General features: G+C 44.1%; 3 protein-coding genes across 4 annotated transcripts; all 3 read right to left on the bottom strand.

Annotated features, from left to right (window-relative positions):
• Positions 1–34,934: 34,934 nt before the first annotated feature.
• On the bottom strand, positions 34,935–46,778 carry znfx1 (zinc finger, NFX1-type containing 1). Its single transcript, XM_077013845.1, has 16 exons — positions 46,588–46,778; positions 45,147–45,250; positions 44,074–44,130; positions 42,639–43,948; positions 42,137–42,423; positions 41,761–42,002; positions 41,329–41,451; positions 40,880–41,028; positions 40,494–40,637; positions 40,169–40,280; positions 39,409–39,650; positions 39,086–39,225; positions 38,559–38,859; positions 38,095–38,205; positions 37,895–37,990; positions 34,935–37,758 (listed from the first exon to the last, which is right to left on the bottom strand). The coding sequence occupies exons 3-16, from the start codon at positions 44,102–44,104 to the stop codon at positions 35,311–35,313; spliced, it is 5,736 nt and encodes a 1,911-aa protein (XP_076869960.1). The 5' UTR covers positions 44,105–44,130; positions 45,147–45,250; positions 46,588–46,778; the 3' UTR covers positions 34,935–35,310.
• Positions 46,779–46,904: 126 nt separating this feature from the next.
• Positions 46,905–55,048, bottom strand: ddx27 (DEAD (Asp-Glu-Ala-Asp) box polypeptide 27). Of its 2 annotated transcripts, none has more exons than XM_077013847.1 (21): positions 54,305–55,048; positions 54,061–54,210; positions 53,886–53,945; positions 53,610–53,799; positions 53,213–53,262; positions 52,573–52,656; positions 52,292–52,397; positions 51,557–51,730; positions 51,281–51,431; positions 51,054–51,153; positions 50,308–50,449; positions 50,054–50,207; positions 49,800–49,881; positions 49,419–49,596; positions 49,108–49,214; positions 48,918–49,014; positions 48,737–48,828; positions 48,054–48,174; positions 47,790–47,886; positions 47,638–47,709; positions 46,905–47,310 (listed from the first exon to the last, which is right to left on the bottom strand). In XM_077013847.1, exons 1-21 carry the CDS (start codon positions 54,389–54,391, stop codon positions 47,295–47,297), a joined length of 2,310 nt encoding a protein of 769 aa, XP_076869962.1. In that variant the 5' UTR covers positions 54,392–55,048; the 3' UTR covers positions 46,905–47,294. The 2 variants fall into 2 exon arrangements, with proteins under 2 accessions (XP_076869962.1, XP_076869963.1); XM_077013848.1 differs by having other exon boundaries at positions 54,061–54,207.
• A 941-nt stretch (positions 55,049–55,989) lies between these two features.
• snrpb (small nuclear ribonucleoprotein polypeptides B and B1) lies at positions 55,990–58,758 on the bottom strand. Its single transcript, XM_077013853.1, has 7 exons — positions 58,567–58,758; positions 57,263–57,414; positions 57,060–57,171; positions 56,828–56,980; positions 56,567–56,699; positions 56,278–56,403; positions 55,990–56,193 (listed from the first exon to the last, which is right to left on the bottom strand). Exons 1-7 carry the CDS (start codon positions 58,567–58,569, stop codon positions 56,153–56,155), a joined length of 720 nt encoding a protein of 239 aa, XP_076869968.1. The 5' UTR covers positions 58,570–58,758; the 3' UTR covers positions 55,990–56,152.
• Positions 58,759–71,700: the final 12,942 nt, after the last annotated feature.

Here is a 71,700-nt window from a genome sequence, read left to right as displayed (position 1 = left end):
CAGTGGATGATCACAGAGGACAAATACAGTGGATGATCACAGAGGACAAATACAGTGGATGATCACAGAAGACAACTACAGTGGATGATCACAGAAGACAACTACAGTGGATGATCACAGAAGACAACTACAGTGGATGATCACAGAGGACAAATACAGTGGATGATCACAGAAGACAACTACAGTAGATGATCACAGAAACTTTTACTTGGAGAAGAAATCCTCTTTTACATCATGTAGCTGAGTCAAGCACATTCTCATGTTAGCATAACACAGAAAGACCAACTGAGATCTTCTTAGATATCACCTAAGAAGTCCTGCCCAGTTCTGAAAGAAGATACATTAGACAACTGAAACCAAAATGTACTTATACCAGAAAGACTGGAAGACTGAAAGACACTGGAAGACATTGAACAAGTTCTGCATCTTGTATGAACACACCACATTTTGTCCATTATTTGTAGAAAAGTATTTCCTAAATTTGAGATACTCTATCCAGCCATGTACAGGATTCTATTCCTACACAAACATATCTAATTGAATTCACAATTAATGGACAATTTACTGATTAATTAAATCAAGTGTGCTAGCACAGGAACGATAGTAAACTCTGCAGTTCTCATCCTGTGTATCCAGACTGTTGCCTTGCAGTCAAATTCAGGCTCACGAATCCTCTCTCTGATTCGCTACATCGGTAAAGATGGATTTAAAGACTGATATGGCTGACTACGACCAATGGCAAAACCAAGCAGGATTTGGAATGTGCCGGTATTGGTTATGAAAGAATCTCTAAACGCATCCAGACACCATACTTTTGCTTATCAAATCAATTCTTCCAAAGCTAAAACATCTGGCTGTCATCTAATCATAATATAGTCCGTTTCGTTCACACATAGAGAGTTCAGTGATTACTTCCACAAGTGGACGTCTTGTGCAGGGGCCTCTTTGGTGGCGTTTGATTGGTTTGTTTTCCCCTGTGGTGATTATTGAAATAAACACATTCATTTGCAAAGCACAGTTATTGCCTTTCTATCAAGGCTGAAAACAGCCAATTTATTGTTTTGATCCCAAGAATGTACACAGCATAAAACCAAAAAAGGAGGAACATTTCCCTCGGACTCTTTCACACACAAAGCCGATAATTCTTTGCGATGGCCTTAGTATGTCACGTTAACTAATCCGGCTTAATCTTCACTTAAACCTAATTCGGAGTACTTCATGAACATTTTATCTTACCATAAACGTCTTCCTTATGTTTAGTCATTTTGTTCCTTCTGTCTGTCTGACTTGAGAGGGTCAGGAAAGGAGGAACATTATCCCTGTCAAGCAGATACAATTAGCTCTGATAAGAAATGTCCACCTGAGGACGAGTGGCCATTAACACATATCTGGTGTGTGTGTGTGTGTGTGTGTGTGTGTGTGTGTGTGTGTGTGTGTGTGTGTGTGAACATGTCAGACTCAGCCAGTACCAGTGACACTGTGATTGGCAAAAATGGAGATAAAAGTGGTGGCAATCACAAAAAGCCTGTGACATTAAACCCTTTTATAGATTTCTCTATGCAGCACTTCATGACAATGGCTATCTCAATAGGCCCTGATTGCTGCTGTCAGGGCAGTACCTGCACTTGGGGTTTGGACAAAAAAAATGCAGTGAGCAATGTGCTTGAGATGAAGCTGCAGTGTGAGATCGTGGTGAGACACAGAGAGAAATAGATGGACGTGTTGTCCGTTCAGACTCGCGTGCGGCTGTATTAAAATCAGGTAGAAGGTCTTCAACTGCAGTGGCTCTTTTGAGATTCCTGTCTAGCGTGCGTGATTTCACTTACCTGACCTCTTACTGAAATATGTAGGCAGTGCGTCCGTGTGGACCACCAGAGAAATGAGCAACTGCATGATGATGCTTTTATCATAAGTTCAACACAAGCCGATACATTAGATAATCATTTCCATGGCAACATAGCTGCTACATTTCAGGTGTATTTTTAATGAACTGTTCAAAGTGAAATTCTACTATGTTTAAATTAACATGTATTGCACATTCACCAAGCCTTTTCATCTAGACTCCGCCAAATTAACCATTTTAGCTGTAGAACTGCTTGTCACTGAAGCTGTTTTCATGAAGAACAATACGAACCAAAGTATTATAATCTCTCTCTCCTCTCTCTCTCCTCTCTCTCTCTCTCTCTCTCTCCTCTCTCTCTCTCTCTCTCTCTCCTCACTCTCTCTCTCTCTCTCTCCTCTCATCTCTCTCTCTCTCTCTCTCTCTCTCTCTCTCTCTCTCTCTCTCTCTCTCTCTCTCTCTCTCTCTCTCTCTCCTCTCTCTCTGATCATGTCAGATCCCCCATCCCTCAGTCTGACCTTGTAGTGCTCTGCTATCTTCTTTGCTAAACATGAACTCTGTAGCTCATGGTTTTTAAAGAACACTTCACCCACACCCCTGTAGACTCTTTCATGCAGGTGGGAGAGCCTGAGAATTGAAGTTGATTTCAAATGTTCATTGATTGCATTTCATGCAAAAACAAACAAAATTGGAGGTTCTTCACTGAATGAGAATGTAAATGTCTACACTACTGGTTCATTATTCATCCACTGATCAGTAATCAATCAGCAATTGATTTAAAAACAGATTCAGCATTTCAGTTGCCAGGACAGATCGAATCCAGCTAAAGTGTGAAGATCACACCCACTTAGCCTACCTACACCGAATTCTGCTTGCAATCCTTTGAGGATCTCTGCATGCAGCCTTCAATGTGAACATATGAAGCAAAGTCTCAGCTTAATTGTGTGGAGACAAAAACCAACTGAAAGCATCAAAGTGGTTGTCTTAGAACAAAGCACTAGATTTAAATCGACTTTAATGGAAATTTCATGTCCATTTAAATTTCATTCGCATTCTTTTTTTTTTTCCCCATGGTTTCATTGGAGAATCTCTGACAATCCAAACCCATTTAAAATCTGCTCTCAGCAACCAGACATTCCTGGAGACATGAGAATCCTCTTGCCATTTTCATGCATTTCATTTGGATGAACCTGCTTCAAGGCTGTAGACCTGTAAGAAACCGTCATTAAAAGAAAAAAAAAAAACTTTGCTTGCTGTAGGAGTTTTAAAGACTTTGCACTGCAGCACAAGAGTCCCAGTTTAGAAACTAAATAATGCTGTTTCGAAGACAAACAAGTCCACTTGCCACATGCCCTCAGCCCTCTCGCTCACTCTGTCTTCCAGGGCGGCCCCTTTCTCTGCCTGACCTGAGCCGCAGGCTGCTTAGAAAGCTTAAACCGCCGCCCGATTCCAGTAGGGGCATAATCCTCTTTTCCCCATGGAGCTGGGAGTAGCGTGTTAATCCTGCCTGAACGTGTACTGCTCCGGCTTGTGAAATTCTTCTGATGTTTCCGAATGGCTGCGTACCTTGTCCCACCCGACGGGGGGCCCGCGGAGGTCCCGAGGTCCCACCTTATCGAGCCGCGGCTGGAGAGAGGAAGAGGGCTCATGTTCCCGGATGAATGCAGAAGAAAACAACTCCTCAGGTAGTAAGCGTCTGATCTGGATTCAAACTTCCCAAAGCCTCTGAACTCCAGAGCTCTCTTGTCTTTTTTCCCCCTGACACAGCAGACATATGAAAACCAGAACGTAATACTGCGACGTCACATCATAGCACAAGTTTCTACTAAAACATACGTGGATCAAAAATGCATTTCAATGTGCATCTCCTCCTTTTACCTTGGTGGTACACAAAGGAGCCACAGTGGTAAACATGCATCAACTTCTACACTGCAGCTTCAACAAATCGGTTGCTTTGTGTAATATATCCACAAATAAAACATCTACACCTTCACTTGTTTACCCTCTCCAGAGGAGAAGAAATGCATCTGTAAGAGGAGGAAGGCAGCCTTTTAATGAAGCCTTCCTTGTCTCCTTCTCTCTCTCTGCTACTCAGCCCTGTCAACCCCAACTAGCCCCATTTAAAGGGGTGAAACAGTTCAATTAAGTTTCGCTCCCTTTCACCAAGCACACTTTAATTCTCCAATTTAAAGTCTGCAGATCAAAACAAGGCAGCGGTGGCAGGCCTTTGTAGAGTGGGATTCCATATTGAAAGTGCCTGTGCCTCACAGAGCCATTAGTGGCATGTTTATGGCGCGAGGTGGAGGCCCAGCAGAATATACCACTTCCCCCCCAGATGGACGAGCTCTGGTTCCTAACAGCTGCATGGTAGAGACCGTTAGGCTCAGTGCTTGATTCTGTGTAAGTGCATACCGGTACAATGACATGCCACACGGTTGTATATGTAATGAGTCTCGGAGCAGCACACCGGCCAAAGTAATTAGGCATTTTATTTTCAAGGCATTTCTTCTTTTTTTTTTTGCGAAGGCACAAATCATTTATGATGATTACAGACTTTCAAGGTTAGGCCTATTATTTTTATTTATTTTTTTATTTATTTTTGTCTAAATGGCTTGGCTCGCCTAAAAGCTTTCACATAAAACTAGATTGTTGTATGCATTTTTATTTTTAAAAGCAACAGCTTGTGACACGTCTAGTGTCCATCATGTAAATCAGTTTGACTTTTTGCTCTGAGTAGAGAGGACAAAAAGAAATTATTTCTAAAGATCGACATTATACTTTGAACAGCTCCAAACAACGGAGAGACTAAAGCCAGACATTTGGAAAGGTATTTCAGTAGAACAACATTACACAGTTATAATTAAATAACAACACAGCATACCTTTCTAAATACTAGTGTTGGTGTAAAAACATAGTAATAGAAGATAATCTCTAAAAATGTTGAATTTGAATTTTGTTTAATAAAAAGTTGGTTGGTAATTAATTTGTGGCACAATAGAACATAATGTGCAATTTGGGCAATTTGGGTTTATTAAGCATGACAGGTATGACATCTCAGGCAGGCCAATATACCATGTTAACTATGTCTCCTAGTACGTCTACTGGAACTGTAAATATAACAATTACAATTCTGGATTTTCCAAGTAGTTGAATCAGTTCAGTGTTTGCCGGTTTGCATACAAATTAGATATTACTTATACAGAACAGTCAAATGTATGAAATTTTCTCAAATTGCATTTAGAAATGTGGATGTTGCTGCATTAAAGGATAAACGTTGAAATTTGTTACATAAAGCTTCTTAGGACACAGGACTCAATGCATAACAGAGAAAGAGTGCAGGGTACCTTACATAGTCCATGTAGCAAAATAACACCCATTCAGAGATTAGGTTAGGGACCCATAACAGAGGATGAGTTTAACCGCTTCACATTTGCAGTTGGCTTAACCAGCCTGTGCTCATTTGCAAGAAAAATCTTCTACTAATTATACAGAAATTTCACTTTTTTTTTTCTTCACCTTGTACTATTAAACTGCCTGCTGCCATACAACAAGTTAGTACATGCCCTTTTAAAAAGCCTTGAGGTATTCCCATCCTCCATGCCTCTTCTTCTGCTGCGAGACACGAGCAGATAGCACGCCGCCTCGCTTAGCATGCGCCCCCGAACGCGCTCGCCTTCGGAGCTGTGTCCTCCACGTGCCCAGACACAAGGGAGGCTGAAGCGCGCGCGCGCTACAAAGTGATTTTACACTGGAAATGTGTTTAGCATAAACTCCTGTCTGCCACCCTGTGTTGTACTGCCAGCTGTCACACAAACCGCAGCTTCAAAGGAGAATCCCGGGACGTGCCGTGAGCACCGCGCGCGCCCCGCGAGCCCCCCGCTCCAAGCGCGGAGCTAATGTAGGCCAGGCGCTCGGAAGCTAGCCCGGCGTAGCTACGCTTAGCCTAGCTTGAGGGCTCGCAGGTGCAGGGGGAGGGAAACGGCTCGGTGAAAGGAAATGCCTTTTTCAATTTTTAATGCCTTTGAAACATAGTTCGGCTCGTGCTATCAAATGAGCTAGACGTATGTGACTGTGCACATAATGAATGACATAACTGGTAGTTCTGTTCGCCCAGCGCCCCCTCCAGGGCCCATTCCGGCCCCATTGATCTGAGCTCTTCCACAATCAATATTCAGAGCCGCACGCCCAGGTCTGAGCCGGAGAGTGGCGGGCGGCCTGTTTTGAGGTAGGGTGGCCTCGGGACGCGCAGACGGCACCAGCAGAGATGTGGCCCGTTTGATGAAGCGCCGAGTGGGTGTTGTGCAGGAGACGCCCGCTCCTGGCCTCCAGACCATCTTGAGCACAGCATGAAGTGACCTTTTAACCGCTCCATGATTAAGGTCTCTTGAATCAGGGCTTAATAAATTAGTTTTTTTTTCCCCCAGACTACCTCAGAATCACCCAGACATGCTTTCATGAAGAAGCGTCATAATTCCTGTGGCTGGTTGAAGGTTCTGTTATGTAGCATGAAGATATGTGCACACCACCCAGCCACAATAGGCAGTGGTAATATTAATTGTCATTTCCACACAGCATGCTTCACACTGGCTGTACTCACCTGCTTTAACTCAGTAAGCTGTTAACTCAATGGAGCACTCGCTGACACGCCCATATTTTACCCAGTGGTGTTGGAGAAAGGTGCTCCATACAAAGACTAATGGTAAAATGTAAAAAGCAGTTGCAAGCCATTTTTCATCAGTGGTTAAAAGCCTTATCTTGTCTTTGAGGATTTTGTCACCTAAGATTTAATCAACATGAAAGGACTGTAAGAGACAGAGAAAGATAAAGACAGAAACAAAAGGAGAGTGTTTGTTGGGAAGACAAATGTTTCAGTTTACCATAATCTGAGGTAAAACAAGCCTAATCTTGGTCTGAGCTGCAGCATCTCTTGTTCTGTCTTACTAGAGATTAATTGGATCAGCTTTCCAAAAAGAGTGGAAAGAAAATATTAGAAAATAAATTACAATCACTGCCACTTTCCTCTTCCCATCTGTCTTTTCCGGCGAGAGAGCGAGTCTTGAAACAAGATTTGTCCCCTCCTCTCCCTCTCCCTCTCTCTCGCTTTCTCTCTCTCTCTATCTCAAACATATGCTACTCCTTACACCCATCTATTCTCTGGTCATTTTAAAGCATATCCCACTTATGTGGGCATATGTAAGGGGAGCTTCAGCCTTTCAACAATCAGCCAACAGGAGTCACAGGAAAACACATACCAATGAATATGACTAAGACACGAAAAAGAGAAAATGAGGCAGAAGAAGAAAAATAAGTTTCTTCTTCTTCTTCTTCTTTTTCTGCATCTCTCAGCACCACTCTGCTTTATAATGTCCAGACAAGGTGCAGTATTTAAATTCCCAATCTTTGTCCATCTTCATCAGGGGCTTATTTGAGCGTTTTGCTTCCTGGTCTCCCTCCACCGCTCTTGCTCCCCGTGCCCCCGTGATTTAGTCAAATGCGCAGAGCTGTGTCTGAACAAAAGAGCCGCCATCAGTTCAGACACCCTGATCCACATCTCCATATCAGGGGGCAGAAGGCAATCCGGCGCTAAGCAGTGGGCATTATCCTCATCACACGCCAAACTGTTAAACGGCGCTCATCACCACAGCTCATCCCGAAACAGCAGAGCGCCAACTGGCTGGAGGACTGTGGAGGTTCGAGTGTTTGCCAGTCCTCTTCCGAGGCTGTATGAGAATCGTGTGAGTAAAAGTCTGAAATTCACCGAGTCTGATCATGATCTGTGGCCGAAGCAGGTAACTGATGTGTGTAGAAGATGGATTGGAATTCTTCTTCACCATGTTGGTTTTGTTGTAATTTTTCATGTGTTTGTTTTTAATGAGCTCTGCATTGAGGACGCCATAAAAAAATGAAGTTGTCTGTTGAAATGGACACACGTGGGAGTTAATCAGGTACTGAAAGTTCAACTCTGCTGTGTCAAAAGTCAGATCTCTGCTTTGCTGAGAAGACAACAGAGAAGCCATACTTACACAGTGAAGAGAAAAGGGTAGACTTGTCCATGGCTTTCTGCATTTCTGTGATTTACTCATGTTTTTTTTTTTTTGTCCTGGATGACATTTTAGCCAGGGCTCTTTTTTCCACTTGTAGTTACACTAGCCAAAGAAGAAAAATGTCTCCATTAAGTTATGAGGAGGACACAAAGCTTCGGTATTGCCATACTTCAAAAGACAGAGCTAACCGCTTAGGTAAATCTTACTATAAAATCCATCTCTTTTCAGAACAAAACGACATCAAAAGAGGGGACTGAACTGGACATCAAAGTTTCCTTCATCTATCCCATGACCCTCTATTCTCCAGCCAGGACTGAAAGTCACTATTTCAGGATTTCACCTCACCATCTACTTCCGGAATGTGGTGTCTGAAGGTTCCACCTGCTTAGCCATATGAAAATACTGTATGTTCAATTAAAGGCACATTTAGAAGTTTGTGTACTTGTATTTCAGAAGTCTTTGAACTCTGGGTATCAGTCCTAGCAAAGGTCTCCCAGCCCAAGTAGAACAGTGTGCTTCAAACAAGCTATGAAGAGGTGATTACTTTTCCTATCAAAGGACTAACGCGGGGGGGGGCATGAAGTTCAACAGGAGTGTGATCTGTTTCACTCTCTCAGTTGGACACAAGCTGCCCTGGACCTCCTGATTGACACAAGTTCCACTCCGGCATCAGAAAAGCCAGCAGATCTCCTGTCAGGCCAGGGGAAAATAATACTGTTATGAAGAGCTGAGTAGCAACCGTTCAGGGCTCAGCCAGCCCTGGTGATGATCTGACTGGACTTTGCTTTAGCCACCTCCCTGTGTTCTTTCTTTCCCAGTGGACAAGACCAGAGGTCAGAGGCCTTGGCGAGACTCAATCAGGACCTGCAGGACCCACATGACCCCGTACTCTCGTGAGTCACGCCAAGCAGGGCATACAGCATCAAAAAAATTTCACCAAAAGACAGACTGCTTTCTGCTTCTCTAAGACAAACAATTTTTGTCCAAAACACACACACACAGAGCAGTAAAAAAATAAAAAGGTTTGCTTACACAAATGTCATGCAGACTGATCTAGTGTCAGTGATTTTGCCCTGAACCAGTGGCCTCCAAGCTGTATCACATAATCTAATAATAAAATATATTGCTATAGTGAAAATATGACCTCATTGTTGAAGATATAAGATTTTACCACAAACAGTGAAAAATTGCAATACACTACAACTGCAATATTGCATCAAAAGAAAACATCAAAAAGTCATATGTGACTGAATTAGCTTTGGTCTGAGCATTAGAAGGTCATTATGATTGCAAATCAAAGTCAAACTTATCTGTATAGTGCTTTTTACATCAGCCATTGTCACAAAGCAGCGTTACAGATGTCTGAGTCCAAGCCCCCAGTGAGCAACCCAAAGGATACAGTTGCAAGGAAAAACTCCCTAGAGCATGAGGAACCAAGACTCAGGAGGGTAACCCATCCTCCTCTGTTTGAAAACGGACCACAATAATACCAGTGTAAACGTGTAAAGCAGCAAAAAGCAAAATGAGTAAAGAAATCCAAAAAAGTGCAGAATGTCCTTCTTAGTTTTCTATAAGTTTAGTCCTGGTTTGACTCCAAGTCTTAGTTCGAGTCCTAGTCTTGGTTCGAGTCCTAGTGTTGGAGTCCTAATCTTGTCATTTTTCTTGATGTGATGAACATGAGCACAACACTCCTCATCCTTCTGTCTCAGGGTCAACCTCTCACCCGTCCTTGACGTCCAAATTCAGGAAAGGTCATACATTGTTCACTTTATCATATCAGCAGACTTCATGTTTAATTTCCTTCTCAGAATTAACATATTCACACAGCCATTTAGAACAACTTATGACAAAACTGTATCTTCGTTAATCTCCTGCAGTGCTTTACAAGGCCAGACTGATCTTGTGTGCCGGCTTGACCTACAGTGAGGCAATCCCCTGGATGAAAGGGTATTAATTACCCAAACAAACACCCCTCCGTTTGAGACAACAATGTTATCTCCGCATGCTCGGGCCATTGTTCAGTTCATAGTTTGTCACCAGAGCAACCTCTCTCGAAAAAAAATTATGATAAAAGTTCTTTATGTACTCAGGCTCATTCCTATGTTTATTCAAAACCCCTGTGTGTCAGTATTTATTGACAAGTGGAATTTTAGACACAGTTAAGGAATGTTAAAATCTATGATGTCGCACAGGAGGCAGCACGGACATCTGTGACCAATCGTTCATTCACTTCTTCATTCACGTATACAGTAGTCCAAATGGTTAGCGTGTTGATTTTACTTACTGAGACAACGAATCCCCGCCGTCACAGCCGATAATCATTCCTGCAGTAAAACTACAACGACTGCAGCACAGTCAATACCAAGAGAGGAAAAATGAAGATCTCTTGACTGCAGCAGCTGCCACGAATCTTTCATAATGAGTCGACAAAGTCTCGAGCTGTTTGTCGCGAGCTCGAGCCGGCGGCCCGGGTCCCCGAGTGGCAGCGGCTCCCTATCTGTGTGTGAAGGTCACCCGCTGATCCAGGGCTAATCCTGGAGGAAGGGCCCCCGTGCGCTGTGTTCCCGCCACGCGCCGGTCCTGTCACAGACTCTCCGGCTCTCCGAGCAATTTACCTCTGATTAAGCGGTTCATCTCGGGGAGCGCTCGCTGAGACGCAACTCTCCCCGCGCCGCGGCTAAGCGCTGTTACTTTGAACGCGTCTCCGGGGGGTATTATCTGCCAGAGGGGGCCCTGGTGCAGTGGTGTGGTGGGGGGGGGGTGTTGGGGGGTGTTGGGGAGTAGTGGGTGTTGACGGTGGAAGGAGGGGGGGGGGGGAGAGATTTCCTGGGCTTATCTCTCCTTCCAGCTCCTGCTGGGCCGCAGACTGTGGAGGCAGGTCGAGAAGCCCTCTAAAAACACAGGGCGATTAAACTCAAGGCCCAGTCAGTTTGTCTAACCCCGGGCGCTAGCGGGGCGGGACGGCGGCCTCCCCAGGGACAGCCAGCACCTCACAGCTCCTGCACCACACCACACCACACTGTATTTACCAATTTCAGAAGGATTTAATGCGCCGCACAGACAAATAAGACTACGGCTATATAGATATATCAGCCTGCTTCCCCTGTTCGAGCTCTCTGCAATAACCCACTTCATCTTAATGAGCTGCATAACTTAATGGGCAAAGAAGTAGCACCAGTCTCTCTTTCACAGGATGCTGCAAATTTCTACAGGGAAGATGTTGGAGAATATTTCTGGTAAACGGCACTGCGTGATCAGCGCACACAGTCCAGCGCACCACACAGTGCAGTCCAATTAGACTCAGATCACCGCCTGAGCTCTGTGGAAGTCGTTTAGCACTGCGGTTTCTGCTGCGTACGGTGCTCGCTATACGTGTCTGCAGCAACAACATTGATTCAATAGCTGAGGAATAAAGGACTGCACACAGTGGCGCGAACATTGACAGCAAATCCATGAATCAGAATACAGTTTAAAGGATCAGGACTAGCAAGCCAGTTTTCATATGAGAGGGGGGTTTGGGTTCCCAAAATTGGAACAGCTTGGAGATGGCAGCCAAGGCTATCAGTGGAGCTACATGTATCCCTGCAAGCTGTCCAATAAAACGGGAGTGAAAAATGATTAGTTCTTCCCAGGCGTAGAGGCGCTGCCCGCGAGCCCGCGGGACCCCGGCCCGATACCACGGCTCTCGGCACCGTTCACGTCGGCCAGCTGCCAGAGTGCCAGCTTCAATCAGCGTGACAGACGACGGCGCGGAGCTCGCGGAAAACGCCGGCACGTGTAGGCGGTCCTGCGGTGACGGGCTCACGCACGTACACGTACGTGCGCACGCACTCGCGGGCACGCGCGCACACACACACACACACACACACACACACACACACACACACGTAGACACACGAGTAAAGAAAATGTATATTTGCTGTTCGTACAGTGCATAAGGGATTTGGAAGATACATGATCTGCATTATTGAGTGAGAGTTTCTGGAAGTTCAGTAGTGTGTGTGTGGGTGTGGGTACTTAGGGGGTTGTTTTCCTCTGTTTCTCTAATGATTAAGAATCGATGGTTTGTTATGAAAAAAAGAAACCCAGGAACTCCAACTCGGGAAGTTTCTATTTCAGATGGGGGCAGTCTACAAAATAGTGTTCAAACAGGTTCCTAGCTTCATTGTTGATTTAATCTTTGCAAATGTTCTCCATAAAGAGACTGTATTGCAATACAAGCTCAAATCCCTTAAGTAGGTGTCAGCAATATGCTGTAACCCAGTGAAATGAAAAACACGGAGTATAGCTCAAGAGGAAAACACTCCAGCAAGAATGCAAAGTTGAAGGGAGGCCACTGCGTCTCACACCAAACGCGTACAGCCAGCATAGAAATGGGTGCGTAGCTGCCGGTATGTGTGTGTTTGTGTATGCGTGTGTGTATGTGTGGAATGAATTATCCACACTGTAATCTGCAGCAAAGCTCAGTAACCATGTGCATGGTCTATAGTCCTGCATGAAGGACATCGAAACTCCTGACACTAATTTTCCAATTATGATGTGAAAATCAATATAGTTCATTACTATACCTTACAGCGTCACACGTTATGTCACATTCTGTGAAAGTTTGAAACTTAAATGTGTCCATGGACGGCTAGACCATAGAGAAGCTCATATCAAAGCCCAATATGTCCCAAAAAGATACTTTCTGAAGCACAAAATATGTCATGATGCATGCTTAATTTTCACTGTTCTATAAACCTTCATTTAGCTGGCGACCTGGCAACGTTCTACCTTAAGAGTCAAGGATTCTATCCATCAAAAAAAATTAATAAACAGTCGTGCTGGTTCAGTAGCCTACATTTTAGGAAATGAAGCGGCTTCCAAAGTTCGGCCATCAGAGAGTCTGGCAGATCCAGAACAAAAGCAAAGAGCAACAGGCCCCGGGTTCTTAGTCGCACGGAGAACGGCGTGACTCCTAACACGGAAGACGACGCCAATTGAACGATCTGATTTTGTTTGGGAATTCGAGAGTCACAGTGCCACATATAACTTGTTCTACATCCTATTTCCAGATCAGCTCCTCCCAAGGTTCAACGGGGACGTGATTACCATGCAGACCGAAGCGAGGAAGACCAGCCGTGTGTGTGGCGTACCGAATCTACAGGAAAAACTGGAGGAAGACTATTGCTGCAATTCTTAGTGGTCCGATTCCAGTGAGCACAAAACATATTTGAAAAACAAACTCCCAACACACACTGCCTGCACAAGACTGGCTGCAAGGCTTCGGTTGAGAAACAAAATGGCCCGGTTGGAAGGCTTGGACAATATTTCCTGGAATACACACAGTGCATTCTTAACAGTCCTGACCCGGTAGGACCGTCACAATATCATCACGTATGCTTCATGGATCCTGAGGCCCAACAATGTCTGTATTGTGAGCAACAGTAAACCAAAGAGTGGCTGGCATTAGCAAGAAGAAATCATTTTGCATTCCACGAAGGACATCTAGCCAATTACAGCATCAGTAGCTGGTTCTGGTCAGTGCTGTGTTAATGCTTGGGATGGACACATGCTCAGTACAGGTTTAAGGGGAAAACACAACCTCTAGGGCAGTAATTTTGATCTACATGTAACATAGCAAAGAAATAGCTCTATTGGACCAGATCCAAACAGACAAAACAGCAGCACTGACCCAGTCCAGCCTCTGCAGCAGAGCACCGAGCAGAGATTCTCAGCGCTGAGCTCAGAGCAGAGGCGGAGCAATACAAATGATATTGCCAATACAGGTGGCTCGCATGGTGTATTGCTTGTAGATCCTCTTATCTGTCTTGCCCAACTAGTTATTGATCTTTCTTAAACAAAGTTAACCACACAGGAGCCAGGCCAGGATCCACTGGCTCTGAGACAATTCTACTGCTGTTTGTTATAGTAAGTAAGCTCATGTTAGCATGCTAGCCACAACAGCCAATCACTGGTAACAGGTCTTACACACCCTCCTATTAAAAGAGTCTGCTCCCCAAAGGAATCAGGTCAACTCGCCTGCTGTCTGCATTAAAATGCGGCGTGTCCGCAACCTTTCTGAATCGCGACAGTATTTAGAATGAAAGGTTTTGCAGTGCAGTTTCTGCAGTGCTAAATTCACCCTTCTAACTTCCCACAGAATAAGGGAGCAGATGCCCATATGGTAGTTAAAGGGGGAGTCCTGCCAGGGCTTAGAAGAATATCTGCTTAAGTGTGTGTACCATTGCCATATACAAGTAAAGACCTACAGTGAAAGTAAGAAAAGGATGTGTGTGTGTGTGTGTGTGTGTGTGTGTGTGTGTGTGTGTGTGTGTGTGTGTGTGTGTGTGTTTTAAAAAGAAATAAAAATCCATCAAAGAGAACAGCTACTCCTGTGAGTCTCCAGATCTAATGTGATGCCCACAGCAGGACATGCCAGATACTGGTGTGAGGAGACATCTGTATAACACCACAGGCAAAGATCATTCAAAATCTGTTAGAGACATACATGACATTGACTGAGAGCATTTAAATATTCATACATCTGAGTGAGTTTGAGAAGGCTTCATCTTAACATCTTTATTATTTTCTTTATTCTTTCTCTCCATCTTCACTCCCAAGTATCTGATTGATCTTCTTATAATGGCCATACTTATGTCAACATGTGAAATTAGGAAACTGAACAACTGACCTTTGCGTTTAAATTCCTAGAACATGAACCCTTAGCCCAGAAAAGGTCACAGTGTCAACAGGTGATTGTTCTTTCCCTGCAAAACACTACCTGACAGCACTAATGAGCTCGTCTCAAACACGGAAGGAGTGTAATTAGTAAATTAGGTGTTGTGGTATGTCGTTTGGAACAGAAGAAATCTGTAGACTGTGATCCTCTCACTGGATTCACTGGAGCATCAGGACTTCATTAGGGCACATGAGGGTATGAGAAAGAGAAGGGGCCACCTTCACAGCCTGCCTTTTGTTAGAAATGTAAAATCTCTGAAAGCCAAATATACCAAGAAACAGGTTATCCCGCTCTCTCTCTCTCTCTCTCTCTCTCCCTCTCTCTCTCTCTCTCTCTTTCTCTCTCTCTCATTTGGTAAGATAAATGTGAAGATTTTCCCCAGCACTCTCCAAATGTAAATAAGTCTGAAGAAGATCAAAAGCAGAGTTGATTTTACCCCTCAGTCCACATCAGTTAACTCTATATCTGAATTCAAAATGCTACAGCAAGTCCACACACACACTCAGAGAACGTAGGCTAGAGCGTGAGTAAATAAACAGCTCACATATCTCTATCCCATCCTCCTGCAATAGACGCTCTTCCAATGAAACCAAAAACATGCGCATGTACTAGTGACCGACAGTTCTAACGTAAATACACCAGATGTATTTGTTTGGCCTTTTCGCTTACCTGTGTTTCCAGTTATGGCATGATGCCTCCTGCAATTTCTTCCATTTGTTTTTTTTTTCTTCGTAAAAAAAACAGGAGGACTTTGAAAAGAGGTAGTGTTGTATTTAATGATTAATTATGAATGGGGAGGTCTATCCTGCACACTCAGAGCTCTGCTTGGAGTAACATTCCCTAATGGTCGTGGCAGAGTACGCTATGAAGAGGCCTGTCTTGAGTAACTGGAATAGTCTCGCCGTTACGCATCTTTTGCTGTGCTCAACCGCCGTTGCTCATGAAATTTACAGTAAGCCATTAAGGAGTCTGCTACAAAGCAGCTTTAAAACAAGGAGTTTTGAAGAAAGGAGTCACGGGAGGTCTTGTCTTCATGTCAAATCTAAACGTCTCATGGGCATGTGAGTTTTGCTTTTATCAGAGATGAGACGAGGTCATGAGTGGTGTATAACGTTCCTGGTTTCAGTGTTGTGATACACAGCATTGCTCTTAAGATATAAGAGCTTTAGCCCCACCAAAATGGCTGCTGATTAAATCATGCTTGATTCTAGAACAGCTCACTCACTGGACTTTATTTCATTTGCTTTGTGGCTACATTAAGTAAAGCCAGTAATTATTTTTACCATGTACCATGTCTCATTATAACTAATAAATGTATCTGCTGTAACTACGGCAGTGACCTTGCTGAGCACTGTAGGTGTTGCTAATGTCATGAAGAAAATCTATAGAAGTATTAAAATAGAAAATTTAGATTTTTTTTGTTTGTTTTTCCAACTCAAGAAAACTTTTTAAATATGGAAACAACTGCAAACATTTCAATGGACTTCTTAAAATACAATTAGAGAATGGAAACTTTCAAACAATATTATAGAAAAATATGATATACCTAATGATATATTGGTTATGTTTATGTTATAAATATACAAACCTTATCATACACAAAGGAGTATTCTTTCAGAACATCATAATAGGTATATATGTTTAATCAAGAAGAGAAGTTGAGAAGTTTATTTATATGAGTGCCAGGAACTGTATCATGTTTAGAATTTCATCAAAACTCACAGTTTATCTATGACTATATTTTGCTATATTCTATTAAGTTGTTTAAGTTGTAGATGCTACCAATTTCAGCATTCTGTCTTTGGAATAAGCACTTCAAATAATGTAGGATATAATCATAATATATACATATAATAGCAATATTGAAAAAATACATTAGCTGGTACTAATGATGTGCTGAGTAATTTCATCAAGGTTTCATTAAAATACAATTAATGGCTAAAGTGCATATTCTCAAATGTACAGTGTTATCTTCTGAGTGTCGTATTATAAAGATGCTGCATTAACTATACGACCACTGAAAAAGGAACAAAATCTCGACTCTTGCTTTTTATTCTCGAGTCCACTCTTGTTCAGTCCCAGAGAGGGAGAATGTATTAAACTCCTCTAATTATTCCATCTGTGGGACGTACGTCTGGGAAGGCGAGCTTCAGGTAACAAGAGCACCATATGTTTGGGACCCGATCTGGATGATGTGTGCCACCACGCTGCCATGTGGTCCCCTGCGTCATTTCATTTGTCTGTTACTTCCCCGTGTGCAGACTGTCACAGCGTACAGCCCTCCTGAGATGACACATACCCAAGCCAACACATGTACATTATTACGGCTGCTTTATTGCATCCTTCACCAACACCGAGTCGTCCCGACGTGCCGATATGTCCGACATGCCCTGGCCTGCGTGGCGTCCTCTGCTCTTTCTGCACACAGTTCTGTGTATTTGTTGCGTGACGTTTCCTACGTTTCCTGCCTTCATGCTGTTGTGTTGTGTTCACACATATGAAGTCCTCCATACACTGGTGTTGGCACTATTGCGTGCTGCACCATGGACCAGACGACATCGTGTATACACGATACAGATGGGAACAGCAATAAAACCTGACTTGACTTCAGTCAGTTCTTTATTTTGGTATGTGCCTTGAAAGTAACAAATCCCCCATCCAATCAGAAAACGCATACGAGGCTGAACTCTCAAAGGCCGAGCAGAGAACAAGATTGTTTATACCGTATGAAAATTACTGGATTTTAGGTTAATTTCGTTGGATTTACTCTCCCTGCTTTAGAAACAGTAGACATTCAGCTCCGTTGGATATTATCAGCAACACCCCAAGGATTCTCATTTAGAAAATCTCTATCTATAGTGCAGCCTCTCACATGCGAGCTGAAGTGTGTAGACGGCAGAGCGGAGCCATGGATGACTGTGGGAGAGAAGTGGAGGAAGAGATTCTGGGGTTGCAAAAGTGTGACATAACTATAGAGTTACTGTTTACTCCTGTCAGTAGGTACACTACATCTACTGAGTCATGAACTATTCCCACAGAAAAAGAATCACCGAAAATGTTCCTGCATGTGTTAATAGCACGAAATTCCCTTGATGATTCATAGTGGATTTATCTTAAGTGTGCATGTCAATGGCGTCAACGTCAAAGCTCAGTGTCACTACACATAGAGAAATATGCCTGGATCACACCCATCACCTGTTTCAATAATGCATAAGGGTCCTCTCTCAACCTTTCTCCTGGTGTAGGAACGAGCAGTGATATATGGCAAGCCAGCAGGGACATGAAGTGTAGTCTGCTAAGCCTGCGTTGAGATTCTCAAAGGAGCCTGATGAAACATCGAGCTGAACTAACCGTGTCTTAGTGTGGCAGAAACCTCATAGTCAGCATTTCTGTCAGTAAATGTGACAATGTCTTGGAATCTCTTATCTCTAAGTTGGCAAATAACCAAAAATGTAGACTGGGGGTGGACAGAGCCATATATACTCACTAAGAAAGAAAGCAATTGAAGAAGAAAATGACAGCTATTAAATGTATATTAGATCACCAAAATATTCCACTGTGCTAAACTTTGAACGATGGTGAAATGTTTCTTTAATCACTCATTACATTTCTTGGTATTGAATTGCTGTACCAATGTGCCTGCTTTGCATAGTAGAAGCCAATTAATCCACGGGCAACTCCAGCCTAGAGAGAGAGAGAGAGAGAGAGAGAGAAAGAGAGAGAGAGAGAGAGAGAGAGAGAGAGAGAGAGAGAGAGTCAGAGGTGGAGTTGGAGGGAGAGAGAAAGAGAGAGAGAGAGGGGTGGGGTTAGAGAGAATGAGAGAGGTGAGGGAGAGAGAGAGTGGGGTAGAGAGAAAGAGAGAGGTGTAGTTAGAGAGAGAGAGAGAGAGAGAGAGAGAGGTGTAGTTAGAGAGAGAGAGGTGAGGGAGAAAGAGAGAGAGAGAGAGAGGTGAGGGAGAGGGAGGGAGGGAGAGTGGGGATAGAGAGAGAGAGGTGTAGTTAGAGAGAGAGAGGTGAGGGAGAAAGAGAGAGAGAGAGAGAGAGAGAGAGTGGGGGTAGAGAGAGAGGTGTAGTTAGAGAGAAAGAGAGAGAGAGAGGTGAGGGAGAGAGAGAGAGAGAGAGTGGGGGGTAGAGCGAGAGTGAGTGAGAGAGCCTGGCTAATGCGATTAATGGCACTGCAGTGGGAGTACATGAGAGCAGCAGCAGCTCTCACTGGCTCACGCTGCCTTCACCCTCAGAAACCGTGTGAGAGGACCTGGGTCGCCCTGAAGCACAAACATCCGATACGTGTCCGCGGAGGAGGCCACGGTGCCTCTCGTATGTTCCCACTGGGGTCGTCACAGAGGTCACGTCAGAACCAGCGTGGCCGACCCTGGACAGAAACACAGGGTCAGTAAAGTGACACGGTGACACCATTGGAATGTATATTTCTGACAGCGTAAGGAATGCAGTCATTTTCCCATGTTGCTGCTCTGACCTTGCTTTAATGCCTACACTGCTTCAAAAGTAGCGAACTTTAATTTCCAACTCATAGAGATTTTTGCCCTTTCTGACCTCATATTCTCCTAAGCCGAAGTTCACAGTGTCAGAATCGACTAACTTCTATTTAGAATGGATGCCGTAACACAACCGTGCTCCTGATACACACGGGTATGACAGTTAAGAGACTGAAATAATTCTAGGGCTTTAAAAAATAGATCTTCGTTTTTTTTTTTTCCCTGCCGTGCTAGTCACAGGCAGGTGGGGTACCCTATTTCTCTATATTATTAGCATACAAACCACAAGCCATCATTTGTTTACTCTCATTACAAACCAAGGACGCAGCCGTCCATAAATCTCTCTAACGGCCTCCTCCTGGCCCACTTCGGCACCTGCACCACAAACACTAGCATCTTATAATTAAAAGGTGGAGAAAAACATTCCATTAAGGAGGTGCACGGGTGGTGCGCTGTAACTCCCCCTCCGCAGATCTAAAAGGGTCAATTACAAGACACACAGCAGCGAGCGCGAACCGGCTCGCCATTAGCAGTCTGGCACCATCTGTTCCTGTTGCCGGGAGACCACATGGACCGGCGCCATAAATTTACCGCTCGGCTTTTGAAGGGTTACTCCGTCGAATCGTCTCGCCGCGTCCCGAAATGTGACTATGATGGACAGATGCGGAGGTCCGCTCTGAAGGTTTAGAGTGCTCTATGAGGCAAGACCAGAGAAACGGGAAGAAAAGGAGCCAGAAAAAGAGGATGGGGAGGAGGGAGGTGTGGGGGGGGGGGGGGTGTGGTTGGATGTGTCTGGATACTGCTCTGGAGAAAGTGTTGACCTCCTTTGGCTGCTTGACAGCCCCTTGGGTCCTCAGCTGCTCGCCGCAGTTGCTGTCTGAGCGAACAGCAGGTCTACGATTGGCCCTTCCTCTCCTTTCCTCTCAGCCCGTCAAAAGTTACAGTAAATACCGTTGCACCGGCTGCCTGCGTTAAGGCCGAGTTGTCTCGCATTATGGCAGAGTGGTTTGAAGCTCTGACTTAACAGCCCTCCGGCATCTCGGTGATATCCCAAAATTGACTTGTTTGAGGGGAAAGGATGTGTTTTTGTTACCATGATTTATATAAAAATATGTCATCCTAACACAGAATGCCCATAAAGACCAGGAGGAAAAAGCTTTCATCCTGTTACTCCGTTTACCAAGTTACGGTATAGCTCCCCCCCTTCGACAGCTTTTATTACAGCTACTTCCCTTCCCACCTAGTTCAGAGAACCTGAATACTGAGCGCTCGGACACCGTCCCCAGAGTCTCCCACCACTGTGGCAGCTCTGGGCTTTATTCATTCAGAACCGCCCACCAAGCCAAAGACTTCCAAATGGGGAGAATTACAGGATCAATACTGTGATTAGCAAAAGCCTTGTAGCTATTGTGTGGTGTTGGCAATCTGTCCTGTCAGCGCTGAGGTCTGGCGAGGAGGGTGCGCTCGCTAAACGGATGAAGGAGAGGCGCTTCTCCGGGGTTTAATAACCTGGGCGATTGGAAACTCCCCGACGGTGAACGTAGTCTTTTAAGATATTGATGATTTGATGACCTCGCGTTTTGTAAATACTGCTGTTCAAATTTACTCGAATTATCTTTAATGTGCTTAATTTTAATATATATATATATTATATATTAAGCTTTTCCTGCCCTCCCCCGGTCACGTAGGTCAACAGTGCATCGTATGAGGGGGGGGGGGCTGCATTGGGGTAAGAGACGAGTCAACCTATAACTAAGAGGAGTTAATCCCCCTCTAAAGTCGTGTGTCTGAGTCTTCACCCTCACGCCCAGCTCTGACTCCCCCCGTCAGCGCCGACCGCGCACCGCTGCTGGAATTCATTACGCCGTTCCATTACACGGCCGCGCAGACCCAGCCGGCCGAAGGGATGAGAGGGCCCGATCGATACAGTCAGTATCTGCCGCTTCTAATCTCTGTCGCCTGTGTCAGTGCCGCTATCTGTAATAGATCTCTGGGATTATAGAAATTCTTAAGACACTGCGCGGGGCACTCCAGCCTCACTAGGGTTGCCGCTCGTACCTTTACCCAGCGAGTGTGAGAGGAATTCCAGCAAGAGGTTAGCAGGAGAGAGAAAGACTGAAACAGAGGGAGAGACTGAGACAGAGAGAGAGAGAGAGAGACTGAGACAGAGGGGGGCGGAGAGAGAGGAGTGGGAGTGAGGATAAGCAGAGGGTAAGGGCAGGCAAGCAAGAGCCCATGTAATTTCTCTAATCCTCATGGCATTTATACATCCCCAGACAGATAATGAAAATGAAAATAAAAAATGGGGGAAAAACTTTGTGAGCTGCAGGTTTTAATCTGTTGCATGCGTAACCCCCCTCCTCTCCTTATGCAAGTGGACGATCGCTGAGTCAGGGGAGTTGGGGGGACTTTATTTAGTGCTGCTACACGCTGCAGGTTTGCATCAGTGGGTGTGGGAATGAATAGTGATAACCAAAGCGTAAAGGATGTTGGTGGAGACAATTTTTGGCACCACTGACTGAATTGTGCTGCAGAACAATGCACAGCTCTTTTTTTTTTAACTGCACTGTGAAGATATGTGTAGAAATATTGTAGGTCTAAATTAATCTCAAAGCTGGGAGATTTGGCCATCTTTAAGCACTGCACAAAGCAGTTTCTCAAGGCTCTCTGCATAACGTCGGTACATTAACAGAACCCCCACAAAATAAGCTGACAAGTCTGAAGAAAAAGGCATCTGTTTGTATTAAGATTCAGACCAAAGACCCGCAGACACTAATTGGTAATAAATAAACTGTTGTTCACAAAGCAACAGTGAACCTAATTAATCTTGAATGATGAAGAAATCATTTCAACTGGTTATAGTCATTTCAACTGTTATAGCTGATATACTGCTGAATTGGCCATTGTTACACTGTTATTACATTTATAAAATGCTGTACTATTCAGCTGATCAATTTTTAATAGGAGTCAAGAGGAGTCCCCACACTGCACTTTAACTTGTATGGCATCGTAACTACGACGTTTAATTGCTGCTTCGCCATAATCTCAACTGGTTCTCTAATAAAAGCAACACATTCTAATTCTAGTGTGTGTAGGCAGGGGTCAAACAGCAGCAACAGTACCGACCTCTCCAAGTTGTGAGAGTGCACACCATGCCTCCATGCCTTACTCCAGAGATATTCTGGGAGGGGGTTTGTTAGCAGCAGGTCTCGTTGAGTCAATTAGGCCATCGTGAGGTACGAAGCGTTTTACGGCGTTTCACCGTGTCCCTTTCCCTTTGACCTGCTCCCTGACCCCTGTTTCTGTGTTCGGTCCCGGTTCTTAATGAAGCTCTCTGCAGATGCCTTTCTCTGCGTCACTTCTTGCTGTGCAGAAAGCACATTGGTTTCAAGCCACACTTTGGCATCCATTCTTCTATTAAAGTGCATTTGAATGTATCGACTGTTGTTCAGGATAATTTCAGCCCCAGTGCCAGGACTATTTAGATGGTTAAAGTATTTCTAATCACCAATTTTATTTTTGTTCTACATACATATCTTTTACGCCGCACTTCTCTACAGAGAGATTTGAACCAATCAAATACTTTTTTTCAAAACACAATCATTCAAAACCCATTAATAAATAGCAGAAAGTAGAGGCGATGGGAATTCGGGGCAGGTAACCCTGAGAAAGGTTGAGCTGAGGCAAGGCAGTGTCTCTGAAGGAGATTAGTTTAAAACAGAACTGCAGCGAGTTAAGTGGTACACAAAGCTCTTGACTTCCTGTCTGCAAGCCTGACCCAAGCTAAAACCTTTCCCTCCGCATACGCCTACTGCAATTAACCCATACACCTAGGGTCAGCCCCACACAGAATGGTATGACAGTGAAAAATGCCATTTCCATTATTCGTGCCTCACACAAGACATACGACTCTGCAGCTGTTGATGCAGCCTTTAATGGTACCCTAAACACCCCGTGTTTTATCATGTGTCATTACAAGGCAGCCTTTTAGGCCTCCGGTACTGTACAACCAATATATAATCCAAACCTGGTGCTGAAAGCAAATTCACAGATCGCACGCTGTGTCTCACGGACGTTCCGTAGCTTATTCAGGGCGAAGGAAGAAGGTGACTTACCTAGAGCTGCTGCGTAGTTCTGTTTGTTTCATGGATCCTTATGGTTTGACAGCTTCCTGAGTCATGTTGATGTAATGGCTGTGATTCAGCCTGCTGACCCGGGGAAGTTCTGCACGGCCTCAGACGCACTGGTGAAGTGAAGTGATGCCAAATCGCAGATAGCACTCTGAGGAAGCTCTCGAAGGCCGGTCAGGCTTAGCCCTGGCAGAAGAAAACATGACCTTAGCCAAGTCACTGACACCAATGTTAATGTACAAGGCTACGGCATGTCTCCACTTTCTAGTCAAAGAGCAAATGTCTTAAAAATTGGCCAGCCGCCAAGACGCCGCCACCCACACCGGTGAAACGAACAGGTGCGGCTTGACGAGCACATACTGGGCGCCCCGGCTAATCGTGAGCAGATCGTTAGCAGATGTTGTTGACATGACGATGTGGTGAACTGACAAGGCCATGACACATCTCAAGTTAGTGACAGAGATGGGGAGCAGAAGGCGGGAGGTGGGGGGGGGTACACACCCACCACACCACCACCCGCACTCCCGCCTCGCTCTCCTTCTTCTTCTGGGTCCCATGCTAGCCCAGTTTCATCTTTGGAGCACAGGGGGTCCGCTAACGACTCGCCAAGACCAAACAAGGAGCTTGTAGCCTGTCATTTTTTTATATATTTAATCATAAAACCAGTGGTGATTTGATGTTGATCACAGAGGGAGAAGTAAACTTCGTGTCTTTGTGTTTGGGAAATAGGAAGTGAACTGGCACATGGCTCCAACATGAGAAAAGTGCCAGCATACGTTTGTTGTTTAGATATGCTTATCCTGGTCTTTCCATGCAATATGGTGGCATCACAGAGACAAACTTCAAATAGATAGATTAGGGGAGTGATTATATGGTGATATTTCCCTGTAGAGTGTGCAGACTACCGAACACGTCTGCCGTCTTCCAGCCCAATTCGCAGACGGGAAACAAATATTTACTTCTGTTTCCTTCGACTTGATCCTCTCTTGCTGCTTCGGCCCACACCAGCCCAGGATGAAATAATCACCTAATGCCATCCTGTCTGCTACGCATCACATTAGTCTTGGCATAAACAGCGCTATTGACAGAGCCATTTTTAATGAAAGCCAGACGAAAAGTGGGAAGAGAGGTGGCAGTAATTGTTCTAATTTGGATCAGATCGATGGCTTTGGCAGTGCACAAATCACGCAGCCGCGCAGGCACGCGCGCAGTCCAGCCCGGCCCGCTGGGGACCCCTCAGGCTCCGTGCACAAACGTCCAGTCAGCACGGCTGCAGGTGGGGGGTGGGGGGTGGCGGGGTGCATGGACGTAATTTTGATTTCAAAAGTGGGGGGGACATGGATTCGTCGCTATTTAAATATTTGGTTTTAACCATAAAAACTGGGGGGGACCAAAGCCGGCTTTTGAAAAAGTGGGGGGGACATGTCCCCCCCGTCCCCCCCCAAAATTACGTCCGTGGCGGGGTGGGGGGTTTGATGGGTCACGTGGGCATGGGAGCAACGTCATGGTGGCCACACGGCACATCTCGGTACGTGCGACGTGCACGTTTCTGGACCTGTCATGAAAGGAAAATGGCAATTTATCACAAATGGACAGTCATGAAATTTAACTCCATCAAATAAAGAATGACACTTGCTCTAAAGTAGGGGAAGTGAATTAGGTCTCATTAGTCTCTGTTTCTTGGATTCATTTCAGTGCCTTTTAAGCACCCGCCAAGCTAGCTCCATATTCTGTAAGGCACATATGGCGTTGTATTAAAAATGTTGAATTAAATCCAGAGTTATGGGGAGCCATTCTTGGCCCAGTGCAGCAAAACAACTTAATGTCACTCACTGATCGAGTTGTGGAGGCTCACAAAGTGAGCTTCAATTACACTAAATTGAGTTTCATAGATTTATCCAAATTACTTTAGGGTCACTCCAGGTAAATATGCTTACCTGTGCAAAAAGGGAAAAAAAAAAACAAAACAACAACCAACGCAAGCTAGATTTCATTTCATTGTCAACAGAGAGCCGTTAAGGTGATGCGAGGCACAAAAATAAAGTTACATTAAATGTAGCTCTGTAAATCAGCAAAGAACTAAATCACATTTGGGCCCCTATTTTGGGATGCCCACTTCAACATTCTGATAAAACATGACATGAGGACCTCATGGAGAGAGGCTTGTATCTCCACTGATATGGAGAGAGCAATTAGTGGTTCATTTCCCGAGCTACATTTAATCAAGAGAGCCAGGTCTCTGCTTCTGTGGTAACTTCCATTTCTAACCGAACCTCTCCGTTTCAGCAGGCCTGCATTGGAAATGTTTAGAGCACTCCGTTTAACCTTCAGATCTCTTTTGGGTCCTTTTCTGTTCTTCAGAGCTTGTCGCATGCCTAACAGTACTGCTGTATTCTGTCTGACAGGTCTTCAGAGCATATGGCTTGCTAGTTTGTCTTGGCGTCGTCATGCCCTCAGGTAAATATTTACCCAGTTTGGACTCCTACTTCCGCCCTGAAAATGCTTAAGTTGCGTGAATTGCACAGCGGTTGCTCTGACAACTTCAAAACAGTGTAGCTACAGAAGGTTCGTGATTTGCAATTCACATCTACTGATGTATAAATTATGAGATAAGCATAAACATTTAAAATGAAAGCTTTTTATTGTGGACCGCCCTTTCTTTGAAACACCAAACATTCCAATGAGTCATACATCACGTGACAACAACATGTCGTTTAAGTTAGGGGTTTAGAAACAATGATGCAGAAAGCCAAAACGCTACCAAAGATTCGTGATCCTGTGGACGTAAACAGCGTGGGGATCAAAGGGGCCAAAGATGAATCACACCAGCGAGCAGCTGAGAAACAACCGGGCAAATCACACCCACATTCAGCACTGGCATGCAGAAAACACTGTTTATCAGTCACGTTAGACTGCATCAAATGGGCCTCAAGACCAAAAAGTTGAAGGGTGCTGATTATATCAGAGAACAGGAAAGCACATCTCCAGAACCACAGCCGAGCCACAGGGAAATGGAAGAAAGAACTGCTGGTCGGATGATGTTGGCATAATGCTCATGGAGAGATCCACATTTGGTGCAAAGGCAACTTGATTCCACAGTTATCCTGCTTTTGACAGTGCAGGACAGTGCTGGCAGCATAGCATTGTGGGGAACGTTGTCCCATTATCCACCGGAGAGAGCCTGCAAAGGCATGGTCTGAGCTTCACTGCTGAGTAAAATCATCACTTCATGACTGCAGTGGAGCTACACTGGCTACAGCCGAACCACACTGGCTACAGCCGACCCACACTGGCTACAGCCGACCCATACTGGCTACAGCCGAACCACACTGGCTACAGCCGACCCACACTGGCTACAGCCGACCCACACTGGCTACAGCCGAACCACACTGGCTACAGCCGACCCACACTGGCTAAAGTTGAACCACACTGGCTACAGCCAACCCACAGTGGCTAAAACCGACCCACACTGGCTACAGCCGATCATTATCGAAAGGCCCCAGGGGGCTGACAGCATGATGTTACTGCTTCGGTTAACCTACACTGTACTGAACCTAAGCCCTTTTGAGCATCGTTGGAACAATGAGGTCCACACAACCATTTTCACATGGTACATTGCTGCACAATGCATCCAACATCTAGTATATTCTGTGCCCAGGTGGATTCACATGGTTCTGAACGTCAAAGGAGAAACAACAGGCACAACCTGCTAGTTGTTTGGACAGACAGATGTACCCAATATCCTGCTATCTCATTGTATAAGATGGACTTGAATGCCGTCCCTCGAAACACGCTGTGTCGTTTCCCCCATTTTACCAGGAATTTGCAATTGCATCGAGATGTAGGCTGTGGTTTATTTTTTATTTTTGTTTTTTTTTTTATAAATCTTGTTAAACTTCAGAATGTGTTTGGGAGCCCCTGTGTGCCGATGTAGTCCTTTTTCTGGGTGTACATTGTGTCTGCTGCAGCAGGTATCCGTGTGATTTTGTTTTATCTTGGTTTGGCATGGTGATCCATTTATTCACACATTCCCTGTTTCAAACTCCAAATAACCCTCATTTTATAAACAGGTTTAAGGCATACAATAAAACATTACTGTGGTTCCTGCTAGCACATGCACCGCAGGTTTCTGGTAAGACCAAGTGATCTTTGTGACCTCTAGCTCTTCTGATTAATGACACTGAGTTTTTAATTTAACTACATGTGTGATGGCTTTTCCAACAATTGGGTAGTTTATATATATATATATATATATATATATATATATATATATATATATATATATATATATACACACATACATACATATACACACATACACGCGTGTGTGTGTGTTCAGCTTTTTGCCCTTGGAGCTGATGTGTAGTGTAGCTGTCCTTGTAACAACTAGGAGAGAGGGCTGAACGCAAGTGCGGACTGAACAATGAATTTAATTACAAAACTGATACAAATACACAAAGCACACAAAACATACACCAAGAATAATCAAACACCTAACATATGAACCAAACAACACTAACAGAAATAGCTAGGTGGACAAGGCTAAATAAAAGCAAAGACATCAACAAGCAAAATCACTAGAGAAACCAAAGTCACACAAAGTACATCTAATAGGGAATACAAAATACAAGGAGTACATACAGACTGGTATTACAGACACAAAAGACCAAGATACCAAATAGCACACAAACAAGAGGTACTTACAATAACCGACAACACAAGAGACTAAACACAAGACTTAAATACACTAACCAACCAAGGGACTCAACAAGACACAGCAGAAAGCAATAACGAGGGGGCAGGGGAGTGAAGACAGACACAACTAGGAAATTTCAAAGTAAAAGACAAACAGAAGACATGACCGACAGGAGCGAGGCAGGCCTGACAGTCCTCATCTCTTCATTTGCCTGATTTCTGCCGACGGTCAGTGTGCATCAACTCATCAACGCAACAATGACAGGGTTTTTCATTCTTTCTGTAAATAACTTTGGTTTCATTCATCCCCTTGCATTTCAGGTTTATGTGTTTATTTGTTTATTTCACCACAACAACAACAGCATTGGCGCTTTTCCAAGTTCAAGTTGAAATTCCTCAGGAACACTAGTGTAGCTGGAAGTAATAAAAATACTTCCTAAGGTCAGACTCCCTGGCTGGTGTGGTCGTGCACACAGGGTTGTGGCCCCTGTGCCTCAGGTCCCCAGGGGCCCGCCCAGGTGTGGTAGCAGGCGACAGTGTAGTGCACAGCTGTGCAGCCATTAACAGAAGCGAAGGGGCTCTTACATGCAGCAGTCGATTATCCATTTGTCACCGTGACACTGGGGATTGTGGGAACGCCAGGTCTGTAAAACGCCTGCTCTATACTTCTATTTATTTCATTCACTGTTAATTGTACAATGAGAACCAATAAAGGAACAAATTATTTCCATTGTGGATTGATTACACATATTTAACACATAATATGTAGCTCTAAAATTCTAAAGCTGGGCCTAACAAAGCAACTAAGGTTGATACTGTACTAAAGCAATCCTACCACTAAAATGGTGACCAAAATGAAGATCTCAAAAAGCTGTTCTGTAATTTTGTTGATTTTGAGTAAATGTCATGCCAGGTAAAGGGAGTTTTAAATAAAGTAACTTAATATAGTGGTGGTAAATAGATATACCTCCATAAAGATCAAATATTAATTCAGAAATTTCTGTATTCCGGCTTTAAACGTGAATACCACTTCAGTCCTGAATTTATGATGACATTGTCGTGTTGTAGCTTTTATATCAATTACATCATATGTCAAGAACTTGATTTGTATATTGATAATACACGGAAACTTTCCGTACAGCTTTACGCCTCTAAGGCATGCCTCAGGAAAAGAATGAGAAATCAAGACAATTAAAAGTTGTTAAAATTTAAATCAAAGTTTAATAATTTGTATTTCAGCCTTCTCTGACAATGATAGAAAAATAACACTGAAAACATGGCAATGCGTGACTGCATTCCAAATACGTCTATCCAAACATGCTATGGAGAGCTTGTACCAAGCAGGGAGAAATACGTTGGCAGAGTCTGTGCCAAGGAGAAGCGATATGAAAGCACTTGCCTACTCAACAATCTTGATAAAATACGTGTTACAAGATGGCAAGCCGAGGTTAAGTCTCTGAAAGGAAAGGGGGAGGACTTAGATAGCTAACTCCCCAAAGAGGAATATATGGTAGGGGAGAGAAGGAGAGAGAGAGAGAGGGGGAATTGATCAAACTGCTGACAGCACTCTGTTTGCCACCTACTCTGTCAGTATCTGACTTTTCCATACCTAGGACGGGCTCGGTGTGATACAGCGGAGACACTGGGGAAACAAGACACCCGTCTGCAAACGCACAGTCAGCTCTAAGAACAGGGGTGTCACTAGCTCAGTGCAATGCGGCTTATGCAGCGTGTACTAAAATATGACACTCAGGTCGTCATATCGAACACGTTCAAATGGTAAGTTACGGAATGACAATGCTGACGTCTTACAATCATTTAGGACGGTGCATTTATAAAATGAACATGCAATGCCGATATTAAGTTGCGAACCTCACCACCAGGAATAGTATGACATCATTCCGTTTTCTTTAAATGTTCGTCAGTCCATCATACTGTATCGTTTGACAGCAATGTGTAAGGACTATATTACAAAAGAGGCAAATCTTGGATCTGCACAGAACATCACATTTCTTATTAGCATCTTACAGGCCCTTCATAATAATTATAATGTACGTTCATGGGTCTTTTCCCTCTTCAGTGTCTAAGTTGACAATGTAAGATCCAATTAAACCTCCACCGCCCTTTAATTAAACTTTGGCTGTAACATAAGAAACTCGTCTCCCTGGTGCCGTCTCCTTCCAGTGGTAGGCCGGCTTCTGTTATCGCCACCAGTGATACCCCGGAGCAACATCAACGCGACAGTTTCACACGAGCAGCGCTGGAGGAAGCGTGTGTGACGGCACCGTCCTGGCTAAGCGGTCCCGCCGTGCCAGGGATAAGAGACCATGGAGACTGTGAAGGGTTTAAAGGTGATCAGTTTAATCATAAACACCACTAATGCCATAATGGAGTCCCGTCCCCATGTGCTAAAGCTTAGGCGTGGAGCAGGTCCGGTTTTAAAGCGCTCACCGACGCTAGCTCTCCTTTAAAGCGCCTCTCCCATTCGGCCGCTATTTAAACACAGGTGCTACGCTCCATCTGGCTGGTGCTCCCGCATAGGGAGGCCGGACTCCCTTTTAAAAACATTTTCTCCTTTCATCTCAGGACCTTTTGGAGACGGATGCTCCACACCACCCCCGTCGTAGGCCCGGTGTTTACCACACACAGGGCCTGAAGTCCAGGTGCATATGTCCATCGCAGTGGGGGGTTCGCCGCCTCACCGCCCACAGCTGCTGAGGACATTGGGGGCGGAGAGTAGGTGGGGAGGGGGAGTGGTTACAGAGTGGATACACACCGCACAGACTTAACCAGCGGTGAATGCATTGCTGGTGTACGTCAATACGTTTATTAGCAGTGAACAGGTGTTCTCACTGGGGGTGGAGGATGTGTCAGCAAAAAAATGTGAGAAAAGAAGGAACATCCGTCCATTTTTAGCAAACACGTTGCACTTGTAGGGTTATTTTTGATAAACAAATGATTACAGGGCGTAGCCTGCCTGTTGGATGGCTCAGTTCACCAGCCTCTCTCCCATTCTTTACCTTTACCATTCCTTTGATCTCAGGACCATTGAAGTACTTGGGTAGCGAATGTTTTCAACACAGCATTAACACTGACACAGTTGGACTACGGTGTTGAAATGACAAAGTCCATCAGGCTAACAGCAGTGACACTGAGTTTCTTTTCAGTGGCGTGGTGGACAGCCGTCATTAAAAGGTCTACAGCAGCTAATGATGCAGGGTCCTGAAGACTTTATTACCTCATAAGCGGACAAGGCTGTCGTCTGACCTGTTCTTCAGCAGAGTTCACCTTTAAAAGACACCATACCTGGGCCTATCTGGGAACCTAGCAGATGCCCTGCGTGTGAGCGTCCGGGCACCTGGCGTGGCCCTGCGTGCGTGCCTGTCTAGGCAGACTTCATCATGCAGAAGAAGCCTGCATAAACTGGACATCCACCACAGTTTGTTCCTTGGGCACAAAAAAAGCCCCAGTGCTGAACTTGACTTCACGTCAGATCTGTCCTGTGTTTCTGCAGTGACTGGGCTGAGCAGTTCTGGTGGGGACACAGGTGAGCCCAGAGGAAAATCCGCTCGGTCGTCGTCTCTCTCTGACAGGTGCAGTCAGAGATGTTGCTATGCTACAGCTGGGAGGTCCACGGTGGTGGCCCTGCACTAATTAGTGAAACGATACAGGCCTATAGTGGCAGAGACCATTCGGATCACTGTGCACTTGTATTCGTAGTGCGAGAAGATAAGGTTGGGTCAGGTATAAAGATAGCAAATAGTGCACCAGTCTGTAATTGGCAGTATGCCAGTTAAATAACACGCCTCACAAAATATCAAAAACAACACTTCATCCATTAGATATTCCTTAAGGCTTGGGGAAATTTGAAAGGTTGTGATGAGAGAGAATTTGAAAATATTTTATGTTGTATGAGTGTATTTTCCTCCTACTTTGGTAGTATTCAATTATACACTTTTGTAGGGATTTTCCCCAATTGCAAATTACATACTGATAGATGTAATGTAACCACGGTAGACACCAGAATGTTGCTTCTAACTATATAAAAAGACAGTTATATTACTGATCATATATCATGCATAAAAAGAGCAGGATATTCAGAAGAGGGTTCTTCATGACATCAGGAATAGGACTTCAGCATGTAATATTCATCAAGCAACACGTGACAGGTACATGCCATGTCATGTGCACTTATATCATTGGCAGTTTTCCATCAGAAAACACCTGAAATGATTAAATTTGCTGATTTTATTGTTGTTCAGGTGTAAGATCAAAAACAACAGCAATAATAATAATAGCTGTTGTTACAATGGAGCTTTTGGGGATGTAAACCTTTGTAGGGGGATGAGTGGCCTCAAAGTAAAATAAATAACCATTTTGGAGTTCTTTTTTTTTTTTTGGGGGGGGGGGGGGGGGGCGGCGCAGTTAGACCCATATGGTGAAGAGCAGTATACACCAGATGTTAAATGCATGGAGCCCTCAGAGAGGCATGGAGCTGCTCTACACGGTGGAGCAGTGTTCTTCAGAAATCCCAACAGTAAGTTTGCAGTAATAACTTAAGCTGTGAGGAGGTCACACTCATTATTTGACAGCAGTCACAGAAGTGCTTTTTTATATACTTGAGCAATAACAGCCAAATTACAGCCAAATAACTGCCAAACTCTGCTACACATTTGAGGTTGTAGAAGATGACATCATTTCACAGGTCACTCACCATGTCAAGCCTGAGCACAGCAACATCTCACGAGGTTCTGTACTGCACCAACAAGATCTCTCTCGGGCGAAGATTTCAAAGCAGACTGGGATGTGAAGATGTGAAGTACAAACTCTTTTGTAGAAGCACAAAGAAGTGGACAACGTTGACGACCACAGAGGTCGGCCAAGGAAACGTCGTGCAACAGATGAAAGACACATAATAGTTACTTCCCTTCAAAATCAGACGTCGCCCAGCAGTGCTATGAGCTCAGGAATGGCAGAAGCCAGTGGAACCCAGGTACTACTGTTTGGAGATGTCTGGCCAGATGTGGTTTTCATGGAGGAATAGCAATCAAAAAGCCTTTTGACATATTACCAAAGCCAAGGGACACAAGTAGGCATGAAAACATAGGAAGAGCCTTCTATCTCTTCTCAGACTCAGAGGGCCATATCGTCATATATTCACCAACATCTAAGGGTGCCACTAGCCACTATTATACCACATTCAGTCTAATCAATATAAAACTTTTCTATTTTCTTAAAAATATATATTTTCTTTCTTTTCAGTAGCTTGTATTATGATTAGAAGTCACAGGTTATTTTTCTGCTTTTTATGATGCGACCTGAAATTTTTCTTTGGATTACACCTTGTTACGATGACCCAACCTCTCTTTTGAACATGCCACTTCAAAAAAATTCATATTCCACCATTAGTGATAGCATTTTTTGCAAGACGTAATGGCTGCTTGAATATGGACCTATACAGTACTAATGACTAAGCTACAAGGTGGGTGTGTGTGTGTGTGTGTGTGTGTGTGTGTGTGTGTGTGTGTGTGTATAAGAGAGAGGGGGGGGGGGGGGGCTGGATTATGCTTTATCATGTTTAAAAACTATCCATCTAAGAGATTCTCTTCGAGACTTATAACTACAGCAGATCTATATTTATACATCCACATGCACATTATTCCATGAAAGCAAAGGAACATTCTCCACCAGGCCTGATGAAATTTTAATCAGCTCTGCCCAGCAGTCTGGCGGGCTGATGAACGCAGTTGTAGACACGGTACCAGACACCTGTCTCCACATCCACACGCGTACCTGGGGCTATAGATGCCTGCGCCGAGCACACTCCGTCATTACTCGTCTGTTAACATTAGACATTTCATTTTGAAGAGGTCCGTTCGGATTCTTCATTGTCCATGCACCTGTAGTTTGCACAAAAGCGTTCGATCCATACACGTGGATTTTGTGTGTATATATAAACTGTTAACGTAATGTAATATCACCAAATTTGCACAAAGAATATGAGTGAGAGTGGTATTGTCCCCTCCCCTAAACTCCGGTCCAATCTGGGGGTCACACCCTCACCAAGCCCTCCCCCTTCACCACCAACCCCAGCCCATTATCCACAATGACAGTGATTCATTATTAGGAGAATCATCCAAACTCCCTCCGCCCCAAATCATGTGTCATGCTTCAGTCCTTTCATAATCTACTTTAGAAGTCATATCAGCAGCACATCAGTGTGAGACACTCTGCCAAACGGCTCCCCGCTAAGCACAAGAGCTTTTTCAAAAAGAAGCATGACAGACAACACCAAGAACCCCTGAGGATATTATAGGCCGCTTTTGTTTGTTTTTTTCTTCAAGAAATAATTTTTTATAAAATTTTTTTTTTGATCTTCTATTCCAATCTACTGACAATAAACCAATTAACCTACTTCTGAAACTACAAATATCCGTTTGACCTGCCTCTGAAACTACGGGTGAGGATCCGTTTGCGTGTTCGCTTTTCACTCCGGTTCTGATGCGACTCTTTCCTGTTGAGAAAAGAGAGAGTTTCCACTGGAGTTTCCGCGGAGATGAAGCTACATTCATCATGTCCTAAACTGATGTAAGCTCTCGCAAAACAGCTTAAATGGAACCCGTCCCTGCAACCCATCACCCACAGGACAGCATCCAGAGCCCACACCACCGCCTCCATGCCAGCAAATTAGGCTGAGAGCACAGGTAATGTTTTACTATTAGCCAGCCAGCAGTGTGACGGCTTCCCCGAGCTTAGGACGCACCTGCTGACCTTGCCTTGCCTTTTTATGACAGAGTGACTGTGTCAAGCCCAGAGAGCTCATGTACACACACACACACACACACACACACACACACACACCACCCTGTAAGTAGTTCCAAGGAGAGATGGAGAGGACAGTTGGAATTAGAGGTGGAACACATTCCTGATAAGGAGTCAGGAGAAGGCGATGGTGGTGTATATGTACACACACGCACCAATGTCCATACATGCAAGTAAAGGCGTGATGCACTTTTCATATGAATTCATATGAAATCATTTATTTGTGTATTTCTCATTCTCAACTTAAACATTCATCAGTACACTCTTGCCCCCTATTGGCTAAATAAAGATACACATATTAAGTCTTCTCTGTCTGCTAAGAGTCTACGATGGTAAGTAATGGTTATAACAAACAGAACAACAACATAAACAGAATAACATGCCTTTTTGCAATACATTGTTATTCCAATGCATACATTTCCAATATATGAAGCAATTAAATCTTTAAAAGCCAAAACTTACTCAATGATAAGTGTAAGATTACAGTGTCAGTGATGCTAAATTTCAGTAATACTTGTTGATGTGAACAGAACACTAACGTGAAACAGGCAGCATGTATGAATCTAAAGGTCTCTGGGGTGAAAGTTCAGCATGTTGGCAGCTTCTGACCAGGCAGCATGTTGAGCCCCATCCATCTCTGTTGCCACAGAGTTCCCCTCAGCAAGAGTGTGGTTGGCTCCACCAATCACAGCGCCGCACGTAGGACAAGGACGCTTTTCCATAGCGCCCCCACAGTCCCCAATGGCGTAAATGTGACCATTAGGACACTTATACCAATGTCCCAAATTCAGGTTCATGGCTTCGATGATCATCCGTCTCTCCTTGTCTGTGATTCCCAGGCCACTGGATGGGAGCTCGGTCTCCAGCTCTTTCAAAATCCCCTTCAGTTCACACTCGTCCGCCTTGGTGAACGGACCAGGTTGTTCCAGAAGCTTCCACGCCTGACTCACCTTGGAGCTGACTCCGACTCCAAGCTCCCTGGATTTATTTATCTCACAGCGGATGCAGAGATCAGCCATTAAGGAGAGTCTTTCCACTTCACGCTCGAGATCTTCAACTTGCTGCTCTGAGAATCTCTGCGAAGCATCAAGCAGGAACTGGGTGCATTCTTTAAGGCCCGAGGACAACTGGTCAACATGTGGTGAAGACTCAGAATCCTGCTGGATCTGCAACAGTTTCCCAAGACTCTCAAGGAAGGATATCAACATCTCCTGGTGCCAGAGGTCTTGAAGAGACAGGCCAGACTCCTGAAGCTTGTCGTGGATTTGCATATACTCTTTATAAAACTGTCCAATAAGGTTCTCCTTACCCTGCAGAAATATCTGAAGCTCTTCCTGCTTAGACTGAATGTCAGACTGCAGACCACTGATCTGCTCCTTCACGTTCTCAATATCTTCCAGGCAGCGGTTGATGTGGGCGCCGTAGCGCACGTTCCTGCGAATGGGTGTGCGACACCTGGGACACTCTTTGAGTCGGATGGCCCGCTGATCCAGCCCGGCTTCCTGGCCCTCGTCCATCCCCATGAACATGTCCATGGCTGTGGATTCAACAATGTGCTTGCAGTCCTCCAGCTGGACGAACCGAGCGTCCGGTTCCTGCTCGTTACCGAAGAAGATCTCGGTCACCTCCTCGTGATGGCACACACGACACTTATCTGGGCATGGGTCTCCACAAAGCCCGATGCAGGGATGCCCACAAGGCAGCACCTTGTCGCATTCCTCTTTACACGGCGGCCGGTCGCACGGCTCGTGGCAGAGTTTGCCGCAGCTCTGGTGAGGACACTTCCACTCGCAAGGCTCCATGCAGGGAACGCAGGGCTGCCCACACTGCTTCTTGCACATGCTGTGGATGCATCGGTTCTCACACACCATCGTGCAAGGTGGGCAGTTGCTCGTGCAGGGTACGCGACACTGGTGCGAACACGGAAGAACCCGCTTGCACCGGTGGTTGCAGGCTCTGTGTAGACGCCCCTGTTGACATTTGTGGCACGTCCCGGAGCAGACGTGCCCACACTTCAGCGTAGCGCCACACCGGGACCTGCAGTACGGGTGCTTCGTGGGATCTCTGGAGACGTAGCACGACTCGTTCTGGGTGTGTCCGCATCTTAAGGTCTTGGGAACTTGGACCTTGCAAAGGGTGGTACATTTCTCTCCACAGAGCGCTTTGCACTGGTGGCCACACGTCAGCTTCTTCGGACACGGCACTGTGCAGATGAACGAGTTAGGATCCACGTGGCATGGCATCCACTGATTGTGCTGGCACTCTGGAACAACCTTCTCCATGGGCACCTTGCACGGGCCGCACTCCTCAAAACACAGATGTGGGCATTTGTGCCCGAGCTCACACAGCACCTTGGGGCAGTTCTTGGTACACTTGTATTTCTTATGGTCGGTGTCGTATGGGTGACACATGCGGACGCAGACGTGACCGCAGTCCAGGCGGTATTCGCAGGGCTGACTGCACCCACCTTCGGGGACATTTGAGAAGTCGCCGGCACAGGCCACCGTGGTGTGCGTTTCCGGATGGTTCTGGCAACTGAGGGTCAAAGCGGTCCCCACCTGGGCCTTCTCTTGCAGGGTGTGAAGGATACCACTCCACAGTTTCACATCCCTGAACATTTCTGTGTTGCCCAGGCAATACAGTCCCTTCTTAGCACGGGAAAGCGCAACGCAAACGCGGTTCGGTATCTTCAGGAAGCCGATCTTGCCCTGAGCATTGCTGCGCACCAGAGACAGAATGACGATGTCATTCTCCTCACCTTGGTACTTGTCAACTACGTGAACTTTGACCCCTGAGAACTCCTTGGCGGGCATGAGGTTGCGTAAGCAGTAAAGCTGGCCAGTGTAGGTGGTGAGGACAGTGATCTGTGAAGGTTGGTATTCCTGACACAACAGGTAACGGCACAGGGCCACCACAAGCTTAGCCTCCTCCAAATTCTGATGACTTCGGCCGTCCTTTATTTCCACCTCACAGAACTTGTGGTCCAAAAAGAAAAGGTTTGTGAGAACCCCCTAGAAGAAAAGACAAGTGTTTAGCTTGAGTATGCCTGGTCATTAATTAACAACGATACTTAAAACGTGTCATGTTGTAGCAAATTTGCATATGTAGCTGCTTCATTATAATAATGAAATCAGTTAGGGTGCTTACTTTAATGTTCTCATACTCCAGAACAGAAGGGTGATTCTCCAGCTCCGAGTAGATATGAGGAGTCAAGAGACGAGCAATTTCTGGCCTCATACGATGCTGAAAGAATTACAGTAAGTAAATAAATAAAAATAACATAATAGGGTGTGCCAAAAAATTTTTATTACTGTGATGAGAGTCGCTGTTCCGATCTATCAAGTTACCTGATAGTTAAGTCTGACAAAGGGGAAATTCATATTGACAAGCCTCTCAAACATGGACACCTCGAGATTGAAACTCCGGGCTAGTTCATAGACTGTGGCACTAGGTCTCAGCTGTGAACAAATAAACACGACATTCAGATCATCTCAACAGTTTCAGGTAACTCAAAAAACAGCAAGAACATGAGTTATTCTCTGTGCACTAGATATACAAGAGCTAACGGTCAACTGCTCTGAATACTGGTCCTGGAGACTGTGAACTTTACATTTGTACATATACCCCTCAGAGAAATGGAGCTCTTGTTAGATGAGCGAGTTGTGTTTGATCTTAGAACACACAAACACGAGTGGTTTGCTGGCTCTACAGATCTGGGTTCATGTCAAGGAGGAACAAAACTGCAGCACTATAAGTAGAAGTAGAAGTATTCACTGTGCTGAGTACAGCGTGTCTGGTTCATATCCTGCACCTGTTGATGATCTCCAATCAGAATGAGATGCTGGCAGTCTGGGCTGAGGGTGGTGACGGTGTGTGCCTCCAGGACCTCCGCCGCCTCCTCCACGATCACCAGCCTCGGCCGGAGCTCCTGCAGGATCTGGCGGAACTTCGCGGCCCCCGTGGTGGTCATGCCGATGACTCTGGCATGCTTGAGCACGCACAGGTCCTCGCGCCGGCGGACTTCGGCGAGGCGCTCGGCGGCGTCCTGAAAGACTTGCTCGGCGTCCAGAGTCTTCTCGCGAAGCTCGGTCTGGTAGCGTTGCATCCAGAGGCTGAGGAGGGAGGGAGGGAGGGAGGGAGAGGAAGAACGAGTGTAGTCAAATTACTACTGTTAACTGGCCTACTTCTTATTTGAGTTTATAAAACCCTGAATCTTTGGTGAATTTGATGGTTAAATTCTGCCACCTAGTGGAGAAAGCGTTATTGCACAGTTCACATAACCATTGCAAGGTGCGGCTCCAGAGAGACTTGCTTTTGTTTACATTAGTGTGTCCCTACCGGTAAAGCCTCCATCTGTCGTTAATATGAAGCCTCCATACGTTCCTCACTTGCTCCTCCTCTTCCATACTCATAACTGAACTCTCCCTCAGTTGCCTCTTGATCATCTGCTTCATCTGTTTCTTCTGGTGAGGTTGAACCTGATCAGCCACACACACACACACACAAACACACACACACACATTGGGATTATCATATTGGGATTATCGCAAATGAACAAACCTACCTCTGAAACACCAGTGAAGGAAACGACAGTTCAAAAATAAAACAAACAATGGATATTTTAACCGTGTTCTTCAGGAAGATTAAAATCACTGTCTCACCTCCCACTTTCCCTGTCCCTGTCCCTGTCCCTGTCCCGTCTCGTCCTCAGCCTGCTCCAGGTTCATGGCTAGCATGAGCTTCTCCATCTCAGCCATGGACTCTTCCTCTGTCGTGTGCTGGACACCATCCATCTCCCATGGCTCTGCGTCCACCAGCATCCTCTCTGCCTGAATCAGAACTGCCACTTCGTCCACTAGCAACAGCTCCTCCTCCTTCCTGGGCTCAACCTTCTCACTCCCACCTGAGGAAGGGAAACAGGATGGAGAGGTTGGAAATCATTGTACATTGGAAGGTACTATTAGTAGCCGGTGGTGGAGTACTACATAGATACAGTGTTATCCTTCACCTACACTGAACGACGACTGTTCTCTCTGTTTTGTTCTCTTCTCTTTCTGATCATGTTGAATCAGCATACACGAGAATGTAACTTGCTACTAAATACATACTTTATTAATATATTTAAAATGCTAAAAATTTTACCCAAAATCCAGGAAGAATACACTTCCTACGCAAAAGTGCATGCTTTCAGTGGCTAGATCTGCAGCATAAAGGATTCTTACCACTAGTTGTATCCCTCAGTGGAGTTTGCCATCTAGTGATGACTTTAAAGAGTCATGAAAGTATTGATAGTATCAAAAAACTAAAATGGTACCTGGTACATAAACTTTTTGCAAGTACAATTCATTGAATCGGACAAAACACCTGCATTAAAAGGCAGCTAGTTCGTTGTGTCGATTTGGTTTGTGGTGTAAGTCTCACCTGCTATGCCACCACCAGCCTCCGGGGGTGCTGTCTGCTGGAGTGCACCCAGGCCCAGCCACTCCACGATCTTCGAGACCTTCCCCCCCACATTCTCAAATTCATCCTGCATCTGTGTCAGACACACAGACACAAACATCACACAATAAAAAATTATTTACTAATGCAACTAACATACAAGCAAACAAAATATGATGATGATGATGAAAATGACAATCAAAACAGAGACTGAGACTTTTTTTTGGAAGTGGAAACTTGAAGCTGACCCATACATATTTACAACAAGTGTTTTGGGTGGTTGTTTGCTTGATTGGTGCGGACTGACCGTCTGTTGACTCAGACTCTCCCAGTGCTCGTCGGACATGTACTGCCACAGGAAGCGTTCGTTAATGACCCCACGAATGCTGCACTCCAGCTGCATGGACCGTGTCTTTATCTGCTCCTTCGCATTCGTCATCTCGTCGAGGATCTGGGAATTACCAGCAGGTCGGCGCTGTCTCATTTAGCAGTATTCACATTGCAGCATTCACAGCAGCACACTGATAGAAAAACTAAACTGAGGATTTTGGCTGCGAGACAAGAAAAAGAAAAACTCTCCCTCGTGTTACAGAACGTAGTAAACAGCCTGAAAATAAACCACTAAAACAGACTGCTCGTGTTAGAGCATGAGTTCAGACCCATAGGCTAAAGGGCAAGCTAACTGGAGCTCACCTCACTATAGGCCCTCCTAAGGTGCAATGGCAGGCTCCGACGGACGTGGTGCTGCTTGGTGATCTCTCGTAGAGAGAAGGCCTTCAGGATCTCACTGTTACTGCGACCTCCGACCCTCACGATGCCCCTCTTTAAGAAGCCATAGATACCTGAGGCCAACAAATCATAACCTCCTCATCACAAAGCCTGGGGATTCTGATATGAAATAAATCACTCACTAAAGATCTATGGCAGTTAGCCTTGTGGTTGTGTTAGAAGTTAGAAGATGGTACTGTGACAAGTGAAGATATGTACCTATCAAGTGTTATATCAGTCAGTTGATGCTGCTATGCCTTCCAGTAAGTTAAATTTGAAAATTACCACAGGAAACTTTGTAATCGTATTTATAACAGGGCTCTTTAACCGTGCCAGATAATGAGCATTAACCCATGCAGTAAGCCATGTCATACCTTCCAGAAACTGATCTAAAGCATGATTGGTGTAGCAGACCACTAGCATAGGAGAATCATTTGACCATGCCGTCCGGTTCTCCAGCAAAGCCCGTGCAATCTTTAGCCCCACATATGTCTTCCCTGCAAAGAACAAAATATCTCGAATCAGTGGCAGTTAACAGAATCTGTGGCAAAACCTCATATTAGAGTAGTCTATCAATCTTGGTCCAGCTCCTCTACTCTCTTACAGAGCCATTTTACAACCCTAATTAAGCAAATTTGTTCAAGCTCTCAAATATTTCTTTCCTTAATTAGCACAAGTCTTTAATTAGCTGGATTAAGTAGTGTTAGCTTTGGGCTGAAACTGATCCATAGAAGTCTAGCTTTTCAGAAGCCTGGATGAACATTTAGACAGGTGCTTTAATTTATGATGAATTCTCTTTTCTCTACCTGTGCCTGGTGGGCCCTGTATGATGGCTAGCTCCTTGGTGAGGGCCAGTTTAAGGGCTTGGAGCTGGCTTGCATCCAGACCCAGTTGCTCCTCCCCGGGCCATGAATCAGGCTCCAAGGGGTTGAATCTTTTGATAGTGTTCTGATGGCCCTCTGCTGCAATGTGGGACAGGTCATAAGCCCTCACAGATTGTGTGAGGTATAATGGTGGGTTGACATCTGGGTTACATTCCACTATGTACCTGGAAAAAGAATTGACAAAGAACTGAGAGTTGTGCTACCACATTGTATCCGAGATTGAAGTAGCCGATATTTCTATCTGAAGCTCCTTCAAGCAGACTGTGAAACGTCCAAATCAGTTTGATACTCTGCACACCTCTGGAAGGGGAGTTTGTCCTCCTCCTGCTCCTGAAGCCCCTCCAGGACATAGCGGTAGGCCTCAAAGTACGCCGTGGTCTCCACCATCAGGAAGGAGTGAGAAACATTGATCTTGATCAGCTCAGCTCGACTCTCTCTAGAGAAACACAGCTGGACTTCACCTTCGCTCAGCTTCTTGGGGTCCCGTTCAGAAACTGTGGCAAAGAGGAATGTTTCAAAATTGTCCATAGACAGACAGACCAGGGACCCGTACAGCAGTCGTTTGGAGTTCTCCCAGCGCACAAACTGCAAAACAGCACAGAGTTTTCACTTTATTCACTGTCATTTCTCTTGAAAAACATTGGTTAATAAATATTATTTATCACTTATGAACATATTTTACAAGAAAAATTCATACTTGTGGGAAATGTGAAAATGGATTTAAAATAACCATATAATGTGATTTATTATAAGTAAATATTTATTATTAATAATTTATATAATATGTAGCAGCATCTGACCTGCAAGGGTTGGGCGTCAAACTTCACTTTGTAGGCAATACCCGAGGAAGTACAGATTGGTGCTATCAGTCTGGTGTCAAAGTAGACTCTGATATCATCAAAACGTTTTTTTCTCATCGGCACACCACTCTCGTCCTGATAGCTTTCGAGCAGCTCCCTGATACCTTCACGTAGTGGCCTCACAAAATCCTCTCTCAAAAGCCTGAAATGGGTATCCAGGTAGATTTGGGTGCTTTGATAGCTTTGAGACATAATGTTGGGCCGCAGAAATGGCTTTTCCTCCTGCCGGAATTCTTCGGGGGTTGGATAGATAGTCATGATTCTGAAATCATCCCCCCCTGGTTCATCGCCTATTAGGACATTGTATTTGTCCGAATGCAAGGTGCCCTCCCTTGATTTCTTCTGAAGGTGATCAACCAGGCCCTGGACCTTCTCTAGGTTATTGTCAAAAGCGGCAGGGATGTCTGTTCCAGACTCTCGCAGCTGGTTGACCACCTGTTTCAAGACAGTCACCAGCATGGAGACGGCAAGGATGGAGCTGGACGGGAACATGCTGACCACATCGTTCAGGATGCTGATGATGTTGTCCAAGTGCACCGGGCACTGTTCCCTCCGAGCATGGTTGAATTCAGACATCATCCCAGTCACGAAGAGGGGAAGAATCGTTTTGAAGAAGCCAGAATCTTTGACTGTCTGGGCTAGATGAAGCACTGTCCTGCGGTCATTTCTGGCCTGAAATGCCTTGCGAAGAACCTGACAGAGCAGTTGCACGAGGTCCTGACGCATGGTCTTCTCCTCCAGCAGAGTCCGCAAGCCTGCACTGGATGAGAGGGTAATGGCCACCACAGAGGAGTCTTTCTCTAGCAGTTCCTCCAGTGTTTTGTACCCGAGTTTATGGATCACTGGAGCTCCATCTCTGCTGTTCCCTCTGCCACCTCGTCCTCTCTCTCTTGGAGCCCCTCCTCTGTCTTGATGTGGTCTTCCTCTCTGAAACTCAACCTTCCCATGTCTCTCCCTCCCAAAATCCAGTCTTCGGTTTCCATTGTTTTCTTCTTTCTTCTCATTTCTCGCTCTGCAATCACCATCTCTTCCACCTCTGTGAGCTCCTGCTGAACCTCCTCTTCTACCACCTCCACCCGCTCCCCTCCCTGGTCTCCCTATTCTCCCACTTCCACCTGCTCCTCCGCCAGCTCTGCCTCCTACGTCACCTCCTACTGCTCCCCCACCCCAACCACGTCTAGTATCCCTTTCTCTTTGCTGATAAGCTCCTCCATTTTCCTGTCTTTGTCCAGGCACTCGATCTGTGGAAGCTGAAATCAGTGGGTAAATCTGTATTAGGATTAAACTGATGAAACATAATTAGGAGTCATATGTTGAGAAGAAGAAGAACAACAACAACAATAACAACAACAACAAAGACATTGTGACTAATCACCTCGTCTTTTCCCTCTAGTTTGGTTGTCCATTCTTCACCAGTTTTCTATCAGTTTTCCTGTATTTCAGAGTAAATGAAACAAGCATTACTGTTGGTGTCATTGAACACAGACAGCTACAAAGAATAGATAACTGAATATAATTAAATATAATAGAATAAAAGTATCAAAATAAATGAAATATCATTCATCAATAATTAAAGAAAGCAATTTAAAAATTCACATTTTAAGCCTAACACATGAAATGAGATTACTGTATTTTATGTCAGATAACAAAGATAATGTTAAATCAAGCAGGTTAGACACAAGGAGCAAGCGAAATCAAGAAAACTGAGCAAAAACAGCAACAGCGAGAGCAAAGAAACAAGACCTTCTCATAGCCCCGTACTCACTTCAGTTTGTGCATGCGTTTAGTTTTTTTCCCCCCATTTCTGCTCGCTTTGGAATCTGTCAGAGATTGAGGCTGGGTATATGATTACACATACCATCGATTGCAAGACTTGTTCCACGAGGGGGGGGAGTCCAAATTAACAATATACATATTACATTTGTAATATAAACGCAGTTACTACAACTTTGAAGGTGTTGCAGTGATTTATAATTGTTGAAAGCTACAGTCTATGTAGCAATTCCAAGTCTAAGATAAAAAAAAGCTTTATTGGTACATTAGCTGAATCTGGACGCATGTTCCAGATGTTAGCTAACACTGCTTTTGTTTTTTGCTAGTCAAATATGAGTGATTTAGTATGTTGTAGGTAAAAAGAAACTTAAAGGCGAAACAATGTTTTCTTGGAAGACTGTGAGAGAGAAGAAGAGAAGAGGCCACAGTGGCCTTGAGAAGAACATAATGAGCCCATTCAGTACAAAATGCAAGACAAAAAGTTTTGAGATAAGCAGGCAGACAACTAGAGAGGAGCGGGGGGGGGGGGGGGGGGGGGGTTGATGGAGAGCAGCAAAGGTGGGGGGAGTTATCGAAACTTAAAGAGAAAGAGTATGAAAGGGAGGACTTCTAGGCAACTAGCACCAGTGCACTGGAGAGTTTGTACCACGTATACTTTGGCTATTTTGTACTCACTTATATTCCATATAAATTGATCTAAAATAACTTTTGGTGTTAAGACTTTGCTTGGGTCACTCAGTCAAAACCAATCGGTTCATCGGGGTGGTGTTGGGGCCTATCTGGGTCAGGAAAAAAATTCCAACAAAGTTTAATCACTTCAATGTGCAGACTCCACACAGAGCAAATCAGGGTCATCAGAGACAGGGACAGTATGCTACCACATCACACTTCATAAAAAGTGTATAGCATCAAGACCGATTACAACGACATAGTTACACCTGTTACAGCAGATTCTGTGACACAGAGGGCGCTATTTCGCAGTTTCTGTTCACAGGCACAAGCGCTTTACAATGCTCCATAAACTACGCTGATGCGCTTTCTTTTCTCGTTTTGTTGCTGTCCGCGAGTCAAAGGATGACAGATGTTTGTATTTAAATATTATCGTCTTAATTACATAAATGTTTTGTTACATAATTATACACTAAAATAGCTGTCATTATGTAATTCTAAACATTTGGATAAAATGTTTAAATATAGACTAATAAAAGGTTAGGGTTATTTTTTCATTGTTTTCTGTTATTGTGGAGTCACGGTGCACCATTGTTACCTGGAGATTCAGTGGGGTCACATATTCTGATGGCTGCCGTCAGAATTGGTGACCCCAGTAAGGCTCACCTGTACATCCCATTCATGATTTTACTTTTTTGTTGGCTGCAATGGTGAGGGGATGGAAATATGTGGTTGTTTTGTTATCAATAGTAGGCCTATCTAGAGATTCGGTGGGGTCACATATTCTGATGTCAACAATCGCCTTTTGCAAATCGTGTTTTTATTTGTACATCGTGTTGTTTGCAAATAGTATATTTACAGAGCGTCCTGTTTATTTACGTTTTGACAGCAAATTAGCGTCATACAGTAAACTACTCATTACGTAGCAACTAATGCAACACAGATACCGGGAAATCCCACAGCATTAACTACATCATCATTACAAGTTCAGATCAACTATTCGAACAATAGTCGATCAGGTTATATTTTACCACGTTCGTAATTATATCTAACAGAACAAGCAAATTCCTCCGAACTGCATTACAAACTAAACATTAGACACTGAATATGTTGGCTCTAGATTTGTGGACGCTTTCCATAATGTGTCAGGAAACCCAAATTATTCCTAAACCAATGCCTGAGATGTCGACGCAAAAATCACAACAATTAAATAAATGTAACCACATCTACTCCACTAATCTCCTGAAGCATTCGAGAGCGTCGTCATTGGATTTACTCCTGACTTTGACTAAAGCCGTTTTATTATTTTATTTTTCAGGAAATGAAGGTCCAACATAAAGGATACACACTCTCGAGAAGACATGGGGTAATTTAAAATAGTACTCCTAAACATTCTCCCTGTATTATATTTATAAAGAGAATAATTTGATAAAACCCATAAACGAACCTGTTTCGTGTTCTCGGCGTCGTTCGTCTGTGGACCGATGGTGCGTTCACCACGCCTTTAAGTGGCGGATAAGTTTCGTTTTCGATTTATGACTCACTTTGACTTGTCACGGTTTCGTTTATCAGGAAAGTAAATATCTCGTTGCTAAGGGTCATATTAACGAAAACGAAAGGTCTCACGGTTGACTTGAGGCTTCTTTAGGAACATGAAACTCTTAAACGTGATATTATTAGGACGCTATTTCTTTTACGACAGTAAGTGTACATTTTCAGTACAAGCCTGACAATAGAAAAACGCATCATCACTCTAGTACGCAATCGAGTTCAAAAACATGAGTTTTTAATAAGTTCACAGAACCCTGCGACTGAAGTTAAACAATTTTTCAGATACCACAAATGCAAATTACAAAAAAGATTGAACTGCAAATATAACCAACGTGATGCACTTATTCCTCAGTTATAATAACACTGGTTCCATCAGCACCCCCAGTTGTTGAGAACAGGGCCGAGTTATCGCTCTCTTGCTCCTAGTTTATTCTGCAGCATGTAAGGTGGCTCACACCTTTTCTGTCTAAAACAAATGTACTGGTTAATGTTGAAGTGGTCCAGCTGTCCAGATTTGCTTTGTGCCCCTCAGATCTGGAAGCTCATGGGAACCGAAAGCAGGACGCTTTGGCGAACACGACTGCATTTAGCGTGACAAACTCCTCACTTTCTCCTGAACCTGAAAACAGATCAACAGGGCCACTTAAGCATGAAGAACAAAACTAGAGGTTCCTCATTGCTTGGTCAGATATAACATGCAAACGAAGTAAAAATCCAAGCTAATTAACTGCTGTAGTGTTTTACATTCACAGTTGTGGAGTCTACACTTTAGGTCCTTTTGGCATTAAAACGTGTACATATCCAGATGCTGTCCATATACTATTAAGATACCTGTATAACCACGCATGCCCTCCGAAAGTTCTTGGACATAACTGTCACAATCCTTAGGAAGTCAAGCATGCTTTGTGATCCCTGTGTGTGTGTGTGTGTGTGAGGTGCAGCATACTTGGCTTTGGATTTGAAGCGACCACCCTTCTTGTGAGCGTGGCCGAGTCTTTTCCGGTCCTCAAAAGAAGGTCTGCATGAATGCAAAGGGCGCGTTAAAATTTCCAGTGACTCGACCTTCAGCATCATGCGTGCGTGTGTGAAGGTCCATACCCTGCTCTGTACTGCTTCAGGGCTTTCTTATTAACGTTGGTGAGCTCTTTGTCAAACACAGACTTCTTTGCAGGTTTCCCACCTTTTTTGGTGGGGGCTGGAAAAAAAAAACGGAAAGACGAATATTAGAATATTAGACAGTCAGACGCTGGAGAAATTAGACAGTGGACTCCAGCTGACCGACAGCTGAAGGAGCTCCTGGCCTCCGAGCAGAGGGTCAGGTGAAGGTCAGGAGAGGGTCAGGTGAAGGTCAGGTGAGTGTACCTGTCTCTTTGGGCTCGTCCTCGGGTACCGCCCTCGCTCTCTTGGGCTTGCGGTCCCGCTTGGCCGTCCGCTCAGCGTACATCTGAGATTTGAGCATCTCGAATTGAGCTCGCTCCTCAGGCTGGAAGAGACACGTATGATCACGTACGGAGGCGCACACGGGAAGAACGAGTGAGAAAGGAAACCGAAAGCACAGACTGCCTTCCTTCTTGCTACCTGCCAACGCACAAACAGCTGCAAACCTGCCAGGACAGTATCAGTCTTCATAAACACACTCCTGACTCCGGCAAGGGGTTGTTCAACACATTTTTCCATTTTATTAGGACAACTAATATATATGCCACAGTGAGTCAGTGAGGGTCAGAGAGGGACACCACACTCACAGCATGCCCATGGGCACAGCAGGTCCTGTGGCCCAGTCTGGTACCAGCAACACTACAGGCCAAGGACTCCGAACCATCTGTGTTACTGTGACAACATCTATACTTTTCCAAAAAACATTTTCTCAATCATCTCTTGATTTTGTAAGTCTAGAATTAAGCTGTTTTTTATTATTATTTGTTTTAATGTCAATTTTTCAGTTTTTACAAACAGCAAAACCTCATTTTGAGTAAATGTGAAAAGGTCCTACAGCAGTCAATACTATAGAATAAATAGAACACGGGCAGATAAGAAGAACATACCGACAACACTTTCTTCTTGCCCTCTTTCAAAAACTGGGCCCGTTTCTTCTTCCCTCTCAGTGCCAGGTCGAAGTCCTGCAGAGCCTTAGTCACTGCGGACACAGGGTCAGCGTTAGTCGTCGGCGTGAGGCAGTGCATCGCGGCACCAGCACGGGGCCATAGCGCGACGTCGTGGACTCACTTCGCTCTTTCTTCCTCTCCTCGTGCGTCTGGAACCAGGTCCTTGCCGCCGGCTTCTCGTCCGGCTTCTGCGTGAGCCGCTTCTGCGCCGAGCTGATCTGAACGACCAACGGGCAGAAAATGGCGGTGAGTGCCAAGCACTTGTGCATTTTTTTTTAATCGGTGCATTTGTGTTTCTCAGGCAGGCGTACCTTCGCTTCAGACTGGGCCATCTCCTTTTCTTCCTTCTCCAAACACATCACCGCGTACACGTCTTTCTCCAACTTCTCGATCAGATCTCGGAACTTTAGAATGACCTCTGGTACACACACGGCAAGAACGTGAATTTATGGTGAACTTCAAAAAAGCTAAATAATTCAAGGTTACAAAGGGAACTCATTCACAGACACTTAAACACCTGTATCATAAAATAAATAAATCAGAACCATTTAGTAAACTCAGTCCAGTCAAGAGTATCCATGCCCCCCCCCCCCTCCTCTCCATCGGGTCGTACGGGTTTTACCTTGGGGCAGAACGCGAGCTTTGACCGCCGTCTTGGCCTTCCTCACAATCTCCTTCAGCATCTTCCTCTCGCTCTCGCCCACCAGAGAGACGGAGCGCCCCACTTTCCCCGCCCGAGCCGTGCGCCCCACCCTGTGGACGTAGTGCTTCAGCGTGTTGGGCATGGTGAAGTTTATGACCTGAGGAGCAGCAGAAAGAATGCGTGAAAACACTTGTACTTTCAACCCTTTTAACCAACACACGGTGGAAGGGTGTGGAGAAAGAAACTCGTTTTTATTTTGTCATTTATCTGATATAAACCTCCAGGTTGAGTGAATCAGACCAGAAGACTTCAGACTAAACCGCTCCGAGTTACACAAAGACACACCATGGAAGGACGTACCGTTTTAACCCCCTCGATGTCCAGACCTCGGGCTGCTACGTCTGTGGCCACCAGGATGTCAATCTGTTCATCTTTAAAGCGCCTAAAAGAAGACCAGAAGAGAGAGGGACTTAAATTTGTACACATGCATAACACACACACAATCTTTTTTTGTTGTTGATACATTTTCAGGGTCTTTCCTAAAGCTCTCCTGGTAGAGTGTGCAGTGGTGTAAACATAAGAAGGCTTTCAAATCGGAAAATCGGCGGTGGTACCTCAGACTCTCCAGTCTCTGCGTCTGAGACAGGTTGCCATGGAGCTCGCCGACCTTTAACCCCATGAGGCCGAGGAGAATGTGCATGCGGTGCGCTTGCTTCTTGGTCTGCGTGAAGAGCATCACGTGATCCTGGAAGGTCCGTGTGAGGAGCGCTGTGTGAAGGTCACACCAATTGGGCTCGGGTTACGACACAGTGGAGACGTGATGCAACAGACTGCCAACCTTCCGGGGGGGGAAGGTTCTGGTTCTGACCTGCCACAATGGCCTCCCGGTCCCCTTCCCTGGCTGGCCGGATCCTCACAAACTCCTGCCTGAGGTACGGCGCCACGTCCGTGTTGCTGTTCACGAAGATACGCACTGGCTGCTTCAGCGAGACGGAGGCCAGGTCCTTCACCTGTGCCATGCACAGTCAGACAGACACAGAGATAAGAGACACGGACGCACAGAGAGCTTCGAGTTTCGTCCCCACACGTTTCGCTCACGTCAGGTGCAGACGTGCCGTCTTGCTATCATGTGAAGGTAGACGCCGTCACGTCCGCTGAGCAGATCTCATCTCTGCTGAGCTTTTACACTGAAACCGTGATCAACCGTCCGCAGATAGCGGACCTTGTTCTTTAAATTGTATGTTTATCTGTCTATGGTTATTTGCGCTTCTTGGTACAAGTTTTAATTCCTGCTTAAGCGAGCCTAAGTTTAATTGAAATACCGCATAATGGCATACGCGTTTAGTTTAGTACTGGTCTGAATTCTGACATATCTGTACTATTATCTAGGATGAATTTTGTGAACAGATGAAAAGCACTTTAAGTCACTCAGGATAAGAGCGTCTGCTAAATGCCCATAATGTAAATGCCCAAAACTGGAGTGAACACGCGTGCACCCTTAACACAGAGGAGAGCTGTAGTGATGAAGGACGGTTCTGCCCGTGTGGGCTTAGCCATCACAGCAGACCCCTGCTGACCTTTCAGAACCAGCAGGTCATTAAAACAGGCGGTTACCTCCTCACTCATGGTGGCGGAGAAGAGCATGGTCTGTCTCTGGTAGGAGCACAGGCGGATGATCTCCTTCATCTGTTCTTCAAAATACTCGTCCAACATCCTGTACACACACGGGGAGAGAACGCGGTCAACAAATGAAACAGACAAACTAAAAACAAGACTAGAAACATTCGTTTAAAGCATTAAGAGCCATCGCAGCGCGGCGTCCCTCTCACGGACGTTCTCACCGGTCTGCCTCGTCCAGAATGAGGACCTCGATGTGACTGAGCTCAAAGGACGGGGTGTTGTGCAGATGATCGATCAGGCGTCCGGGCGTGGCGATCAGGACGTCCGGGCCCGCCCTCAGGGCCGCTTCTTGTGACTTCAGGTCCAAACCACCTGTGTGTAGGAGATATCGCCACGTGACCCGGAAGAAAAAGCCTTTGCTACGAAAACCTAAAATGTAAACGCGGTGCATTGTGGGTGAAGAGTTGTAGAGTAGGTGTAGGAAATCCCCCACTCACCCACGGCAAGGCAGAAGGTGACGTTGGTGAACTGGCCCAGCTGCCGGGCTACCGAGTGCACCTGGATACCCAGCTCCCTGGTGGGCACCAGCACCAGCACACGGGTCACCTGCGCCGCTCTCGGCTTGTAGATGAGACGCTCCAGGACCGGAAGCATGAAGGCCGCGGTCTTCCCTGTGGGGCGGATCGGCAGACTGAGCTTATCAGTACACCACTGAAGTGGACCAGTACACCACTGAAGTGGACCAGTACACCACTGAAGCCTTTTTAAAATCTGATTTGGTTTAAATCAGAGTGAAAGATGACGAGTACGAACACAAGGCCGCTTCGCAACAGGACCGTTCACACGAGCCCAACAGCACCGGCGTGTTAAGTGAACTGGTGTTTACAGATCACGTTTATGTTCCCACTCACCCACAAAAGTATTTTCCGTTCAATTTTAATGACCGTTTCAATTAACAGATGAATCATCAAACAATCCTTTGCCACACAACAGAGGCTGGGATCAAGGAAGCCATACAAGATTAAAAAAAAAAACCTGGTGGTCTGTGCTGGGATCTACATCAGGCCGCATCACCCATAGACAGTGGGGCACAGTAAACTGCCATAATAACCAACCAAAAAAACACCAACACTGCATATACACATTACATAAATTAGAGATTGACCACATACACACAATCTTTACTATAAATACACAGCATTTTCCTTCTCCTATAGAATGCAAAGACTCACCAGTTCCAGTAGCAGCACAGGCACAGATATCCTTCCCCAGCAGACCCACAGGCACACAGGCCTTCTGGATGGGTGTGGGCTGCTTGAAGCCCATGGTGGTGATGGCCTGTGGAAACCACACACACCACCAAACAGAAATGACACGTCTGTCCAGAGCACATGATCTAAGGACATACCGAATTTAACAGATTTTTAATGAAACGCAGTGATTTGAGGTGGGAAGAGGTGTGGAAGAGGGAGGCGGATAACTTTACTCCTTCATCAGAAACACAATGTCTGACCTTCAGGAGAGGCCGGGACAGATTCATGTCTGGAAACGTCAGGTTCTCGTCATACTGGGAGGCATCTTCGAAAAAGGCATCAGTCTGTTAAAAAAGACCAAACAATCTTACTGAACTAGACTGCACAGGCCACAGAGCTACGGTGCACAATCTCCAGGCCTGGGGAAAGAGAACTACGCCCTTGAATATGTTGGTGTTCACCCTGCACCCACACAGCCGTGTTAACGTCGGGAAGGCCGTATCTGTCGTGTTTACACAGGTGTGCTGGGAGCAGAGGGAGCTACAACACTAGCGGGTGAGGACGGGGAAGTCCGACCATAGTGTTCCAGCTCAGGAAAGTGTCTCAGGAAAGTGTCTCAGGAAAGTGTCTCAGGAAAGTGTCTCAGGAAAGTGTCTCAGAAAAGTGTCTCAGGAAAGTGTCTCAGGAAAGTGTCTCAGGAAAGTGTCTCAGGAAAGTGTCTCAGAAAAGTGTCTCAGAAAAGTGTCTCAGGAAAGTGTCTCAGGAAAGTGTCTCAGGAAAGTGTCTCAGGAAAGTGTCTCAGGAAAGTGTCTCAGGAAAGTGTCTCAGGAAAGTGTCTCAGGAAAGTGTCTCAGGAAAGTGTCTCAGGAAAGTGTCTCAGGAAAGTGTCTCAGGACTTGCCTCCGCTGCAGCTGCCTTCTTGCCCTTCTTCCCCTTTTCCCTGACCGTATCTATGGGGGGGGAAGTGAGAACAAGCAACAAGTCAAGAGTGCATGTGTGAAGAACGGAAAAACACAGGCTAACTAACTAAATATATATGTATTATATAATATGTACACATTTGAAGAAGACTCAATGTAAGTAACTGCAGGTAAGATATGTAGAGAGAGTACACATTGTAGTAAAATACACAAAGTTTCAAGAGTAGCATGACGTTTCGGACCGAGGTTTTTCATCAGCTGTGCAATTAGGAACAACACCTATTAAAATATTAAGCTGTGAAATTAGGAAATTTAGAACCCCATCTTCTTTTTCACACGCACACACACACACATATATCCATGACGGTAGGACTGACCTGCTTTTTTGAGAACAACTTCATCTCCTGAAGAAAACTCATCCTCTTCATCATCAGTCCCTCCATTATCGTTCCCATCAGAAGTTTCTTTGTCGCAGCCATCTTCTTCATCATCGTCGCTGTCGTCCTCATCCTCCTCTTGCCCGGTGAGAGGCGTGTCTGTTTTCTTGCCCTCTTTCCGGGCTTTTTCCTGAATACCATCAACTCTGTGAGTGACACGCAAAGCGCGACCACACACTGCGTACCTGTGAAGTGCGTCTGGTGCTGCTGTCTTACCTCCACTTTGCGCTTTTTACGCACTTTGTCTATCTTCTCGTCCAGTGTGGTGGGGGCTTTCTGGAAATCAAATGTGACGGGACTAAATCAACGGGGCGACTTCATGATCGCCGTTACTGTCCATCGGAAGTGTCCGTGGAGTACAGTCTGTGTGATCAGAGTATTACACACTCACCCTCTTCTTGAGTTGGGCCATCACGTCCGCCATGGCCCAGTCTTCACTGTACAGTCCATCTCTCTCTCCAAACTCAAAGTCCACACAGAAGTCACTGTTGCCTCGTCCTTTCAGGGCTCGCTTCTCCTTACCCAACACAACGGGCTGCTCCTGCACGTTATAAAGCCATGATCTCGTGTTTAGATTAGACAACATGGTCACCAGAAGCATGCTCTGCATATAAAGTGAGTGGACATGTACCAACCTCTTCATCATCAGACGCAGATTCGTTATCCTCGGGCACATCTGCGTCATCCTGAATTGTCCCAACGAGATCAAAATCTGACAACATATTACTGGCCCTAATCCTAACCCTAACCCTAACCCTAACCCTAATCCCAGAGCACACTAGCACAACTGATGCATTTGCCAAAGAAAGCTATCTAGCAATCGTGTAACAGTAACAATACTAAGATTGCCGAGTACTCTATAGGATGCCAACTGTGGTGTTAACTTTATTAATATGCTAAATGTAACTACATATAACTAGAAGCAACTATAAGTGCCGTACGAGCTAAATGTGCTACCCTCAACCATCCAGTGCACATCACACGTGTGTTGAACACACTTCCGGTGTTGTGGTCAATTCAGTCCCCCCCTGTTCCCCCAAAACTGCGCATGCGCGAAATCATTACACATTAATCTGCTGCTGTGTTCTCACCGTTTGGATTTTTGGTTTTGTTTCTCTAGCTAACATAAACTGTACATTTACTGTCATTTACATGGGGAAAACCAATTTTCACAGGGCCCTGTGAATATGATAATTTTCATATGAATACCTTCTAAGCTTTACAATACAGTTAATCGCAAGCAGTTTTACACGCAAAGTTAAATTTAGCTAGAGAAACAAAATCAAAATCCAAACGGTATCACTTGTATACGTCGAGTAAAGGCGATAACACAGCAGCAGATTAATGATTTCGCGCATGCGCCGTTTTGGGGGAACTGGCCGTTTTGACCGTAACACCGAAAGTGCGTCATACTTGTTCCTAACGTTCAACTGCCAAAGCGTCCGCGTTCTCCTGCGGTACTGCCCCTTGTGGCGAGAAACGGAATAGAGTGCAGAGGGCCGATCAATGCGACCCATTACTCCAAGATTTGCTTGGTGTCATCTGCACGAGTTTATGCGGGATATCGTGTTGGGTCAAATTATGTAGGTCCCTTCGTTCTACACCTCATTATTTTACATTTCTTTTAAAAGTCCTTTTACCTTACCTGAAGTTGTGCCTTCACATTTCATTCAGCATAGAAACTTTCTCTAGTCTTAAGATAGAGCAAATTTAGTTTGAATTCATGTGGAATTAAACATCTTATAGTCATACCAGTTACTTATTTTTTGTTAATTATTTAACATTGGTATAGAACAAGGACTATATGTATTGGCACCTTCAGTTAGGATGCCTTCCACATGTAGATAAATATGAACGCATCCTCACCCTCAAAAACACGCAACTTAGTTTTCCTCGTTCTTAGTTTTTTGTTGATTCCAAGACCACTTATAGGTTTATTCATAAAACCTCCTAACCCAATTCTCACTCATTTCAAGAACCACACAGGTACTGACTTACTTTTGGATTTCTTTCCGGCAACTAAGGGTAAAGCATGAATCACAATGAGACTGGCTGAAATTGGCTCAAGCCTTTGAGGCCACGATTATGATTTTTATATAGACACACTGGTTCATACCCTAAAAAAGGGAAAACATTAAATTCTCACAAAAGGAATTAGGTTTTGCCATGACCCAGCACCATTCTCTATTCATATAAACACATTAAGTTACCTACTTCCTTCATGACGACAGAACAATTACTGGAGCCAAAATTGGAAACTAATTGAATTTGCATGACGTTTACCCTTTTACATTTTCCAACGAGAATGAATAGTACACAATTCTTTTTAAAACCATCCAATAAACACTTTATTAAAAAGGAAAAAAAACATTACAAAAAAAGGCAAAAAATCAATTTCAACTATACAAAAAGAGCCCACAGCCAAGGTTTCCCACAGGAGGAAAAGAAACCGCTCAAAACCCATCCGAGTTCAGACAGGGCACTCAGGGTCGGGGTGGCCGCATGCCCGGGGGAGGGGGCCCAGCTGGGGACAGAGAGAGAGAGTTAGGATACGGCTCCACAAGATACCAAACCACACGCTCAATTCTACAGGACGGGTCTGCCTCACCTCTCATTCCTGGGGGTGGAGGTCTCATGCCCGGTGGAGGCATACCCATTGGGGCACCACGGCCAGGGGGCATGCCCATCGGAGGTCCCATTGGTGGCCGCATGCCAGGGGGAGGGCCCATCATACCTGAGAGCAACGAGGAAAACACCAGGTCAACATTTACTGCCGTGACTGAAATCTAGCTCATCCTTCTGAAGCCCATCAACATAGTCGCAACAGTGTCATTCAATGTTCCCCTTCTCACTGATCTGAGAGCAGCTTTGCAGTTAAGCTGGTGAGGGAAGGTCACCTGGAGGTGGTGCCCCTCTGCCCATGGGTGGGGGTGGGCCGGCCCGGCCCGGCGGGTACTGCGTGGGGGCCCCGGCGATGCTGGCGCCGGCCGCCGCTGCAGCCACCGTGCCTCTTCCCTGGGGGGTCATCACCTGGAACGGCGCGAACGAGCAACACGTGTGAAAAGAACCGTACGCGTGTACTCGCTTCAGTTCGTTCTTTAGTACAACCAAGAGAGACGAAGCAGCTCCATGCTGTGAGGGAGCCACCAGCTTCTCACCTGTTGTGACGGGCCTCCGACACCACGCACTGGTCCAGCAAGGCCAGCGGGGGCCTGGGCCATGGGAGCTCCGGCTGGAACACCCCTGCCCGCTGCCCTACCCACCCCAGGACCTCCAGCCACCCCAGCCAGGGGCACACGGGCGATCCCCGTCTGTAACAGCAGCATAGCATCAGATATATACGCACAACAGAAACACCACATACAGTTTTGGGACAGATTCGTAACTTACGTCTTTGGGGGGAGGTCCCTCTACAGTCATGGAGACCAGATTCTCTCCTCTGAGCAACACCAGGCCCAACACTCGTTTCTCCTCCCTCTCCGGCTGCTTGGAATTTTTGGGCCTGTAAAGCGGGGTACATGAACATGGAACAGGCCGCGTACACCAAACCTCCAGTAACGTCGTGCGCTTTGCACCATGTTGCAATGACTTACTTGATCTTCCTGAACTCGTCACAGTCACACAAAATGAGGTTCATGTGTTTGTCAAACGCCTTGAACGTCCCGATGAATATGCGACCATCTTGCAGTATGCAGCGCATACGATAGTCGATGTGCTGGAGCATCTTGCTGCTTTTCCCCACCGTCTGTAATAGAGGTGTATTCAACTAAGGATTTTCATAGTTTTTTTTTCGCCTCACCCGTTTTAAATGGTAGCCATTAGTAGTAGCCATTATTAGTAGCCATTATAATCTCGGCAGATGCTGACATACTGTAGCGTGTTCAGCTCCGCTCATTTGGATTGTGCAACTGCAGGGTGTGATTTATTAATGTGTAGTAAGGAAGATGCCTATTGTTAATGCGCACACATCATTTAAAAATATTAATAGAAATTAGGTTGATTTTATTTGACAAAAGGCTATATATAACGAAAACAGACATTTAATGTAACAACTAATGCTTAGCAGCATCCTTGGCCACCCCCATACAGTTAGAATGGTACATTCGACTATGACGTTCATAGTCGACTAGGGGGTATAGTCGACTATAGTCGAATCAGCGACTATTGCAGGTCTCCCCATGTATGTAAAACAAGTGGTTGATTAAAACAGTCAGCTCGGCCATGTTGGGTCACAGCACAGACTGAACAAACTGTCCTCACCCCCCACACCAGAAGTACAAATGAAGGATTTGAGGGTGTATTTTGCAGCCCTGAAGAGATCTTCACCCAACACCACCCACCACCTCCACAGGGCCGGTGTGTAAACACCAACACTGCACCACCCTAGCCAAGGAGAGTGGCCAAGCCAAGCTGCTAGGTTTACAAGTGGTTTAGTTAAGGGAATTAATAGCATATCGCAACGAGTGAAGCTCAACACCATTTAAGACCGTTTATAAACTTGTATTTATTTAAACCAAATACATTATTAAACTACTCTGATAACTTTAGTCTGTTATTAGCGAAGCGGCTCACAGCAGCAACCCAGCTAACCTACCCAGCGCCTTTAGCTTCCCCATTCATTACCAATCTACCTAGTTATTTTACATTTACACGTTCACATGAACGTGTAATGGGGAAACAAACGTTGTAATATTGCTAATAAAATTAAAATGGTCGTAATGTGTTAATATGTTCATCTGTCTTCAATATAACCAAGAACTACATAACGTAATACTAACGTAAGTGCAACTAACTAATCTACATAGGACTTCTTTTTGCAAATTGCTTTAATATTAAAAGGAAATATTTAAAAGAGGGCCTCTGGATATAGAAAACAGCCCGATGAAATGAGTCTTACCATGATTGCTGTTGGGATGGTTCCGATTCAACTCGGATTCTGCCGAACAACTTGCAAAAAATTGACCCGCGAAGCCAACAGTGCGGCACCGCTTGGTCCTTTCTTTATCGCTGCTGGAGCGGAAGAGAGCGGAAGGGAGCGGAAGTCAGCGCGCACTGTAATCGCGTCCCCCGGAAACACGAGGCTCCCGCCATTCGAGCCGCCCTACTGGATTATCTGTTCGTTTGCTGCCTTTCGACGTTTTCAAATAAGCTTTTAAAAATAAAAAAATATATGTTAAAATGGTGCTAGACATATATAAAATCTGAGAACAAATGCCTACAATCCACTGTAAGGCAAAACTGCCACAAAACTAGTTTCTAAGGCATTGGCCAAATAATTTGTAATGATTTCATATGAAACACTTGATGAGTAATCTGCTGATGGCTTGAACACTTTGAACGTTTGGGTTTTTATAACTGTTATACGACTTTAAATTGAGTTGAAGCCAATTTTTGAGTAAAACAATCTGAATGACCGTTTAGAACTATTCAATAGTTGTAAAATTATGAAATGCTATTCTGTAAAAAACAACCCAACTAGATCGTCCATCCCTAAACTCAGGATGTTCTATGATTAAATAGGTTAAAAAAATTAATTTGTATACCATTTAGACTCATGTAACTCATCGTAATAAAGAATCACCTTAAACCATTTTCAAGCATTTCCCAATACTTCTGATACATTGTCAAAACTCTAAACACAGCAACACATTTACAGTGGGGAAAATAAGTATTCAGTCACCAATTGTGCAAGTTCTCCCACTTTAAAAAAATGAGAGGCCTGTAATTGACATCATAGGTAGACCTCAACTATGAGAGACAAAATGTGGAAAAAAAATTGAGAAAATCATTTTGTCTGACTTTTAAAGAATTTATTAGCAAATAATGGTGGAAAATAAGTATTTGGTCACCTACAAACAAGCAAGACTTCTGGCTGTCACAGACCTGTAACTTCTTTTTTAAGAGGCTCCTCTTTCCCCCACTCATTACCTGTATTAATGGCACCGGTTTGAAGTCGCCCAGCAGGCATTTCAACGTTGAATCAACGTTGGATTTTGTGTCGATTTTGAAAGGTGAATCAACGTTGATATGTCAACGTCGTTTCAACGTCATACATTCACCCTTGAATAAACCATAAAATTCACGTTCATGATGCTCAAAATTGCATGAGAGAGAGGAAAAAAAACAACTGTATGCCATAATGAAAAAAGAACAATTTTATTTTTTTTATTCTCTCTGTAAATTTCATCTCGGAGAACCACCACACAGTCATGGCCTGGCGGTTAGGGAACTGGTCTTGTGACCGGAGGGTCGTGGGTTCGATTCCCAGACAGGCCATGACTGAGGTGCCCTTGAGCAAGGCACCTAACCCCAACTGGTCCCCGGATGGCAGGCTAGGGCTGCCCACTGCTCTGGGCACGTGTGATCCACAGCCCCCTAGTAATCACTAGTGTGTGTGTGTGTTCTGACTGCACAGATGGGTTAAACTTGTTGATTTGTCATTGCGAAGTTTTGTTTCTGCCTCAAAACATTTCAAACTGTTTCATTGCCTGATGTTGTCTTCCTGGATAATACATGCCTGTTTTTGACGACGTTTTTGGACGAATTAATAAATAAATTAAAATTATATTATTATTATTATTACTACTACTACTAATAATAATAATAATAATAATTAATACCTCTTTCAAAACCCTCAGCCAATGCCAAAGAGTTGTTTGTACTTTTTTATTGTATTGTGTTTTTTGAACTTGAAATGGTAATACAAAGGCAGGTTGAAGATATTACGTTGATTCACCGTTAATAGTTCAACGTTTGCGCAAGCACTTAACATTAAACGTTGATTCAACGTTGTTTCAACGTTGAAACAACAACAGACAGTATTTCAACTATATTTCAACCACATTTTAATGTTGAAGGTCGGTCGTGTGCCAGCTGGGCGTTAACAGTATAAAAGACACCTGCCCACAACCTCAAACAGTCACACTCCAAACTCCACTATGGTGAAGACGAAAGAGCTGTCGGAGGACACCAGAGACCGAATTGTAGACCTGCACCAGGCTGGGAAGACTGAATCTGCAATAAGCAAGCAGCTTGGTGTGAATAAATCTACTGTGGGAGCAATAATCAGAAAATGGAAGACCTACAAGACCACTACTAATCTCCCTCGGTCTGGGGCTCCACGCAAGATCTCAGCCCGTGGGGTCAAAATGATCACAAGAACGGTGAGGAAAAATCCCAGAATCACAAGGGGGGATCTAGTGAATGACCTGCAGAAAGCTGGGACCAACGTTACAAAGGCTACCATCAGCAACACACTACGACGCCAGGGATTCAGATCTTGCAGTGCCAGACGTGTCCCCCTGCTTAAGCCAGTCCATATCCAGGCACGTCTGAAGTTTGCTAGAGAGCATTTGGATGTTCCAGAAGAGTATTATGTTATGTCCCGAGGCCAACGTAACGACACAGCGACACGCTCAAAAACGCCGAAATACGTATCTACTTCGGTTTCTCTAAATGGTGGGACTAGAGCAATGGGTTTAGCAACAGCAAAACCGGGGCGTACGTCCTCGAGTAAACCTACCTCCGGACCGGAGGAGAGTTGAGACGCAGGTGCGGGCTCGCACAAACTTTGCGGTGGGGAATTTGACATGGTTTGAAATCGTGGGGCGGACTCCCTCGCCCTTGGTTCCTGTAAGCTCCTTTTCCATTTCCATCTCGAGCTCCAGTCGCCGCATAGACAACCTGAGAGGGGGAGGCTTAAGATGGCGGAGTGAGAGGAGGGTTTTTAGCAGGCTCTGTTGAAATTTAAATTTTATTTTACTATTTAGCCTAGTCTCTTGACATTTTGCCTTAGCAGTAGATCCGTACACATACTTTTTTAAAAATATATAGTCCGTTTGAAAGCCTTTTTGGTTACTACTTTACTTGTTATAGCTCCAAATTGTTAGAAGTTTGTCGGTATCATGTCGGACCATGAATACAGCCTGACTGCAGCACAACGAGGATGATTCTGATGCAGTTGAAGTAGATGTCGCTGCTTCAAATCCAAACACGTCTACCGGTAAAGCTGATAAAGTGAACCGAGACCACACTGAAAAAAACATGAAGTTGATGATGACTGAAACTGATCTCGAGGGTGATTCCGCAACAGCCATAGGCGAATACTATCCATGACAATAAAAAAAAGACATTTTCGAGCTTCAGTCCCAGGTAAACAATCTCCGGATTGAGAATCAGAAGCTGAAAAGTTCCTGTGCTGAACATGCCCGGTATAAGAGTGATCGGTCTGCCGGAAAGGGGGGGTGAGAACTTGCGTGAAACTATCATCGGGATTCTCACAAGAGTCATCCCGGTATCAGTGGACCGGTTGCGGGACACGGTGGACACCGTACATCGGCTGGGGGGGGGGAACCAGCGCCGCCACTTCTGACAACGTCCATCGAGCTGTTATTATACAGTTCAGTATGCGCACTGTTCGAGACGAGGTCTGGCTAAAATCCAAGGACGCTAAAGTTTGTTAACTTATGAGTTAAATTCATTCTAGTTTGTGTGTATGGGTATAACAGCAAAGTAATTAATAACATTTTCTATTCTGATCTATGTGAGAAGATAAAACATTGGAAAATAACGTACTCGACAGAGGAGGTGATTATAGGAGGTGATTTTAATGCAGTTCCAGACAGTTCAGTTGACCGTCTTCCCTCTCGAGGGCGGCATAATCTCATTGATGAAAACTTCAACAACTTAGTTTCCAACGTAGGGGAGAGTGGGGTGAGTTGTGCCAGTTTTTACTTAGTGACTTTAAAGTGAGACTATGACAGTAATGCTTCCAACTAGAATATGTACATATATTTCAGGATGTGGGGGCATCCCTGGAATCAGTCACTTTGGATGTGAATTATAGTATTTAAGAAATTCAGCTTTTTGAAAAAAAGTGGTCTCGTGGCACAACTTGCCCCCAGTGCGGGGTAAGTTGTGCCATTGGAGAGAATACATTGGGGTAAATTGTGCCATTGATTACTGAAGTAAAACAATACATTTTGATCTCAAGAACTGGAATGCTATATAAAAGCTAGACAAATTCAATACAAAATTACTAATTTAAAGTTTATTTAAAGTTACTTTACAACATCAAAGGCCAATTTTCTAAAAGCCTATTGTGCCACATGAGCACACAAAAGATAAAATTTCTTAAACAAGGCCTAGCACTTCAGAACAAAATGAAACAAAAACAGTAGCAAATATTAAGTTTTTTTTTAGCATAATTGGCATATATCTTAATTTTTCCCTTATTGATCCATTGCAGTTTACATTTACATTTGCATAGGTTGAAGCTATACACTTTAAATAAGTCCAGTTCTTTTATATCCTATTTCTTTTCCATCTATCTTTTTCTTCTCCATGTTTTACTTTAATGACATCCTGCATATGCTCATCTCCCTCGCCACCTGACCAATAGACTTCCCTTCTCCACCTCTTCACTACTCTGTCCATGTCCTCTAGAGGAGTGGAAGCCCTGCATGTCTTTCTCTTATAACTCCGTGGCATGATGGTCTATTTCTATTTTGGGTCTAAAATTAAGAATGTCACATAGTTTAAGTGATTAAATATAAGAATACAATGTACAACTACAAAAAAACAATATGTTTAAAATATACATAAGTGGGTGTGAGCTGTGCCACTGGCACAACTTACCCCAGGCCCTATGGCACAAATCACCCCAACCCCACCATTTGGGAAAAAATGCATCATCCAGTAGTTTTGGGCTAACATCATGCTAGCTGCATAGACTTATAGTGTAGCTTACCAAAGTACTAAAACGTGTAAAATGTTTTCATACTTCTCTATAACTGTTCGGACACAACAATCAAAAATCCTTGATCATAGGAATTTTACTTTGAAAAGAAAAAAACAGTTTTTTGAACTTAAAAGTGCTTTCCTCTTATGCAATGAGGCTCTCTTCTTTGCAGGATGAGTAAAATGAATGTTTTTTCAAAAATATATGGTCACATAACCAATTTCTTCTCTGGTTCCCTAAAAACAGGGGGTGGCACAACTTCCCCACTGGCACAAATCAGCCCACTCTCCCCTACATGTGACTGACTGTTGGAGATCAAGAAACCCTAATTCCAGACAATACACCTGGTTTAATGCTTCAAATAACGGTCAGTGTTCAAGATTAGACTACTGGTTAATCCCTCATAATAGGTTGGATGGAGTTTTAAGATGTGAAATCTCTGCGTCGCCCTTAACTGGCCACTGTGCTATTTCATTACTCCTCTCCTTGAACAATCGTAAATTGCACACAAACTCAATTTGGAAATTCAATAGCAAGCTTTTGTTAAATAAGAACTTTTGTACAGAAGTTAGAAAACTCTTAGAGGAAATTTCACTCAGGGAAACCTAATCATTGAGCAAATGGGAGTGGTTTAAATTTAGCATTAAATCTCTTGCAATTAAGATAGCTAAGCACACTGCCAATGAGATGAGAGCAAAACAATCAAAAATTATAAATAACATAAATTCTATGTGTGCTAAACCTCTGTTAACATCTGAGGAGAGAGGCCATTTAGATGATCTCAAATCTCAACTTGATGATTTATTTTTAGAAAAGGCAAAGGGCGCGTTTATTCGCTCCAGGGCTTGTTGGATTGATGAGGGTGAAAGAAATTCCGCATATCTTTTTGGTCTTGAGAAGCAGAGACAGTCCAAAAAGAGAATCTCCAAATTGTTAATGGCAGTGTTACTGAAGATTCGGATTCAATATGTGTGCCAGTCTTTTTTTGAGGAAATTAATGATTCCATTGAATTAGTCAACTCTCATTTTAATGAAGCAATGGAAAAAGATTTGACCGTTGATGAGTTAGATGATGTAAGCCAGCGAATGGCTAAAGGTAAATCACCAGGCCTGGATGGTCTGACAGTTGAATTTTATCTTTTCTTTTGGGATGATATTCGGTTGTTATTATTCAATGGCCTTGTAGACTGCATCTCTAACAAATCTCTCTCTCCCACCATGAAGCGAGGTCTCATCACCCTGATTCCTAAGGTCAACAAGGACCCCTTATCCCTAGAAAATAGGAGACCTATTACTTTATTATGCATAGACTATAAAATGCTAGCGTTTGTGTATGCTAATCGCTTAAATAAGGGCTTGGCTTCTGTAATTAGTGAATGTCAATCTGCCTTCATGAAAGGAAGGAATATACATTTTCATACCAGATTGATTCTCGACATGTTTGACTATAGAGACTTTATTAACAATGACAGTTTTATTTTATTCCTTGATTTCTATAAGGCGTTTGACTCTTTGGAACATTGTTTCATTGCAGAAACGTATGGGGTTTGGGGAGAAATTCCGTAATATAATCGAGATGTTTTATACTGATATAAGTAGTTCAGTATCCCTTGGTAATGGTATGACTAGGGATGCAAATGATTAATCGACTTTCGATTAATTGTCGATTAAGACGTTACTCGATCAAAATGTATTAATCACGATTAATCATTAGAGAGCGCTCCTGTATTAACTTGAACAGAGCGTAAGAACGAGAGGTGAACACGTGTCGCGAAAGACCAGAGTGGAAAACAAAATGAAGCGGGCGAAAAAACGTGCGGTGTGGGACCATTTTGAAGCGTGTTCGGGAAACGAGGCAGAAACTGCGTAATCCAGAAAATCCCAAGGAGGGAAACTTTATTTTCCACGCAACTCAAACAATAGCACTGTTCTCTTCCCCTCCCCTGGCGCGCGCAGGCGCCGCTCTCCCAGTGTCACTTAAAGGGCCAAGTGCCTGTCTGTTAGGGAACTCGCTGCGAGGAGTAGTAGTCGCTACAATTTCAACATTGTTAATTTAGTCAAAGAAGTCAAATGTTCTGTGTGTAATGCGGTATTGAAGTACAACAGTTCCACTAGCTCACTCAATTATCATTTGAACACCATGCATGCAGCTGTCCTGCATATCACCAGTGCACCTGGTCAACCTAAAATCACAGCTACACTGGGAAGGCGAGCGTTTTCGAAGCTCGCTACAAAAAAATACGAGTGAGCTAAAAACAAAGCTATCTACTGCTACTACTGTAGCCCTTACAACAGATTGTTGGACGGCTCTAACAACAGAAAGTTACATTACTGTGACGTGCCACTACACTGACGAGAACTGGCAGCTAAAATCTGCAGTTCTGATTACGACGAACATGTCGGATAGACACACCGCTGACAGTTTAACTGACAAGCTCAATGATGTTGTGGAAACTTGGGCACTCTCCGGTCGCGTTACAGCATGTGTTCACTACAAAGCTAGAAACATTGTCCAAACATGGGCTCAATAATATTCTGTTTGGCTCTCTATTTAATTTCTTTTTTTTTTTAAACATTTATTTAAATGTCTAATGTTTCAAATTGAACTGAGCCAGTCCTTAATTTATTCCTTTTTTAAAATGAAAGAATGTATTTTGTTATACCATAATTTCCTCATGCATAATTACTTGAGCAATATATAATATAATACAATATAATTATCATAATATAATATATACTTTTTGAACAAAGTGTTTTAACTACACTGCTCAAAAAAATAAAGGGAACACTTAAACAACACAATGTAACTCCAAGTCATCCACACTTTGTGTTCAGATAGGAAGCAACACTGATTGTGAATCAATTTCAACTGCTCTTGTGCAAATGGAACAGACAACAGGTAGAAATGAGAGATTTTCAACTGATTTCAAAGATTTTTATTAATTGAGATCTAGGATGTGTTATTTTAGTGTTCCCTTAATTTTTTTGAGCAGTATATTTAGCTGATATTTTTAAAAGCCCTATTGAAACACTGAAATTCAGGTGAAAAACGCCGCTTATCGATTAATCGAAAGTCGATCGATAAGATCAGTCAACTAACGATTAATGAATTAATCGATAATTTGCATCCCTAGGTATGACCCCAAGCTTTAGTGTGTCACGAGGCATTCGTCAAGGATGTCAGATTTCTCCTAAATTATTCATCTTGGCAACTCAAATGCTTACGCTATTAATCTATAGGAATTCAAATTTGCATGGCATTAATATTTTGGGTAAGGAATTTAAATTAAGTCAATTTGCCGATGATACTGCTATTTTTCTGAAAGATAAAACCATGGTGGAAGTGGTTCCAAATCTAGTTTCGTCTTTTTCTGGTGCTTCAGGTCTGCTTCTCAATATCAAGAAATGTGATCTGCTCCCAATCCATTCTTGCTCTGAGGAATCTGTTGCTTCCATTTCCGTTAAGTCTGAAGTGAAATATCTGGGCATTACGATTTCTAAGGACCCTGTTAGGAGAGAAGAGATCAATGTTGATAAAAGGGTGATGGATATGAATAAATCCCTGGGTCACTGGTTAACTAGAGATCTCACAATTTTCACTGCGGTCAAGCCAGCCCTCACTTAAAAAATCTTGGTCAAGCCAGCCCCCGAAAAAATTGCGAAGTTGCGCGTATTTCATAGATTACGGTAAAGGGTGATGTGGCCTGTGATTCCACATTTAAATCTAAATGGTGAACAGAATATGTAAAAAGTAAATTATTACATTTTGTTACTTTTACACCGTTTTATATTTACAGTGTCATTAAAAAATCCTCCTGATTGCACAGAGTAATTTCAATACAGAATGGTAGAACACCACCTACAGATGTCACTCATGTAAGATCAAGAAGATCTGATGTGGCATTTCAAAGTAAAGGTCCCTCAAATTACCAGATTTGATCATTTTTTTCTATGTTTACAGGGTCATTAATAAAATTCCTCCTGATTGCACTCAATAATTTCACTACAGAATGGTAGAACACCACCTACAGATGTCACTCAGTAAAGATCAAGAAGATCTGTTGTGGCATTTCAAAGTAAAGGTCCCTCAAATTACCAGATTTGATCAACTTTATTCTATGTTTACAGGGTCATTAATAAAATTCCTCCTGATTGCACTCAATAATTTCACTACAGAATGGTAGAACACCACCTACAGATGTCACTCAGTAAAGATCAAGAAGATCTGTTGTGGCATTTCAAAGTAAAGGTCCCTCAAATTACCAGATTTGATCAACTTTATTCTATGTTTACAGGGTCATTAATAAAATTCCTCCTGATTGCACTCAATAATTTCACTACAGAATGGTAGAACACCACCTACAGATGTCACTCAGTAAAGATCAAGAAGATCTGATGTGGCATTTCAAAGTAAAGGTCCCTCAAATTACCAGATTTGATCAACTTTATTCTATGTTTACAGGGTCATTAATAAAATTCCTCCTGATTGCACTCAATAATTTCACTACAGAATGGTAGAACACCACCTACAGATGTCACTCAGTAAAGATCAAGAAGATCTGATGTGGCATTTCAAAGTAAAGGTCCCTCAAATTACCAGATTTGATCGACTTTATTCTATGTTTACAGGGTCATTAATAAAATTCCTCCTGATTGCACTCAATAATTTCACGACAGAATGGTAGAACACCACCTACAGATGTCACTCATGTAAGATCAAGAAGATCTTATGTGGCATATCAAAGTAAAGGTCCCTCAAATTACCAATTTGATCAATTTTTTTTCTATGTTTACAGGGTCATAAAAAAAATCCTCCTGATTGCACAGAACAATTTCACGACAGAATGGTAGAACACCACCTAGAAATGTCACTCAGCTAAGATCAATAGGATCTGATGTGGCATTTCAAAGTAAAGGTCCCTCAAATTACCAGATTTGATCAATTTTACTGTATGTTTACAGTGTCATAAAAAAAATCCTCCTGATTGCACTGAGTAATTTCACTACAGAATGTTAGAACACCACGTAGAGATGTCACTTATGTAAGATCAAGAAGATCTGATGTGGCATTTCAAAGTAAAGGTCCCTCAAATTACCAGATTTAATCAATTTTTTTTTCTGTTTACAGGGTCATTAAAAAATCCTTCTGATTGCACTGAATAATTTAACTACAGAATGGTAGAACACCACCTAAAGGTGTCACTCAGCTAAGATCAAGAAGATCTGATGTGGCATTTCAAAGTAAAGGCCCCTCAAATAACCAGATTTGATCAATTTATTTCTATGTTTACAGGGGCATTAAAAAGAATCCTCCTGATTGCACAGAATATTTTCACTACAGAATGGTAGAACACCACCAAAAGATGTCACTCAGTCAAGATCAAGAAGATCTGATGTGTCATTTCAAAATAAAGGCACTCCACATTATCAGATTTGATACATCTTACTCTATGTTTACATTGTTATTAAAAGGAATCCTCCTGATTGCACAGAATAATTTCACTACAGAATGGTAGAATACCACCTAAATGTGTCTCTCAGTCAAGATCAAAAAGATCTGATGCATCATTTCAAAATAAAGGTCCATCAAATGACCAGATTTGATCAATTTTACTCTATATTTACAGTGTCATTAAAAAGAATCCTCCTGATTGCACAGAATAATTTCACTACAGCATGGTAGAATACCACCTACAGGTGTCACTCATGTAAGATCAAGAAGATCTGATGTGTCAATTCAAAATAAAGGTCCATCAAATGACCAGATTTGATCAATTTTACTCTACATTTACAGTGTCATTAAAAAGAATCCTTCTGATTGCTCAGAATAATTTCACTACAGAATGATAGAATACCAACTAAAAGTGTCACTCTGTCAAGATCAAGCAGATGTGATGTGCCATTTCAAAATAAAGGCCCTCTAAATTATCATTTTGATCAATTTTACTCTGCATTTACACTGTCATTAAAATGAATCCTTCTGATTGCACAGAATAATTTCACTACAGAATGGTACAATACCACCTAAAGGTGTCACTCAGTCAAGATCAAGAAAATGTGATGTGTCATTTCAAAATAAAGGTTCCTGAAATTACTAAAATATGGAGTAATAATCAAAACAATGTTTAGTTCACTACAGACCTTTCTATATGTTTGTGGAGTTGCTGCACCTAAATAAAACACTTCGATTCCTGTTTTCAGAAGCTAGACAGAAATTAAATTAAAAAAATAAAACAATGGACATAAGAATACACTCACAGAATTAAAAAAGCATAATGTCTTAAGTAGAATTAAGGAATGAATAACATATAAGAGCTATACAGTTGCTTTATAAAAAGTAAAGTGAAATAAAACAGAGTATCAAATGTTTGGCGCTATACTGCTGGACTGCTGATGACCAGAGTTTCTCTGGGAGTAGTGCTGGCTGTACACGCAATATTCTGTACATCTAGGTGGTCTGCTGATGTGTGGGGTTTACTAGGAGCAGTGTGGGTTGTGTAGTCTAACAGCAGTGGAAAAGATGAAGAGAACTATGAAGACTAAAGTGAAGAAACTATTGACTGAAGCAGCTGTCCAGTGCTGTCTAAGTATATTGCCATCTCTTGCACTGGGTCCAAGAGGTTTATCAGGACAGACCAGGCCCTCTTAATGAGTTGGTCATTCTGCTTCCTGTCTGCAGTCAAGATGCTGCTGCCCCATTATCATTCCATTGCTTAGTAAACCTTGATGTTTTATCATTTATTCAGCAGGTTGCTGCTGAACAATGAATGGGAATTAGTTCAAATAAGCAAACGTCTTCCTAGAATTGATTAAAACAATAAAACAGGGGCATTGGAAAGCCGTTTGCCCCAAATCCCACACACAAGCCTAACATTGTATTGTATCTTCTAGGAGGTCAGGCAGTGTTCTTCTTCTTCTTTCTGCTATTCCCGTTTAGGGGTCGCCACAGCGGATCAAACTCCTCCATCTGGCCCTGTCTTGAGTGTCCTCCACTGAAACACCAGCCACTCTCATATCCTCTTCCACTGCATCCATAAACCTCCTCTTAGGTCTACCTCTCCTCCTCTTGCCTGGAAGTTCCATCCTCAAGACCCTCCTACCAATATATCTCTCCTCCCTCCTCTGTACATGTCCAAACCACCTCAATCTCGCTTCTCTAACTTTATCTCCTAAACATGCTACATGTGCTGATCCTCTAATAAACTCATTTCTAATCCTATCCTTCCTCGTCACTCCAAATGAGAATCTCAACATCTTCATCTCAGACACCTCCATCTCCCTCACCTGTCTCTTTGTCAGTGCCACTGTCTCCAGTCCATACAACATAGCAGGTCTCACTACTGTCCTATAGATCTTTCCTTTCATTCTAGCCGACACCCTTCTATCACAGATCACCCCAGACACTTTATGCCATCCACCCAGAGCCGGAGTGGCTAATCGGGAGGATTCCCGATGGGCCGGCTCATGTCAGTCTCTAGTTTGGGCCGATTGGGAGGGGAAAATAATTTTGGGCCGGATTTGGGCATGAAACTCCCGGGCTGAAAAAGTGTCCCACTCCGGCCCTGCATCCACCCCAGCCTGCCTGCACTCTATTCTTTACCTCTCTTTTACGTCCTCCATTACTCTGTACCCTCGACCCTAAGTAGGTAAACTCGTCAACCTTCACCAAATCAACTCCTTGTAACTGGACCTGTCCACCGTCTGCCCTCTCATTCACACACATGTACTCTGTTTTACTCCTGCTCACTTTCTCCAAAGCATATCTCCATCTTTCCAAGCTCACCTCCACCTGCTCCCTACTCTCACTACAGATCACAATGTCATCAGCAAACATCATAGTCCAAGGGGACTCCTGCCTAACGTGCCTAACCTCGTCATCTGCCCATGACAATTGCGAACAGGTGTCATATTCTGCTCTGCTTCATTCTTGTCTTTCTGTCTTTGTTTTCATTGTCCTGTCAGTGCCATGTGCCTGTGTTTACATTTCTGCCATGTGCTCCTAGTGTCCGCCCACTGTCACCGCCCCTCACACGCTCATGAATGAATGAATGAATGTACAATTTATATAGCGCCTTTCAGGATACCCAAGGCGCTTTACAATTTTAACACTGGCAAACTCCCTTATCCAGAGCGACTTACATTTTTATCTCTTTTTTTTAACATACAAGTGAGCAATTGAGGGTTAAGGGCCTTGCTCAGGGGCACCTCAGTCATGGCCTCAGGTCTGGGAATCGAACCTACGACCCTCCGGTCACAAGACCAGTTCCCTAACCACCAGGCTTCAGAGGTTCC

The sequence above is a fragment of the Brachyhypopomus gauderio genome, chromosome 8, assembly GCF_052324685.1.
Source record: "Brachyhypopomus gauderio isolate BG-103 chromosome 8, BGAUD_0.2, whole genome shotgun sequence".
Taxonomy (NCBI): domain Eukaryota; kingdom Metazoa; phylum Chordata; class Actinopteri; order Gymnotiformes; family Hypopomidae; genus Brachyhypopomus; species Brachyhypopomus gauderio.
Note: the sequence above shows the minus strand (reverse complement) of the source record. Positions and strands in the feature narration are given on the sequence as shown.

Bases quoted from the DNA above. Each gene is read 5' to 3' on its own strand.
- znfx1 (XM_077013845.1), bottom strand. From the start codon at position 44,104: ATGGACAACCAAACTAGAGGGAAAAGACGAG. The intron at 42,003-42,136 runs GTGTGCAGAGTA...TTCTTTTTCCAG, and splicing joins GACAAACTCCCCTTCCAGAG to GTACATAGTGGAATGTAACC. The intron at 40,638-40,879 runs GTGAGCTCCAGT...GGTAATTCCCAG, and splicing joins TTAGGAGGGCCTATAGTGAG to ATCCTCGACGAGATGACGAA.
- snrpb (XM_077013853.1), bottom strand. The intron at 56,404-56,566 runs GTGACCTTCCCT...CGTTGCTCTCAG, and splicing joins CAGAGGGGCACCACCTCCAG to GTATGATGGGCCCTCCCCCT. The intron at 56,194-56,277 runs GTGAGGCAGACC...CTCTGTCCCCAG, and splicing joins TCCACCCCCAGGAATGAGAG to CTGGGCCCCCTCCCCCGGGC.
- ddx27 (XM_077013847.1), bottom strand. From the start codon at position 54,391: ATGTTGTCAGATTTTGATCTCGTTGGGACAATTCAGGATGACGCAGAT. The intron at 52,398-52,572 runs GTCAGACATTGT...TGGTTTCCACAG, and splicing joins TGTCCCGGCCTCTCCTGAAG to GCCATCACCACCATGGGCTT. The intron at 47,887-48,053 runs GTACACTCACCT...TTTTTTTTCCAG, and splicing joins GGACGAGCCCAAAGAGACAG to CCCCCACCAAAAAAGGTGGG.